The sequence below is a fragment of the Haematobia irritans genome, chromosome 1 (genome assembly GCF_050003625.1).
Source record: "Haematobia irritans isolate KBUSLIRL chromosome 1, ASM5000362v1, whole genome shotgun sequence".
Classification (NCBI taxonomy): domain Eukaryota; kingdom Metazoa; phylum Arthropoda; class Insecta; order Diptera; family Muscidae; genus Haematobia; species Haematobia irritans.
This window is the reverse complement of record NC_134397.1, coordinates 138,526,824-138,598,912: the sequence shown is the minus strand read 5'-3', so window position 1 is coordinate 138,598,912 and position 72,089 is coordinate 138,526,824. Positions and strand designations below refer to the sequence as shown.

The 72,089-nt window shown below is 33.0% G+C and overlaps 1 protein-coding gene across 1 annotated transcript; it reads left to right on the top strand.

Moving 5' to 3' along the window:
* The first annotated feature begins 14,244 nt into the window (after positions 1-14,244).
* On the top strand, positions 14,245-63,099 carry sosie (oogenesis-related protein sosie). Its single transcript, XM_075291748.1, has 4 exons — positions 14,245-14,848; positions 40,776-40,922; positions 56,091-56,267; positions 62,662-63,099. Exons 1-4 carry the CDS (start codon positions 14,704-14,706, stop codon positions 62,751-62,753), a joined length of 561 nt encoding a protein of 186 aa, XP_075147863.1. The 5' UTR covers positions 14,245-14,703; the 3' UTR covers positions 62,754-63,099.
* The last annotated feature ends 8,990 nt before the right edge of the window (positions 63,100-72,089 follow it).

The window sequence follows — 72,089 nt, the reverse complement described above, 5'->3', positions numbered from 1 at the left end:
CTTCGGAAATCAATCCGTCGAATTGGGGTTTCTCCGATGAGAAGGCATTTCAAATTGAGCAGTTTGTGAACAAATAAAAAAGTAAAGAAGAAGAAGAACCGATAAAATTTAGAACACTCGACTACACTACTAATTGTACTACTAGTGCAAAATTTCAATCTAATTAAGGTAAAACTCTGGCTTCTGGGGCCATATAAGTGCATATTGGGCGAAAGATATATATGAACTGATTATATATTAAATTTGCTACACTTGACTACATTACTAATTGTTCTCCTTGTGCAAAATTTTTAGCAAATCAGGGTAAAACTCTGGCTTCTGGGGCCTTATAAGTGCGTATCGGGCGAAAGATATATATGGGAGCTATATCTAAATCGGAACCGTTTTCTTCCAAAATCAATAGGGTTATATTCTGACCCAAAACGGAAACTTGTGTCCAATTTGAAGTCAATTGAACCAAAACAGCGACCTGGACTTTGATCACAAAAATATGTTCACAGACAGACGGACATAGCTATATCGACTCACGGACCCGCCCTGAATAATACTGCCAATGACACCATATGTTTATCTCGTCTCCTTCTGGGTATTGCAAACATATGCACTAACTTATAATGCCCTGTTCCACAGTGTGGCGCAGGGGTTTACTTGCCAAAGAAATCAGCTAAAAATTTATTTCTTCGATTGGCCACAAGAACCCCGTCAATGGTAATGGTGTGGGCCGCCTTAACGGCTGATGGTCACTCGCTGCTCGGCAACAGTGGGTTAAAAATTAATGCCGAATGTCATCGGCAAAAAGTCCTAAGTCAAATATTTCGGCCCCTCGCAATCAGCTGGCGTCAACCAAGAATGGCTTAAAATGGTGGTTTCGCTTTTTTTCTACTGCACAATTACCACCAAAATCTCCGGATCTCAATCCGTTGAACTTTTGTGTCTGAGGTATTTGGGAAAATAAGGTTGCCATTAAAAATATCAAAATCAATTATCTCAAGTCGGTGTCAAGGCAAGAACGGCCAAAGGGCGTGCGAGGCTTTGTCGGTCATTTGAAGGCCTAAATTTGTGCCAAATCTAAACAGATTCTAAAGTTGCATTGATATTTATTTGTTGCACTTGTTCTCTTGCAATTTTTGGAACTCTGATCTCTCTGTGAAATATGTTAGAGTCTCAATTTCTCCGCTAACAGTTCGCGGGAAATTGATGCCCGTTAATATCTAACTGATTAAGTTCGTGTTTAGGCGCTAAAATCAAATTTAAGTCCAAGAAAACTGTATAAAATTATTTCTGTTTTGTTTCAAATTTTCTTATATCGTGATGGGGAATAGACGTACACAGAACGGAAAAATATTTTTATTTGATAAAAAAAAAAATACGAAGATTCAAATGAAATATTATTCAAGATTCAAAGTCCATAGTTGTAAGTGTTTTATCGAAAATATTTTCTAATTTGAACTGATAATAAACTTCACTATTCAACAAAAATATCATAGGCATTTTATCACTTACAAAACCGATAAAGAAATCCACTATTCAACAATTCGGTCGTAGTAGGTTTGTATGTTTAATATCGATAAAAAATAAATGCACAATCTGACCAAAATATTGTAAGCAATTTATCAACATTAAAAAATCCTAATTTCGATGAAAATGTTGTAAGCATTTGATCAATTATAATTAATGAATTTATCCACAATTTGATAAAAAATATCGTCATCAATTTATCAATATTGATCAAAAAATAAAAGACATTTTTACATAAAAAGAAAAGTTTTATTATTTCTATTTAGAAATAATTTGTTCAACCAAAATAATAAATATAAGTTTTCAAAGAAATATTAAATAAATAAACACTCGAGTTGTTGTCTTCATTGCATATATAATTTTTGACTCAAAACTCATTCCATGTCGAATTCAAATCGATGGTAGCTGAATATTTTAACGCAAAATGGACTCCAATCTGTAAATAAGATTAGCAGTTGTAAGATATTAATAATAATGACAGTAACAATTCCTGCAACACAATAAATACTAAATCACAAAATGAACACTTAATACTTACTTTATCCATTTTGCGAAATTAAGAACGCGTGTTCACTGTTTAAATGTTACGATATGAATGATAGAAAAATTACATCCACCTTTGATGGGGATGATAGATTTTCTCTCTGGATGCTACAAATTAATGTACAGATGTATCTATCTATATATATAAAATTCAAATTATGTTTGTTTATTTGTTTGTTTGTTTGTTTATTTGTATGTTCCGGGTTGGCGCGAAAACGGCTGAACCGATTTACTTGAAACTTTCAGAGATCGTGGGGGGCACTCATGTGCTGAAAATAGGGTACCTCATTTTTTGACATATGGTCGCGGAGAGGAACCTCCCCTTTGTCCGACTTTTTGAAAATTAGACCAAAGTTGACCGATTTGCTTGAAATTTTCATTGAAGATTGGGGTTGGCATCTAGACAAAGATCCGCTACTTTTTATTTCGATATTTGGCGGCGGAGGGGGGCCTCCCCTTTGTTCGACTTTTTTAAAGTACTGTGAAAAAACTAAAATTCTCTAAATTATCTGAGATTTACAGAAAACATGTGGTGAGGTTATGGAATTAATATGGGGTACCTGATGATTTCATATGTGGATGGGGAGGGGGACCTCCCCCTTGCCATACTTTTTGAAACTTGGAACAAAATTATGCGATTTGCTTGAAATTTTCATTGAATGTTGGGGTTGGCATCTAGACAAAAATCCGCTACATTATTTTTCGGTATTTGGTCGGGGAGGGGGACCTACCCTTTGCCGATTTTTTTTTTTGAAAGTACAAACAAAACTAAACTCCCCCGACTGAAATTTTAGGGAAAAAACGGGTTATGAAATTTATACCAGGTTCCTGATTTTTTAATAAAAATAAAAGGGCATAGGGAGACATCCGCTTCTCTTAAGTACATACAGAGAAACAATTAAACTTTATCGAGTTACTTGAGGAATGGGGAGAGGTTACGATATTAATAGTTGATACCTGATTTTGTGATATTTGGACGGAAGAGAGGCCGCCCCTTTAGGCTTATAATTTGTTTGACATTTTCTGGGACGTTTACAAAAGATACGCTACATCACTTTTCGATATTTGGTCGGGGAGGTTTCTTGAAATTTACAAAAGCAGTGGGGGAACGTTATGAACGAAGAGGCAACCTTCCTTGCCCCACACTTGAAGGAAAGTTTTAAGAATTTTCTGGGAAGGTTAGGGGTGCTATTCACTACGGTGTTTGTCGATATTGTATCGGGGAAAGTGACGTCCCTTTAAAACAATAGAGCAAAATTTAAACATCGCCGATCTACTTGAAATTTACAGGGAACGTGGGAGGAGGTGATTAAATTTATACATGATTTTTAAATTAATATATGATTTTTCGATATGTGGTTGGGGAAGGGAAAATTGAAATAAACTTTGTCGATTTACTTCTATAGAATTTATAGGGACCATTGAGTAGTTGCGAAATTAATATAGGGTACGTGATAGTCCGATATCAGGTCGGAGTGGTGCGAAGGTGGGGAGAGGGTGCCCTTTTGTCCGTTTTTTTTTTTCTTAAATTGAAAGTACAGGGTTATCCATAAATGGGAACTCGGTACATAATTTTATGATTTTTGCACAGGCTTCTGCCAGTCTTCTTTTTAGTAAAGAACTTAAATTTACATGAAATTGGTAGCCAACGTAGATGGTACATCATTTTCCAACATTTTAGCAAATATTAATGTGGTAAAATTTTTTACTACGTTTGCTTTTTCCGATTTATTGGATAATATAGTGCTTAATTTTCAGATTTGTTGAGGAAAAGGATACCTTTCCTTGACAAACCACACTTAAAATTCACAAGAAATATAGAAGATTGTCCAACTACTTGAATACAGAACATTATTAAAAAAATTTGGAGGAAAGGGTACACCCTCTCCCGCCGTATTTGTACCTATAAACGAAAAATCAAGTAGTCCGATTTGTTTATAAGAATTCAAATCTTTTCGAATTTGTTTTCAGCACGAAGGATATAGTTGACTAAGTTAACGCAAAATGTTCCTCAAAATACGCTTCGAAAGGCGCAGCGAAGCGGGCCGGGTTACGCTAGTATGACATAAAACACATACGATATTTTTATCAATTGGGGGATTTTTTATCGACCAACTAATTGGCAAAATCATAGCAATATCTTTATGAAAAGAAGGATAATTTTTATCAGAAATATTTAATAGTTAAAAAAAAAACTCTTTCAATTGGCCGTTGATATCTCAACTTGTTTTTATCAGAAAATATTTTCAAAATTATTGATAAAAATACTCATACACAGAGAATACAGATTGGTTGTGACAATCGAATTTATTGCCAACCTCCTTTTGGCAGTTATAGCAACTACCAGTTGACAGCTGTGTCACCCGACTGATTCGGTCGACACAACTAATATCTCATATGGTGTAGGTTAGGTCTGCCGACGACATCGGTTGTTGCTACCTTCATTATTCGGTTGTGCTGCCCGACCTTAATAGTGCTCATGACCAAATTAAAGACCAATTTCTTCTCAATTAAATATTTTATTTTATTTTATTTAAATATATATAGTATAAATCGAAAAACAATGTATTTGATCAAATGTCTTGTAATTACGCTACAGCCTTCAATAATGAAGTTATCGTGTTGAAATTCTTTTGTCTGCAGGTAGGTCAAGTTTGAAAATGGGCTATATCGGCCCATATTTTGCGTTCTTTATCATCGAGACATTGCAATTTCTATCCGATTTGCTTGAAAATTGAAATCTTAAGTTATTATAGGTTCGCAAATGTGTGTGTGGTATAAGAAGTGTATCGGTTTCGTCTAACCTCAATAAAGGCCGATCTTCCGATTTGAATTCTTGAATCTAGAAAACCGATATTTTATCCGATTTGATTAAAATTTGAAATCTACATGTACTTTATTTTCCTGAAATTGTAAATCTGGAACCATTAATTGATATATCAAATTTGCTTTATACCGGTATGGGTTTGATATATTCCTCATTTACACCGCTCTCCCGTATTAACTTCAGTGAAAAAAGCGTACTAATCACCCAAATTGGATGTGACTAGAAGTAAAATTTCCGAGTTTAGTTTTGGTACTCATTCGATTAATACGGGTAAAGATATGTAGAATTTAGATTTGACATCATATTAAGTCCAGAATCTTATGGAGACAACATATGTATAAACTTTATACTTATCTTCGGGAAGCATACCATTTGAACCAATATCTTTGGGAGAGTACCGGAACCAGCAGGATTCAAGTTAAACCACTCCTCCATGTTTGTTTGCCATACTTGCTAGAAATTCGGTACATGGAGTTATTTTGAGTTATCTAAAAAAAATATTTTCAATACAAACCAATGTTTTGTTTTTTGTCCACAGGAAACATCCCTTTCATTATGTGTTACGATCCCATCCATGGTGAAGATTCCACATTCCTCGATTTAAAATTTCGATATTAAATATGAAAATTTTTCTTCTTCACTTAATTTTAATATCATCAAATGACATTTAAAAAGTATTTGAAATATCATTCGGCTGTAACTACTATATGAAAATGGTGGCTACTAACTGATACTTAAGAAATGTTTTTACGGTTGGTCGTATCAACCAATTTGAATCAAAATTATTAAAAGGAGGTAGATTTGGTTGCCACAACCATTTATCTTGTGACACGACAGAAAATTTGTTGAAAATCTCACCAAATGGTTATAAGTACGAACAAATACATGTAAATACTGAAAATTGATATGAACAACTTATATATATTTCTAAATATAGAATGTTCCTAGCTACAACCGAATTCCAACCAATCTCTTCTCTGTGTGTACATTTCGGCTTTGATATCCCAACATTTTTTATCAATTACAAAATCTATAAAGAAATTCAAATTATCAATGCAAAACATTATCAAACTTTCAATACGTATTTTTTTCTGTGGATAATGCTGGTGACATTTCTGATCATTTTAAAGCTTCTCTAAATTGTTTCACCGTAAAGTGAAACGCCGTTACACCTCGACCAAAACAAAGAGGTCCCTTGTCATTGAGCTAAACATAGAATCGGGTAGCTCTTATTGATAAGAGAGAAGTTCACACCTGTGGTACCACAATGGACTGAAATACTTCTTTGGACCTAAGCCAACTCGCTTAATTTAGTAATCTGTAGTGTATATCAATGTATTACCTTTGCAAAGCTATGGCTTTCTAAATCGATTAGACATAAATTTGGTTTTCATAGGCTACGATGTTTGAGGTAAAGCGTTAAGTTTTAAGTTTTTTTTGTACTCTTTATCCTTTACGTTTCAATAGCTATATCAACTAACAATTTAATTTAATTGTTGTGGTTTTTCATTCACTTAATTGAAGTTCTAATAAAGCTATTAAAAACCTAGTCCCAATTTTCAATGTCCTTGACCATTTCATCCAGCTACGTTATTATTAAAGTTGACAAACAATTCTTAATTAGGGAATATAAATTTTCAAATAGTGTACATGAAATATAATTCTCTTCCGCAAAGTAGCTTATACCAGAATTAGTTGAGAAGATCCTATTAATATTAAACGTCACAAATTTTCCAGCAATTACCTAATTTTGATCGAATCTGAACACAAGAAATTGTGAAAATGGTTGTTTGTTGTGGTCATATATGCATATGAGAAGTTTGGAGAACAACGAAGATTGTTACACTCAAGAAAAACATTTGACTTAAAATTAATTGCGTCGCAAATGAAACACTCTCGATCAGACTTCCAACACAACAGACTTTATTATTCTCATTTGTCTCATATATGGTCTAAGTAAAGTGAATGGCAGTTCTTAATAGAGAGTGATAGCCATAGAGAGTCTTGAAGAGTATAACATGTGCTTATGCAATCTCATATACAAACACCAATGAGATTTGCAATACCACCTAAGGAGGTTGGTTTTAAATGTGGGAATCATACGTGCATTGAAATACATAACCAAAGATAATTGAGTATAACAAGATTAAGCATTGTGCTCTTATAAAGAGAAAACAAATGTCAAGGTGTAGAGGGCTATGAGAAAAAAATTGTTTTATTTGTCAATTTTTTCCAAAGCAGCTCTGCCCAGGAATAAATTTAAACGGCAATATTCACATAAAACCATAATGAATATTCGCTTTAAAATACAAGTTTTATTTTAATTTTCTACAATCGTCTTGGTATTGCTTTTGCTTTTTTGTTTTTATTCAGAAATTTATGAAAAACACAAATGTTATGATATTTTCCGACGCAAACGGCAGTACATTTGAGAGACACGTCGACGCCAACTTTATGATATTTTGTTGGCAGAGTCCTCTGGTGCTTCAGTTTTGCTATGACAAGACTGCATCTTCTTCTCAATTATCTTTGACATAACTACGTCCAGCGTTGCCACAATAAATTTTTATTTTGGACCAACATTTTTCTAAAATTGGACCAAAATTCATACTAGCGGACCATTTTTCCAAATTACATTAATATAATTTAAAAGTTAAATTTGTTTTCTTCGACAGAAAATTTTGTCAAATTTTTATTTCGTTTCAAACTTTGTATTTCTATTTATTTCTATAGAAAATTTTGTCAAAATTTTATTTCTATAGAAAATTCTGTCAAAATTTTATTTCTATAGAAAATTTTGTCAAAATTTTATTTCTATAGAAAATTTTGTCAAAATTTCATTTTCTTAGGAAATTTTGTCAAAATTCCATTTCTATAGAAAATTTAGCGAAAATTTTATTTCTATAGAGAATTTAGCCAAAATTTTATTTCTATAGAAAGTTATCGCAAAATTTTATTTCTTCATAAAATTTTGACAAATTTTCATTTCTTTAGGAAAGTTTGTCAAAATTCCATTCCATTTTTATAGAAAATTTAGTCAAAATTTATCTATAGAAAATTTTGTTAAAATTTTATTTCTATAGAAATTTTTGTAGTTCTATAGAAAATTTTGTCAAATTTTGAAAAATTACCGATTTAACGAAAATGGACCAAAATCAACCAAATTCCATTTGGTCCGACCATCGGACCAAATCTAAAATTTAATAATTTTTTGGACCAATTTTGGTCCGATTGGACCACAATGGCAACCCTGACTACGTCACAAGATCAATACCACAATCCCGCTCATTTTTGAGGAGTATCTCTTATCTTATTTTGTGTTTGTTTGTCTAGAGTGGCTAAAATATCCTTCCTCGTATACAATACGGTTTATTGCGATGCCACGGTGACTTCTCTATTATCAATAATGGTATCTCTTGTTTAAAGACGATTCCGACGAGGCAGGGTGGTAGATATGGAACGTAACATAGCAGTGCGCTATATTTGTTTATTTTTATAGCGTCTACACTCACAAAAAAAGTCTACTTGGATCCAAAGATGTGGTTTCTTTAAAATAAAGAATTTTTTTAGCGACCTATCTGGCTTTAAATCTAGGACCAATAACCATTAGCGTAGGTAGACAATTTTCCTAGGGGGGCTATAGCACCCCTAGCTAAAAATTAATAGACTGAACTTATAGGCTCAATTAATCTTTTATTTTATAAAAATGAATAAAAAATCATACATCAACATAACTATACAATTAATTTTTATTAAAGCAACTAATAGTAGTTCCTCACTTTTTCCCAGCAAAAAATTGGGAGTTGCTCGAAAGGCACAACTTTAAAAGCACTTCCAAAAATGTCCTCTCAAATAAGTTAATTATTTTAACTACACAGGAAATTTAAGTAATTGATTTTTTTTATAGCTCGTTTTGTCATATTTTAATGGGTATTTTTTTTCAAATATTTAAACAAAATAGTAAATGGGCTTTAGATATTAAACTAAACATTAAATTCGATCCGGTTTAAATTCGTTACGTGATATTGGTTATGCCTTCTAACAACCATGCAAAAATTTGTCCATATAGGTCCATAATTATATACACCCCTCATATAAACCGATCCCCAGATTTGAGGTCCGGAACATCTTGGAAGAATAAATTTCATACGATTCGACTGAAATTCTGTTTGTGATGTTGGTCCATATCAATCCATAATTATATATAGCCCCAATATGAATTGATCTCCAGATTTGATCTCCATTGTGTCTGGGAGGAGTAAATTTCATCCGATCCGATCCAAACCAAACCAAATGCTTCATGAAAGTGGATCTGTGGTATTTTGTCCCATTCCTCGCGAATTGTCGTCTTGAGATGATAGACACTTTTAAATTGGTGTGCCGAATATGGTAAGCATCGGTTTACATTTTGGTATAGTCCCCATATAGGCCGATCTCACGATTTAATTTCTTCTGGTTCTAGACACTGCAATTTTTATTCGATTTGTCTGAAAATGGAAATCTAGAAGTATGTTAGGTCCACAGATGAGTGTGCCGAATATGGTGTGTATCGGCTTGGATAAATCTGGAGGTATTTAGGCCAACAAAGATTTATACTCGTATCAGTCCATGTTTTTGTATAGTCACCATATAGACTAATCTCCAGATTTGAATTCTTGATGTTCTAGAGAGAAAAATTTCCATTTCCAGCTTTTATTTAATTAAAACAATATCATATTATTTTCAGTTCATATATAATTTACAACTAGTAGTAGCTGATCATTGTTTATTTCATAAAAAAAGCATCGATATATTCTCTGCGCAGCATAAACAATCTCTAATAATCAATTGTTATAGCATGTATGGTCTCGCCTGAAACTTGGTAAATTTGGAACTAAAGAAAATAAAAGTTATTTTTGATAAACTCTGGTTGGATTACCTTGAGTGTAAATTGGTAGGGCTTTGACATAGAAGAAACATGCATATAAATAAGTGAACCCTACTAAATAGAAAACGAAAATTGTACAAATATTACTGAGGGCATTCGAGTACAACATCTATAATTACCAAAAAATAACAGTCTTCGCTTTCGCTATGGCTAAAATGGTAATAGCAAAGAACGAAGAAAACAACAACAAAACTCGGTAGTAGCAACAACAGCACCACTACCAGTCATCATTTAACTTTTACTGAGAGCAAAGGTACAACGAAGAATGGATTGCTACTTAAGTACAAACGATGTTTGTGTTTGTTGTTGTACTTCTTCCAATAGGTATTTGCTCAGTTTCTTTTCATATTCGTGTTGCATGAGTTAGTTCTAGGCTAGTGTGAGTAGGTATGGTGTTTTGTGTTCCCGTTGTTGTAGTCTATTATTGTTATTGTTGTTGCCATGTTAGCATAGTCCTGTAAAAAAAGAGAAAAAACTAAGAGTTGTACAAAATTAGGCTATATTTCGTTTGACTCGAAATTTGTTTGTTTTTCCAAACTTTGAGATTTGTTCTAACAATTTGTTGTTGTTCTTGTTGTTTCATTTTGCATGTAAGGAAAAAAAAACTAACAACCATTGCAAATTCCATCTTAAAGAAAGTGAGAGTAAAAGCAATATGAGTGGGAGTGAAAGGAATAGGAATGAGAATATATATGAGCTTCAATATCATTAGAGTAAGAGAGCAAAGAAAAAATAAACTGGAAAGCATTCATAGCTTAATGCTTTCGTCATTGTTTTCGTTTAGTCTTAAAAAAACAAACACAACGAGTACTGACATTTGCACTTGTATGAATATCAAATACACAAACAGCTTCACACGACTGTTTGTGCATAAAAACCTAAAACGTTATACCTGTGTCCATAAGACTTAGCGAGGACGAAGTTGAGGTCGTAGGCCAGTAAGTTAACGCTAGTGGAGTTTGCATGAATAAAATGAGGAGAAATGTCGTAGCGGTCATCACTATGACCATATAAACAAGCCTACTGAATGAAAGTAGGAACATGAGTTTTGAAGGGCAATATGAAAAGTTTCGGAAAGTATTCAAAGCTAATATGTCTTCTGTTCTACTTTTTTGCATTGAAGAATATATATGTACATATAAGAATGATTGGGGAGTAGGAAAAGATAGGAAACTAGACGATCTATGATAGGATACTAGAGAAGATCCTGAGTGGCGAGTTGTTAGTGAAATGGACCATTAATGACGTTATGGGGTAGAATTGATATTCGTGAGTCATTACGTACCAAATTTCAACTGGACCGGATAAAGTTAGCTTTTCCTTCGGGCTTCTTAGGCATCAAATCTACACGGAGGACAAAGACTGTTTTTCATATGTTTAGGTGTAAAAGTTATATGTTTGAAACTCAATTTTTTTGCACATTTTTTATAAGTGAAAGCGTAAAATTTTCATGAACTAGTATAACATGTATAAATATAATATATCTGGTTGCAATCTTATATAAATTTTAAAATTTCGTATAAATATATATGTATGTTTAGAAACGTCAGAGAAGCCATAATTATTTTCCATTTCTTCGTAGATATTTGAATTCTTAAACAAGTAAGAAAATTCTATAGTCGGACCGACTATACGAGGACAGTTCGGAAACTTCTTAGCCTAGCACAAAAAGCGCGGTATAAACAGAAAAAAGTTAAGTGTTTTGGAAACTTCCATCTCTGTTATGAACCCATGTTAAATTTTGTTTCGATTTGGCAACTCCTTCATATAGAAACAGGAGTTCAAAAAAGACGCATCCGCAATTTTTTACACAGAAAAAAAAGTAAACTACATTATGGGAAAAATGAAATATCTAGTGCGAAAATTGAACTAAATTGAACACATTTGAACACATTTTTACTAAAAAACGCCGTTTTTAACCTTTTTACGCCACCAACATCCAAACTTTTGAGAATGAGTTGTAGACGGCTCAATTTTTCTTTAATTTGAGTAGTAGTAGGATCAAATAGGTCAAAGAAGACGAAAGATATCCTCAAAATTGTAAGTGTACCTCCAAAAATTAAAAAAAAAATTCAAAAATTTGTATCTCGAAAACCAATCGACAGACAATTTTTTAAAACTCATTTTCGTGTTTAGTAGGTCAAAATCAATGGGAAAAAGTATGCTAGAAACAAATAACAGAGAAAATTTTGTTATTTGTGACCTAGTGCTATCTGCAAAAGGGTAAAACAATAAATTCAGAGTACTATTGCAACCTTTTGGATCAATTAAATGTACAAATTCGAGAAAAACGTCCTGGCTTACAACACAAAAAAATAATTTTTCATCAAGACAATGCACCTGCGCACAAGAGTGTTTTAACAATGGCTAAAATCAACGATCCCCAATCACACAAAAATTGGTGATTGGGGATTGGTGATTGGGATATATACATATATATATATATATATATATATATATATATATATATATATATATATATATATATATATATATATATATATATATATATATATATATATATATATATATATATATATATATATATATATATATTATAGAGAGCCACAAATGAAATATGAACCGATATGAATTTTTGTGTGATTGGGGATCGGTTTATCTGAGGGCTATATATAACTATAGATCGATATGGACATTGTTTGGCATGGTGGTTAGCGGCCATATACTAGCACAATGTATGTTACCAAATTTCAACTAAATCGGGCGAAATTTCCTCCTCCACGAGGCTCCTAAACCAAATCTGGGGATCGGTTTATATGGGGGCTATATATAATTATGGACCGATATGAACCACTTTTTACATGGTTGTTAGAGACCATATACTAACACCACGTACCAAGTTTCAACCGTATCGAATGAAATTTGCTTCTCTAACAGGCTCCGCAAGCCAAACCTGGGTGTCGGTTTATATGGGGGCTATACGTATATGGCCCATTTGCAATACCATCCGACCTACATCAATAACAACTACTTATGCCAAGTTTCAAGTAGAGGTTTGCACGTGAGTAATAGTTTACTCACGCTCACTCACGACTGAAAAATCATACTCACGCACACTCACGCACGATATTTTTTGGTAGGACTCACGCTCACGCACACTCACGAAAAGAAAAATTTTACTCACGCACACTCACGCAGGAAAACGTCGTGACTCACGAAAAATACCGTGACTCACGAAAAATATCGTGACTCACGAATAATTTTATGATTAATTTACCTTACCGAAGTGTCTGAAAACATGAGCATTATTAAAATTGAGAGTGTTATTAAACTCTTAACATCCCAGGTGTCACTAAAATTGTAATTGAATATAACTCTTAAACGTTTTATGTTGGTGAGCAGGAATATTTTCGTGAGTGTAATTCTTTACTCACGCACACTCACGAAGATATTATTTTCGTGACTCACGCTTACGCACGACACACTGTTGTCATGAGCGTGACTCACGCACGTATCACTAAAATTGTCGTAAGTCACGACAATTTCGTGTCACGTGCACACCTCTAGTTTCAAGTCGATAGCTTGTTTCGTTCGGAAGTTAACGTGATTTCAACAGAAGTACGGACGGACATGCTTAGATCGACTTAGAAATTTACCACTACTTGTCACCATTTCACATGTGTTTCAAAGGACCGCGATCGTATGTTTTAAGCATTTATTTTGCACTATTAAATCATTTTGGATGACTTTCACGAAATTCGATGCACTGATATTGAGTTAATTCAAGACGAAAGTAAAAAAAAATACATCGCACAAAAATGCTCACGATTTAATTTCATTTTCTTGGGCGAGATGAATTTTTTAAGTTGCTCTAAACAACATAAATAGCGTTGGTATATAAAAACGTTCTGAGTATGTATAACCTCAAAAATGTCAAGCTGTCAACTCTTGTATTAACAACTAAATTTAACCTAAATTAATAAACCAACCGCTGGACACTTTTAATATTTTGCCTATCTCAAGGTGTTTTTCTTCAAGTGCTTGGACGCGATAACATTTTTAGCAATTGTTCTCTCATCATTCTGGTTTAACTTCTTCACTCTCTCTTTTTATTTCTCACTACAATACTCACCCCACCTAAGTTTTTATAGAACAAAATTCTTGCTTGCAGTGTGTACTAAGTATTAGTGTTAGCAGCTAGTTAGTCATATGTGTTATTCGAGTGTTTATTATTTGCCTACTTTTAGGCATCAATTTGTTGCTTTCAGTTGCTGCTTACGTCGTCGTCGTTGTTGTTGTTGTTCTTGCTTTCTTTTAAGCCAGCTAGAGGAGGCCTCTTGCAAGAGGACGACGCATCATTAAAATAATTCGAGTACAAGAAGAACAGTTAAATCGCGCAGCGACAATAAAATCGGAACAAATGAAGAACTCACTCACTCACTGGCTAGTTCGTTTATTCCGCTCACCACTCACAATCACAAGCTGAACTTAAGCTTTGAAACTCTTGGAATAATATTCACTTACTATTAAAGCGTTCAAGCGAGAGGGTCGTTGTTGCTTTTGCTGCGCTCTAGCCCTCTTAATCTCAGCCAACAACAAAAAGAATAATTGGAGTAAAAAAAAAAACAAAATATTCTTGGGAAAAAAGAACAACAATTTTACAAAAACATATAAAGAAGGTGAAAGTAAATCGAAAAGTGATTTTGGTTTAGCCTAGGCAAGGACTTAATGGACGGGACTGTAAAACGAAAGAAAACCCGAAGGATTACTATAAAAAAGAACAAATAATCAAGTGGAAAAGAAAGAGTTAAGTGAGTTTAATAAAATAAAAAAAATATTATAGAAAAATTACAAGACCCCAAAATAGAAAATATAAAAGTTTACAATTGGGAAAAGTAAGAACAGTGAATAAACTTAAGTGAACAAAATGCAGCCCCTAAAGCGTTTTACACAATGTGGCAGTTTGACAATGCTTTTTGGAGTTTTCATCATCTTATTTGGTGTTAGTTCAACAGCTTTAACCACATTTGGCAAGTCCAATCTTCCTCCACCACCTACACCAGGACCCATAAGTAAGTATACCTTTGGATTACTTTTCCCCGTTTAGAAACATTTCTTCTAGGAATTAGGCGTTGTTTAGCCATGACTTGCATTTGAAGATTTATTTGCAAATTAATATTAGTTACTCCCACCCACAATGAAAACCCACAATCCACAAAATATAATTCAAATGTTATGGGGTTAAGTTGAGAGAACATTTTCCTTTGTTTTATAGAACAGTGTATTTTCAATGTTATAATTATTCAAATTCGCGATACAAATGATCTTGAAAAATAAATCATGTACACCCTCAATGAAGAAAAATCGCCTCTGTAATATAGCCTCCTAAATATATTCTGTTATATATTTTCAAAATTTGTTTAAAATTGTTTGTACTGTGCAAATATAAAATAGAAAAAAATATTTTCTTAATCCAATAAAAAATAAATGTCAATTAAAATTTTTTTTAATTTTGATTAATTGATTATTTTTATATTTTTAATTAAAACATTAATTATCCTAATTAATATTTTAATTAAATAAAAAATATTTCTTAGTCAAAAAATAAAAAAAAAATCGTTAACGCATCATCATGGTATCTCCAGTCATGTCCATCTGTTCCATTAACCAAATTACCTCAGAAACCGCAATTTTCAAAAATTAGAAAATAATAAAATAAGGGTAAAACAAATTCTTTGTTTTATTTAATATTCCGCCTGTCGTCTGCCCCGGTCGATTCAAATGGGAATGAGAGACATTTCCAAGAATCTTCAATGATCCGGAAACAAAACTCCGACGGAGAACATACATGATTTATCGGCAGATACATATAAGTTGGGCTAGTGGAAAATTTAAGTCGTTTTAACAAGTTTTTCGACTAAGCAGTGACGATTTTATAAGGAAATGGGATATACAGTGAACAAAAAACAATATATAAGACTGTAAATTCGGCCACGCCGAATCTTATGTACCCTCCACCATGTATTGCTTAGTATGTTCTACTAAATACTTGGGTAGTTCGATGGAAAGGTATCTGAAATCTTCTTAACATTATCTTCTAAATTGTAATTTATTCCACATGAAGACTTTATTATATAGAAAAGGCAGATTAAATTCCTATATAAGCTAATTTAGTTCTTGATCGGTTTATATAGAGGAATATAAAAATAATTATGAACCGATATGAACCATTTTTTGCACGGCAATTAGGGAGCCGAATTTAAAAGGGATCAGATGAAACCAAATCTGGGGATCGCTTTATATGTAGGATATATATAATTATATTAGGGACCGTTGTTACCATATGTAGATATCACGTACTAATTTCCACCGGATCGGATGAAATTTGCTTGTCCAGGAGGCTCAAGAAGTAAAGTCTGGGGATCGGTTTATATGGGGGCTTTATATACCCAGCAAAAAAATTGGAAGTGGTTCCACAAACATTTCTTTTAAAGCACATCTCGGAATTCCCCATGAATTTTTTTCCACTTCCGATGCAGTCCTTTGGACAAATCCACAAACATTTCTTTTAAAGCACATCACGGGATCCCCCATCGATTTTTCCACTTCCGATGCAGGCAAAAGAATAGAAAATCAATAAAAAGTAAAAAAAAAATCTTCCAAGCTGGGATTTGAACATGTGCCCTTTGACTTTTTCACTTCCATGGAAGTTCTTTTGAGAAGGTTTTGAAAATTACGATAATTTTTAATTTTTTGTTGATTTTTAATGGAAAAAATATATGTCAAAAATAACAAAATAAAAACGATGTAAACATAAAAAATAACTTGTTAGAAAAATATTTAATAAAAAAAATTGCCGCTGGTGAGATTTGAACCAGCGTTCTTTATATTTTCATTCATAACAATACATAACATCTCTATTTTCGTTAACTTAGTCAACCATATCCTTCGACCTGAAAACAAATTCGAAAAGATTTGAACTCTTTTAAAAAGTAGGGTCAGGGGAAGTCTGGCACAAAAACTGAAGTACTGATTAATCACTCTATGGTTTCCACACACGTGTCCCGTACATTTCAAAAAAATCGGACTACTTGCTTTTTCGACAATCTTCTACTTTCTATTTGCAAAAAATCGGTCAAAAGGAACCCACCCTCTTTCGCTCCACCACGACCAGATATCGTAAATTCACGTACAATATATCCATTTCACAAACTACCCAACTTCACTATTCTCCTTCCCCAAGCAGACATCGAAAAATCATATACCCTGTATAAATTTAATCATCTTCTCCCAATTTCAAGTAAATCGGAGGAGGTTAGATTTTGCCTTATTTTTTTTAAGGGGCGTCGCTTTCGCTGCAAATTGCAAGAAAATCTGTAAACTTTCCTTCAAGTTTCATAGTGTGGGGCAAGGGGAAGGTTCCCGTCCAGATACCCAAAAATCAAGTACACCATATTGATTTCATAACCTTCCCCTACGGTATTTGTAAATTTCAAGTAAATTTGAGAATTGTAGTTTTTTCAGTTTTAGAGGAGGTCTTCCTCCCCTTTCAAATATCAAAAAATCATATAGCGTATATAGTGTAGATGTCCCAGAAAATCTCATGCAAATTAAAAGCCCAATTTTTAAATAGCAGATATCCATTATAACAATATAACCTACCCATTCAGGGAATGTTCTTAGTTCTCCGTAAAATTTCAGTAAGTCGACAAATTTTACTGTACTTAAAAAAAAAAACAAGTATATACGGCCGTAAGTTCGGCCAGGCTGAAGCTTCTACTGAAGCCGATGGCAAGGTATCTTAAAACTTCCTAACACCGTTATATATACCACATAGTCCATACGTGGTATATATTAAACTAAAAAAGGCTGATTAAATACGTATGTAATTAAGTTTAAAGTTGCTATAGAAATAAAATTTTGACAACATTTTCTACAGAAGTAAAATTTTGACAAAATTTTCTATAGAAATAAAGTTTGGAAAAAATTTTCTATAGAAATAAAATTTTGACAAAATTTTCTATAGAAATAAAATTTTGTCAAAATTTTCTATAGAAATAAAATTTTGACAAAATTTTCTATAGAAATAAAATTTTAACAAAATTTTCTATAGAAATACATTTTGACAATGTTTTCTATAAAAATAAACTTTTGGTAGATTATTTTTGGCTCGAGTGGCATCCATGAATATGAACCGATATGGACCAATTTTTATGTGATTGGGGATCGGCTATATATAACTATAGACCGATATGGACCAATTTTGGCATGGTTATTAGCGGCCTTAAACTAACACCACGTAGCAAATTTCAACCGAATCGGATGAATTTTGCTTCTCCAAGAGGCTCCGGAGAACAAATCTGGGGATCGATTTATATGGGGGCTATATATAACTATGGACCGATGTGGACCAATTTTTGTATGGTTGTTAGAGACCATATACTAACACCAAATTTCAGCCGGATCGGATGAAATTTGCTTCTTTTAGAGCAATCGCAAGCCAAATTTGGGGGTCCTTTTATATGGGGGCTGCACGTAAAAGTTTACCGATGTGGACCAATTTTTGTATGGTTGTTAGAGACCATATACTAACACCAAATTTCAGCCGGATCGGATGAAATTTGCATCTCTTAGAGCATTCGCAAGCCAAATTTGGGGGTCCGTTTATATGGGGGCTATACGTAATAGTGGACCAATATGGCCCATTTGCAACACCATCCGACCTACATCAATAACAACTACTTGAGCCAAGTTTCAAGTCGATAGCTTGTTTCGGTCGGAAGTTAGCGTGATTTCAACAGACGGACGGACGGACGGACATGCTCAGATCGACTCAGAATTTCACCACGACCCAGAATATATATACTTTATGGGGTCTTAGAGCAATATTTCCATGTGTTACAAACGGAATGACAAAGTTAATATACCCCCATCCTATGGTGGAGGGTATAAAAAAATCGAACAAAGGGGAGGTCCCCCTCATCGACCAATTATCGAAAAATAAAGTAGCTGTTCTTTGCCTAGACGCCCCCTTCAACCTGTCCGGAAAATTTCAAGCAAATCAGATAATTTTGTTCCCATTTTCAAAAAGTCGGGCACCTCAGATATCAAAAAATGAGCAACTGCGATGAATTCAAAATATAAAATTTTTTAATGTGCGTTGTATGTAAAAAAAGATTTTCCCTCTTTTCCGTTGAAACTTTTCTTGAATTTTCATTGCTATAAACTTCACAGAGTCCGAGACCTTTCCAACGAATGCAAAATCGTGGAAAACGGTTCTTGCGTTCTGGAGTTGCATCAGAGATGGCGCTGTATATAAAACTGATTAATTTCCCGCTTTTCCGTTGAAATAAACCTTACGTAGCCCGAGACCTTTCCAACGAATGCAAAACCGTGGAAATAGATTCGTGCGTTCTGAAGTTATTGCGTCAGGAAGGAAAACCCGACTTATTTTTATATATTAGATTATAACTTAAATTAAAGCTCGGAATTCAAGTTTTAATTTAAGGTATAATATTTATATACTTACTCCATACCGTTTCAGCGTTGGCAGATGAAGGATTTTACAACAAAGCGGAATTACGTTTAACTAAAAAAATGTATACAAAATCGTCAAGTAGTCTAGTCAAAGATTATTTTATGCTACTTACGCCCATTTTCATGAAGCTCCGTTAGTGCTCCGTTAACTAACGAACTTTTAAACCGTTTTATGGGCATAGCTGCCATCTTGCGTTTATATTCCATATGTCAGTTAGGAACTTAACTGCCGGAAATTTTTCAGCTAAAGTTAACCGGAGAGAAGATATTTGGAATTTACTTTCAGTTAAAGCTGAACACTAAAAAGTGTTGTAAGTATTCAGTTGGTTTTCATCTTTTGTATCTCTCCACAAATAATTCGACTTCCGGAAGAAACATATTACGAAGTAGATGGAAATTTCATTGAAATACAAAAAATTAATTGATGGTCAAACCCCGGTTTTCGCGTTTAATCGAAAATACAAATTTTTTCACTATACGATTTCGATTTGCATAATTGAATCCGGTTAACCGGTATTGGGTTCGGACTCCCTACTGCCCCCTCTATGTGAATGTTGACCGGTCGAAATTTTATTTGTGAAACTTCTTACACGTATTATACACTGCAAATATTTTTAATATATTGTCTATTTAGTCTATTAAAGACTCTAAAAATTTGCAAGAACAAATCATTTATTTATACCCCATCAAAAAATACTTCAGCAGTAATGGATTAGATGCGCCTTTTGGGATACAATAAAATATGCAGTGCATCTACTCTGCATGTATCGGTGGCAATAACATAAACGAGTAATCAAATTCCCAGCAAAAAAATTTGGAAGTTCTTCTCTAGGCACAACTTTAAAAGAACTTCCAAAAATGCTCTCCCACAGATGTTCTTTATTTTAACTGCACATGTTCATTTGAGTCAATTTCTTTATAACTTGTTTTTTTCATATTTTTAATGGGAAATTAATTTTTTTGTGTGTTTCAAATAGGTTAAAACAGATGAAGAATTAACAAAATAGTGCAAATTATTTAAATTTAGCCGAAATAAATGCTAAATCCTTTGTAGAAAAATTTCGAATTTTTGAAAATATTTGCTCACAGAAGTTCCAGCCAGACAAGCGTTATAATGCATTAAAAATCATAAAAAATTTTAAAAATTATTTATTTGTCAAAATATCACAAAATTTCTTAAATCACATCCATAACACTAAATTCGACTCACACCTTAAGAATTGATGGAAATTCAGTGCAGCGGCTGTTGAAATGGTGGACATCCGTCCTATGACAAGCCCATGTTAAATTCATCGCTTCTGCGTCAATTTGGCACCACTTCCGGATCCAAAAAGAACATTTTCACTACTTTTTTGGCGACGCTTTTTGCTGGGTTAGTTTACGATCATTCGTTGACGTTATTGCATCCAACGCATGCATTATACCATAGATGCAGGAAAAGCAGTACAGTCCAGATTTTACATCACTTCTGAGCGATATTGCTATTGAAATGATCAATTATATCCCCGCTGTGTAGAAGCTGCCTTAAGTCGGGGCAATGCCCACAAAAATCTGCGCTGATTCGTCTGTTTTGTAAGCATTTGGTACTGCCTCTCTCCCTTACAATCCTGCTGAAATAGTGCTCCATTTTTTGCTGGCTACATTCGATGGTGTAGTTACAATTGTTCTACTACATCGTATTCCTACAATGCAAATATTGATAATTTTAATGAAGACAGCTATTAGAAACATATCGTTAGAATACCATCAAACACCATTTCATCGATAACAAATAAGGCAGCCTATTACAATGGTATATATGGCTATAAAAAATCACAGACACAATAAATTGACAGTTGATGTGATAATTTCCATGCTAAGGTGGGATTGGTATGCACACCCTCAGTTTAAGACAAATTATTCGCAGTAAACAAATTGACAGCAAGTAATAATCTAATAGAACTAAATCACAGAACTTCGATTTGTACACGCATGAAACATTTTATATGCCAACGAACCAAGTTATGGCGGGTGGCAAACTTCATAAATAGCAAATAAATATTTGCAATAGGAAATAGACAGTTTTTAGAAGGGGAATTTTTTTATAAGCATAGACTTCATTCGTTTTTCTATTCAAAATAAATTATCACAAAAACTTTGACACATTGAAACATTTTTCATATGAATGTTTAGTAAAAGTTAGATTTTTTCCTATTTGTTCTACTATTATTTGTGTAATCATTAGGCTCGAAAATTTCACAACATTTGATTCACATTGTCTACAGACTTTTCATAGAAAACAAGTATATACAGTAGTAAGTTCGGCCGGGCCGAATCTTAAATACCCACCACCATGAATGAAATATAATAGCTTCCTTTGAAAATTTCAGGGGGGTTTGATGACAGATATTTTCCCAAGCAGATCAGTTCAACCAGTACGCTTCCCACAGATAAATGTAAAGATTTTACCTAAGAAGACTAGATCAGATTCTGAATTTATAAGACCCATTTTTTGTTTGAGTTTTAGAGGAATCATAAACATCTCTTGTAAGTGCGAGAAAATGATGAAATATGTTAACGCCTTGATTTGAAATATAAAATCTGTGAATTTTCATCCCAAATATTTAAATGACTACGAGAAGTAAAATCTGGAAATTTTGCATTCAGTTTCAAGCAATTTTCATGATCAGTGCGCCTTCTATACCCTTAATAAGTGAAATCGGTCTATATGGAAGCCTTACCTAATGGACCGATAAAATTAAATCAAATACACTTTGTTATGGGTGTAAAATGCCAGTATATTTTCAATTTGTGGCAAATCGGATAAAAAGTACAATTTTTAGAAACCCTAGGAGTTAAATCGGGAGTTCGGTGTAATGGGGGATATACCAAAACATGGAAGGATACACACAGTATTCAGCACATTTCAATGTAGTTATATAATCTAGACCCCAAATCGGTGGGCCGGTTTATAAGGGGGCTATATCAAAAACTGTACCGATACTCAATATATTCGGCACACCCCTTTATGGTCCTAGAATACCTCTAGATTTCCAATTTCAGGCAAATTGCATAAAAACTACGGATTCTAGAAGCCCAAGAAGTAAATTCAGGAGAAGGGTCTATATGGGGGATATATCAAAACATGGACCGGTACTCACCATTTTCGGCACACCTCTTTAAGGTCCTAGAATACCTCCAGATTTCCGATTTGAGGAAAATTGGGTAAAAATTACGGATTCTAGAAGACCAAGAAGTAAAATCGGGAGATCGGTCTATATGGTGGCTATATCAAAACATGGAGCGGTACTCACCATTTTCGGTACACTTTTTGATGGTCCTAAAATACCTCAGATTTCCAATTTCAGGCAAATCGGATAAAAACTACAGTTTTTATAAGCCCAAGACCCCAAATCGGGAGGTCGGTTTATATGGGGATTATATCAAAACTTGGACCTATATAGCCCATCTTCGAACTTGACCTACCTGCAAACAAAAGACGAATCTGTGCCAATTTCAGGACGATAGCTCCTTTATTGAAGACTGTAGCGTGATTACAACAAACAGACGATCAGACGGACATGCTTATATCGTCTTAGAATTTCTCCCTGAACAAGAATACAGTTCGGAAACTTCTTAGCCTAGCACAAAAAGCGCGGTATAAACAGAAAAAAGTTAAGTGTTTGTGTTCTCTGTTATGAACACATGTTACATTTTGTTTTGATCTGGCAACTCCTTCATATAGAAACAGATGTTCAAAAAAGACGCATCCGCAATTTTTTTACAATGGAAAAATTAGAAATGCGTGCTGTCATTAAATATTAAAAAAGGTTTATCGGGACAAGAAATTCATAATGATATGGTGAATGTGTTAGGTGAAAGTGTTCCTTCATATGCAACAGTAAAAAATTGGTTTGCTTAATTTAAACGTGGTCATACAAGCATTGAAGATGAACCACGTAGTGGACGTCCAAAAACAGCAACAACAAAAGAAATTGTAGCCAAAGTGCATGATATGGTATTAAATGATCGAAGAATAAAAGTGCCTGAAATTGCTAATATCATGGGCATCTCAAATGATCGAGTCCATTTAATTTTGCATGAAGAACTACAGATGAAAAAGCTTTCTGCAAGATGGCTGCCGCATTTGTTAAAAGTCGATCAAAAACGCATAAGAATGAACATTTCTCAAGCTTGTTTGGATCGTTTAAAGCGAAATAAAATGGATTTTAAACGTCGTTTCATAACTGTTGATGAGACATGGATCCACCATTATACTCCAGAGACAAAAAAACAATCCAAACAATGGACTGAAGCTGGAGGAAGTGCCCCAAAGAAGGCAAAAACAATTCAATCGGCTGGTAAGGTTATGGCAACGGGTTTTTGCGACTTTAAAGGTATTTTATTGATTGACTATCTGCAAAAGGGTATAACAATAAATTCAGAGTACTATTGCAACCTTTTATTTTCTAATAGGAGATTGAGATTTTCTAATAGGATACTAAAAACTATTACGGAAAAAGATTTAATTCTGCGATTAGTTCTAATAGTTGATGAAATGAGATAAAGAAATTTGGTCCCAACAATTCTGATTTGAATACTCCATGAACTGGAGATCTCAATCGATTTAATCACAACCCAACAAAAAAGCGCAGCGTCCGGAAGTAGTGCAAAATTGGAACAGAAGCGATGAATTTAACATGGGCTTGTCATAGGTTGGATATCCACCATTTTGGACAGCCGCTGCACTGAATTTGCAATCACTTCTTAAGGTGTGATTCGAATTCAGTGTTTTGGATGTGAATTAAAAATTCTAATATTTTTCCAAATAAATAATTTTTAAAGTTTTTTAAATTTTTTTAGATTGGATTTTGCATTTTTTCAACAAAATTTAAAACCACTTTGTAGATCTAAATTTTCGATACCATATCACATCCGTCAAATGTGTTGGGGGCTATATATAAAGGTTTGTCACAAATACATACATTTAAAAATCACTCGATCTGGACAGAATTTGATAGACCTCTACAAAATCTATAGACTCAAAATTTAAGTCGGCTAACGCACTAGAGTGGAACACAATGTTAGTAAAAAATATGGGAAACATTTAAATCTGATGCAATTTTAAGGAAACTTCGCAACTTATTTATGATTTATCGCTCGATATATATGTATTAGACATTTAGGAAAATTAGAGTAATTTTTACAACTTTTTGACTAAGCAGTGGCGATTTTATAAGGAAAATGTTGGTATTTTGACCATTTTTGTCGAAATCAGAAAAACATATATATGGGAGCTATATCTAAATCTGAACCGATTTCAACCAAATTTGGCACGCATAGCTGCAATGCTAATTCTACTCCCTGTGCAAAATTTCAACAAAATCGGAGTTAAAAATTGGCCTCTGTGGTCATATGGGTGTAAATCGGGCGAAAGCTATATATGGGAGATATATCTAAATCTGAACCGATTTCAACCAAATTTGGCACGCATAGCTACAATGATAATTCTACTTCCTGTGCAAAACTTCAATGAAATCGGAGTAAAAGATTGGCCACTGTGGTCATATGAGTGTAAATCGGGCGAACGATATATATGGGAGCTATATCTAAATCTGAACCGATTTCAATAAAATTTGGCACACTTGACTACACTACTAATTGTACTCCTAGTGCAAAATTTTAACCAAATTGGGGTAAAACTCTGGCTTCTGGGACCGCATTAGTCCAAATCGGGGGAAAGATATATATGGGAGCTATATCTAAATCTGAACCGATTTCAATCAAATTTATGAAACATTGGTAGAATATCAATTCTACTCTTTATGCAAAATTTCACGATAATCGGTAGTAAACTTTGGCCTCTGTGGTCATATGATTCTAAATCGGACGAAAAATATATATGGGAGCTATATCTAAATCTGAACCGATTTAGCTGATATTTTGCAAGTTTTTCGAGACTCATAAAATATTTGGATGTATTGAATTTGAATAACATCGGTTGATAAACACGCCAATTATGACCAGATCGGGGATAAATATATATGGCAGCTATATCTAAATCTGAACCGATGTTTTCCAAAATCAATAGCGATTGTCTTTGTCCCAAAAAACGTCACTGTGCCAAATTTGAGGACGATCGGACTTAAACTGCGACCTGTACTTTGCGCACAAAAATACATGAACAGACAGACAGACAGACGGACATCGTTAAATCGACTCAGAATTTAATTCTAAGACGATCGGTATACTAAACGATGGGTCTCAGACTTTTCCTTCTTGGCGTTACATACAAATGCACAAACTTATTATACCTTGTACCACAGTAGTGGTGAAGGGTATAAATATGGGAAACATTTAAATCTGAAGCAATTTTAAGGAAACTTTGCAAAAGTTTATTTATGATTTATCGCTCCATATATATGTATTAGAAGTTTAGGAAAATTAGAGTCATTTTTACAACTTTGCGACTAAGCAGTGGCGATTTTACAAGGAAATTGTTGGTATTTTGACCATTTTTGTCGAAATCAGAAAAACATATATATGGGAGCTATATCTAAATCTGAACCGATTTCAACCAAATTTGGCACGCATAGCAACAATGCTAATTCTACTCTCTGTGCAAAATTTCAACTAAATCGGAGTTAAAAATTGGCCTCTGTGGCCATATGAGTGTAAATCGGGCGAAAGCTATATATGGGAGCTATATCTAAATCTGAACCGATTTGGCTGATATTTTGCAAGTTTTTCGACACTCATAAAATATTCGGATGTACGGAATTTGAGGAAGATCGGTTGATATACACGCCAATTATGACCAGATCGGTGAAAAATATATATGGCAGCTATATCTAAATCTGAACCGATTTTTTTCCAAAATCAATAGGGATCGTCTTTGAGCCGAAACAGGACCCTATACCAAATTTTAGGACAATCGGACTAAAACTGCGACCTGTACTTTGCGCACAAAAATACATGAACAGACAGACAGACGGACGGACAGACAGACAGACAGACGGACATCGTTAAATCGACTCAGAATTTAATTCTAAGACGATCGGTATACTAAACGATGGGTCTCAGACTTTTCCTTCTTGGCGTTACATACAAAAGCACAAACTTATTATACCCTGTACCACAGTAGTGGTGAAGGGTATAAAAAGCGAGTTAAACAAATTTAAATTAAAAGAAATTCCTGTGTAATTGAAAAAGAACATCTTATGAAGTACATTTTTGGAAGTGCTTTTAAAGTTGTGCCTTTTAATTAATTGACATTAATTTTCCATTTTGCAGTGTCGTGTCCGATATTTCAGGCTTACTTAGCTATTCAGTCTATTGTGATACCACAGTAGTGAAATGGTCTAGCTAGTCATTTTCCCTAGAGGTCGTTAGCAAGTTCGCATTATCGTGTGATAGTAGTTTTTCTTTATTTACTTATTAATTAATTTAACACAGGGCTAGTCCCTGGTATATATGGATTAGTCCCAGTTCTGGTCAAAATGTATGGAAGGGATCGGTCCCTTTAGCATGGGTTTGTCATTGACAGGGTATATTTATACTTAAGGGCACTACACTGGGGCAGTGTAGTATGGCCACCTTATAGACAGGTGCTCATGAACCAGTATAGGAAACCCCCTTAATAACTTGTTTCATTTTGTTAGTGAGTATCACACCCAGAAAGAGGCAAGATAGACACATGGTGTCTTTGGCAATAATGCTCAAGGCCGCCCCTGGGTCGATCTAGCCATGACCGTCTGTACTTCCATCCATATATCTGGCTGTGGAAAATATTAACTTATGCTTGTGATTTTTTTTTCTAAAATTAACCTTCTTGTTGAGTTCATTGTTTTTTGAGTGTTCAAAAACACCCCAGCAAAAAGATTTGAAACTTGCTCTAAAGGCACAACTTTAAAAGCATTTCCAAAAATGTTCTCCAAAGATGTTCTTTATTTTAAGTTCACATACACAAAAAAAATCTGATTCTATCACGAAATTAATTGATGCAATTAATTTTTTTAATTGAAATGTCTTCAATCACAGAAATGAAAGTATCAATTAAAAATTGCTTGAAAGTCAATTAAAAAATTAATTGATCCAATTAAAAAATTAATTGATACCATTAATTTTTATACCCTCCACCATAGGATGGGGGGTATATTAACTTTGTCATTCTGTTTGTAACACATCGAAATATTGCTCTAAGACCCCATAAAGTATATATATTCTGGGTCGTGGTGAAATTCTGAGTCGATCTGAGCATGTCCGTCCGTCCGTCCGTCCGTCCAAGTTTTTCGTTGTTATTGATGTAGGTCGGATGGTATTGCAAATGGGCCATATCGGTCCACTTTTACGTATAGCTCCCATATAAACGGACCCCCAAATTTGGCTTGCGAGGCCTCTAAGAGAAGCAAATTTCATCCGATCCGGCTGAAATTTGGTACATGGTGTCAGTATATGGTCTCTAACAACCATGCAAAAATTGGTCGACATCGGTCCATAATTATATATAGCCCCCATATAAACCGATCCCCCGATTTGGCTTGCGGAGCCTCTAAGAGAAGCAAATTGCATCCGATCCGGCTGAAATTTGGTACATGGTGTTAGTATATGGTCTCTAACAACCATGCAAAAATTGGTTCACATCGGTCAATAATTATATATAGCCCCCATATAAACCGATCCCCCGATTTAGCTTGCGGAGCCTCTAAGAGAAGCAAATTTCATCCGACCCGGCTGAAATTTGGTACATGGTGTTAGTATATGGTCTCTAACAACCATGCAAAAATTGGTCCATATCGGTCAATAATTATATATAGCCCCCATATAAACCGATCACCAGATTTGACCTCCGGAGCCTCTTGGAATACCAAAATTCATCTGATTCAGTTGAAATTTGGTACGTGATGTTAATATATGGCGTCAAACACCCATGCAAAAATTGGTCGATATCGGTCCGTAATTATATATATGCCTCATATAAACCGATCTCCAGATTTGACCTCCGGAGCACCTTGGAAGAGCAAAATTCTTCCCATTCGGTTGAAATTTGGTACGTGATGTAAGTATAGGGTATCCAACAACCATGTAGGAATTGATTCCTATCAGTCCATAATAATATATAGCTCCCATATAACCGATCCACAGATTTGACCTCCGGTGCCTTTTGGAGAAGCAAAATTCATCCGATCTGGTTGAAATTTGTTACGTGGTGGTAGTATATTATATTTAACAACCATGTGAGTTGAAATTTGTGGATGACAGTCTTTCGTAGAAGTTTGTACGCAATCCATGGTGGAGGGTACATAAGACTCGGCCTGGCCGAACTTACGGCCGTATATACTTGTTATGATTGACTTTTTTCAATTAAAAAATTTGAATCAATTAAATTTTTAATTGAATATATTTTAAAACTCAATTAAGACTTTAATTGGAAAAATTGTCGTGAAATAATTTTCTGTGCTGGAGGTTCTTTCAATGCAATTTTTTATAACTCGCTTTTTTCATATTTTTAATGGGTCATTTTAACTTTCTTTGCTTTAAGTAGGTTAAAAACAGAGTATAATATGGTACAAATTATTTAAGGTTGGTCGAATTGTTGAAAATATTTGAGCTCAAATCAAAAATCATAAAAACTTATCAAAATTATTTGTTTGACATAATATCACAAAATTTTTTCCAAAAAAACTGAATTCGGACCACTCCTTAAGAAGTGAAGGAAATTCAGTGCAACATCCATCCAAAAAGATGAAAAAAGAATATTTTCACTACTTTTGACGTGGCTCTTTTTTGCTGGGATCTATACAAGGAATTCCCAAAGCTTTTTAGAAATTTTCCGATGTAAAATTTAATCAAATACAAAAACCCCAATACATTTACTAGTTTGTTTTCCACTCCATTATCAGCAATAAATTCGCTTGAATATATAATACCATGAAATTGCAATATAAAACAGATGCCAAAACAGAAAATGTATATATATACATTTCTGCATACATTGTTTGTATACAAATTAGAATAAACAAAAGATTCTGTGCATTAAATTAAGCATTAATTGCTGATAATGGATTGTGAAATAAAAAAAGTATAAAGTACCCATAAACAAGTATGTTATATACGGCCGTAAGTTCGGCTAGGCCAAAATCTTATGTACCCTCCACTGGATTGCGTAGAAACTTCTACTAAAGACTGTCGTCCACAATCGAATTACTTGGGTTGCGGCACTTGCCGATAGCAAGGTATCTTAAAACTTCTTACCACCGTCTTCTAAGTTGTAAGTTAGTATACACGAGGTACATAGTCTCACACAAGTTTACATACGGTTTAAGATATTGTATTTTCTTTAATTAATAAAATATAATAAAATATGCATATATATGCTTTAGATTTTGTAAATTAATTTGAAAAACAAAGTATTTGTCAATTTTCAAGAAGATTTTTGTAGTCTGGATTATAAACAACAACAAGAAACATGTTTAGTTATGAGGCAAAACCTCAAGGGTATGTAAACTTATGTGAGACTGTGTATATATTAAACAAAAAAATGCCGATTAATTACGTATATAATTCAGTTTGACAACATTTTCTATAGAAATAAAATTTTTACAAAATTTTTTATTCAAATAAAATCTTGGTATATTATTTTTGGCTCGAGTGGCAACCACGATTTTGAACCGATATGGACCAATTTTTGTGTGATTGGGGAGCGGATAAATATAATTATAGACCGACATGGACCAATTTTAGCATGGTTGTTAGCGGCCATATACTGGCGCAATGCACCAAATTTCAACCGGATCGGATAAATTTTGCTCCTCCAAGAGGTTCCGGAGGCCAAATCTGGGGACCGATTTATATGGAGGCTATATATAATTATGGACCGATATGAACCAATTTTTGAATGGTTGTTAGAGACCGTATACTAACATCACGTAACAAATTTCAACCGGATCGGATGAATTTTGCTCCTCCACAATGCTCCGGAGGTCAAATGTGGGGATCGGTTTATATGGAGGCTATACGTAAAAGTGGTCCAATATGGCCCAATTGCAATACCATCCGACTTACATCAATAGCAATTACTTATGCCAAGTTTCAAGTCGATAGCTTGTTTCGTTCGGAAGTTAACGTGATTTCAACTGACGGACGGATAGACGGACGGACGGACATGCTTAGATCTTATATCTTATAGATCTTACTGTTTAATTTTTCACTGTTTCCCAATGTTTTCATTTTACTGTCACAACTCTAAAAAGAGTACACTGAAAAAATATTGTCGTGAGGCCAAAGATTTCATGTCCTTAAAATAAGAATACAAATTTTGCTTAGCTTAGAAGACGCATTTCTCTAATATAAAGTTTTTTCCATGTTCAAAAGTCGATAAACTTTTCCATAAAGTCGTGTTGTCCTTATAATTAAGTGATTTGACTTGAAAATGGGTATCATAACATGAAAAAAAATTTTGAACTAAGGTCAACTTGACTTTAATAATTAAAAACAAAATCTTTAAAACTAATGAAATTGTCTTTAAATTTGTTGCATTTTTGCATTTTGCAAAAATCGTTAAAAATAGGACATGTTTTTCAACACTTTATTTTAAAGACGTTTTTACTTGAAACTTAGCACAATTTCTACTGTCTTGTTTTTAACGGACTTTTTATAGCAAATGAAAAGGTTGAAAAAGCGAAAAAATAAAATGTGCTTCATAGAGTCAAATACACAAAACCCACATTTAAAAGAGAATTGTGTCTTAAAAGTATCCTTACTTGAATTCTCGGCTTCATTGGCTCGGAATAAATACCAAAATTTAATTTAAAATAGAGACACAATCTTTGGAACCGGGCATGCTATTTTTCAGTGTATACACCCTCAAAAAAAAAAATCGCTTCTTTAACATATGTTCCAAACATATTTTGCAGGAAGCACATATATTATTGGATACTGCCGAAATATTAATATGTTTGTTTTATGTGGACATATTATATGTTTGGAAGCATTTTGAGCCCAAAAATATTATATGCTTGGAAGAATTTTCCCCAAAGAAGATTGTGATCATTCCCTCACATAATTTTCACTTCCACCAAATTTTTAGTTCTTGGCAACTTTTTCTGTAATACATTTTTTTTTAATTTTACCTTTCGCCTGGGCGGAGAATCGAACCGAGGCCCATACAGTTTGTAAGCCAACACACTATCCACTGGGCTATGTAGTATTTATAGTCACCAGTAGACAATTATCGTTACAAGTTACATTTATATAGCATACTTTGCAGCGCCCACGAGCCCATGCAAACATAACATTATTTAAAAGAAACATACATTTGTTGGCCACGTGGAGCAGTGGTTAGCATGCCTGCCTTGCATGCAAAGGGTCGTGGGTTCAATTCCTGCTCCGACCGAACCAATTTTTTTTTGCAATTTAGACATTTATACTATATTAAATTTTTATAATGAAACTTCGAAATGTGGGTTATTAAAAATTTACAGTCCCCACATACATAAAATTCTCCTCTCAAGGCGAAAACACATGCTGTTTTTTTTTCAAATCTCTATGCTCTTGGTTCCGAATGTCTATTCTCTTTACTCCGAATACTCATTCTAATATTCAAATTAAATAATATTTAGACTTAAGCATATACAATTTTTGGCCTTATCATAAAGCAGTTTTCCGAAACAACATACAACCATTTCACAGAAATTGTAAACATATATATGTTTGCTCGAAATTTATAAATTTATATATGTTTACATTCACACATATTATTTTTATGAAACATTCATACCCCAAACATAATATATTTTAACATATTAACATATGTGTCCCAAACATTTAGTGTTAGTTTAGGAACATTACATGTTGGCACTTAAATATATTGTGTTTAAAAATTGTGCCCGAAACACATTTTGTTTATATCGGAACATATGAAAAACATATTTTTCTAACAGTGTAGTGTCCTTTCGTTAGTTTTTATGAAGATCCATTTAATTACCTTTGTTTGAATATTTTGACTTACTCGTCCTACACTCAAAAAAAAAGTGAACTCTCTATTTCACTAAAGTCAATTTAACTTTATTTAAGTTCATAGAAATATTATGTTTGGAGAAAGTTTTCTTTACTCTAATACTTTTTTGTGTACGTTAGTTAAATTAACTAAACCCGAGGGAAAAAATATACTCAACTGAAGCATAAAGATTAACTAAATTCGTGTCTTCCACAAAATAGTTCAGAATTTCTTTTAAATTTGTAATTTTACCAAAAATGCGTCCATCGTGAACTTTCGTATGTCACTAAAGACATTCTTACAATTTTGAACTCCAAGTTTTTTCTTCAAACTACAAAATTTTCTTTAACAAGTGAAAAAACTTAGTTATGTCTAATAAATTTTCTTGTATTTGTCGAAAAATATTTACTTATTTTTATGACATCGGCGTGATGCCAACGTTTGTAATACTGTTTAGTTAAAATTTTCTACAAATATTCAAAATTTTCTAAAATTAACCGAAAGTTTTCTTCCTGGTGGGTTCACTGTTTTTCAGTGTACGTTCCGATTTGTTTTGACGAAACAAAAAAAGTGACTGTAATGCGAAAATGATATACAAAACTCATGTTTTTTTTTAAATGTCTTTTCTCTTGGTTCCGAATGAATTTTCTCTCCGAATACTCATTTTAATCTTTTTACTTAAGCATATACAATTTTTGGCGAAGTCTTATATCACAACATATATATGTATACTCCAAATTTGTAAATGTATACTTGTTTATATTCACACATAGTATTTTTCCAATCTTTAATGAAATTTCCTTTGTGTAAATATATTTTTTAAGGCGCCAATTGGTTACTTTCATTATTTTACTTCCAGCATACACTTTATGTCTTTCTTTCTAAACACATATATGTTTATAGTCTATTTCTAAATTAATATATGTTTACATCCAAGCATATTATATTTACAAACATTTTATGTCCCAAACATGTTATGCTAGTTTATGAACATTATATGATTGCACTCAAAAATATTGTGTTTAAAATTTTGGGTTCCAAACATATAATTTTTACACCCAAACATATGAAAAACAGTCTTTTTCGTCCGTGTATAGTGGAGGGTATCAAAAATGTAAATTACCCTTTAAAATATGAAATTAGCGAGTTGTAGAAAATTGAATTAAAAGATGTTAATGAGTAGTTAAAATAAAGAACATCGTTGGGAGGACATTTTTGGAAGTGCCTTAGAAGTACTTCCAATTTTTTTGGAATTTGAAAATTGTTTGGTAATAAAAGTTTGAAATTTTCAAAGAAAAACCTCTAACAAAAGAACAACGTTTTCGATATACGTTTTCCAAACATTTTTTTGTTCTTTGCATATACGAATTACAACGCCTATATTTATATCAGTTTGTTATACCCTCCATCATAGGATGGGGGTATATTAACTTTGTCATTCCGTTTGTAACACATCGAAATATTGCTCTAAGACCCCATAAAGTATATATATTCTGGGTCGTGGTGAAATTCTGAGTCGATCTAAGCATGTCCGTCCGTCCGTCCGTCTGTTGAAATCACGCTAACTTCCGAACGAAACAAGCTATCGACTTGAAACTTGGCACAAGTTGTTGTTATCGATGTAGGTCGGATGGTATTGAAAATGGGCCATATCGGTCCACTTTTACGTATAGCCCCCATATAAAGGGACCCTCAGATTTGGCTTGTGGAGCCTCTAACAGAAGCATATTTCATCCGATCGGGCTGAAATTTGGTACATGGTGTTGGTATATGGTCTCTAACAACCATGCAAAAATTGGTCCACATCGGTCCATAATTATATATAGACCCCATATAAACTGATCTCCAGATTTGGCTTGCGGAGCCTCAAAGAGAAGAAAATTTCATCCGATCCGGCTGAAATTTGGTACATGACGTTGGTATATGGTCTCTAACAACCATGCAAAAATTGGTCCATATCGGTCCTTAATTATATATAGCCCCCATATAAACCGATCCTCAGATTTGGCTTGTGGAGCCTCTAACAGAAGCATATTTCATCCGATCCGGCTGAAATTTGGTACATGATGTTGGTATATGGTCTCTAACAACCATGCAAAAATTGGTCCACATCGGTCCATAATTATATATAGTCCCCGTATAAACTGATCTCCAGATTTGGCTTGCGAAGCCTCAAAGAGGAGCAAATTGCATCCGATCCGGCTGAAATTTGGTACATGGTATTGGCATATGGTCTCTAACAATCGTGCAAAAATTGGTCCACATAGGTTCATAATTATATATGGCGCCCATATACACCGATCCCCAGATTTGGGTTGCGGAGCCTTAAAGAGAAGCAAATTTCATCCGGATCTGCCTGAAATTTGGTACATGATATTGGTATATGGTCTCTAACAACCATGCAAAAATTGGTCCACATCGGTTCATAATTATATATAGCCCCCATATAAACCGATCCCCAGATTTGGCTTGCGAAGTCTCCAAGAGAAGCAAATTTCATCCAATCCGGTTGTAATTTGGAACATGGTGTTAGTATATGATCTTTAACAACCGTGCCAGAATTGGTCCATATCGGTCCATAATTATATATAGCCCCCATATAAAACATTCTCCAGATTTGACCTCCGGTGCCTCTTGGAGGAGCAAAATTCATACGATCCGGTTCAATTAGGCACGTGGTGTTAGTATATGGTCGCTAACAACCATACCAAAATTGGTCCAATCACACAAAATTGGTCCATAGAAAATTTTGTGAAAATTTTATTTCTATAGAAAATTTTATTTCTGTAGAAAATTTTGTCAAAATTTTATGTCTACTTTGTCAAACCGAATTATATACGTATTGGATCGATCTTTTTTGATTTAATATATACCACGTATGGACTTACATACAATTTAGAAGATGGTGTTAGGAGGTTTTAAGATACCTTGCCATCGGCAAGCGTTACCGCAACTTAAGTAATTCGATTGTGGATGGCAGTGTTTAGATGAAGTTTCTACGCAATCCATAATGGAGGGTACATAAGCGTCGGTCTGGCCGAACTTACGGCCGTATATACTTGTTTTCTACTCCATTATCAGCAATAAATTCAAGTGAATAAATAATACCATGGAATTGTAAAATATATAACAGATGCCCATACAGAGAGTGTATATACATCTCTTCATGAAGATAAAAATAAACAAACGAAGATTTAGCGAATTAAATTGGAATTAAACAGGGACTGGAAACGAATTAGGGAACTCATTAGAGACACAGAGTTCTTGCTATAAAAAAAGGATATGATGGAAAATAAATTGGAGTGGAAGTAAATTTTTACTCCGATATCAAAGTTTCACAACGATTTACATGAAATTTTGCTCAGGTAGCAGAACTAACATTCAGATTTAGATATAGCCCCCATATATATTTTACGCTCGATATGCACTTATATGGCAACAGAAGCCAGGAGATTTCTCTGGTTTGCTTAAATTTTGCACAAAGAGTATATTTGATAGTATTGTCAAGTGTGCCGAATTTGGTTGAAATCGGTTTAGAGTAAAAGTATAGCCTCCATATATCATAAACGTACACTTACAGAAATTCACTTTTTCATCAGAGTTAGTGCAAATCTTTGGCGAATTTTACTAAGCAAAATGTATTTTAGAGGACTTTTCTCTTATGATTACTAAAATTTATGGTTTTTGGGGAAAGGAACATTTATTCATATATTTTTTTTTTTGGGAATTAAAGATATGAGTTCAAACCTTTATAACTTTTGAACTGATTCAAATATCATTATGGTTTTTATTACTTTTTGCAGGAAAAATAGTTTTAAGAAATATTGCTGAATACACCAAATTCATATAAAAAATACCCAAAATCCCAGATTTGGCTTCATATATTAAAAAACGTGACCTTTGGTCATTTGCATATTTCTCAGCAGTTTACTAGTAGGGTGTTGAAACGTTTTACAGTTAATTAGTGGACACATGACTTTTTTTGAAAAAGCGATCGGCTTAGCAATCGCTTGCCGAATGACAATTTTTCAAAATATTCTTTTTTTCTTTTTTAAAATTTCGGGCTTTAATTAGAGATGAGGAATTGAAATATGGGGGTCAATTTATATGGGGGCTATATACAATTATGAACCCGTATTGAACAATTTTTGTGTGATTGGGGATCGATTTATGTTGGGACTATATATAATTACACTGAAAAAAAGCATACTCGGTTCCAAAGATTTTGTCTTTACTTTAAAAAATTTGGTATTGATTCCGAGCCAAAGAAGCGGAGAATACAAGTAAGGATACTTTTAAGACACAATTCTCTTTTAAATTTAGGTTTTGTGTACTTGCTTCTAGGAAGCAAAATTTAATTTTTCGCTTTCTCATCTTTTTTTCTTCATATGCTATCAAAGTCCTTTAAGAACGAGTTAACGGCAACTTTATTTTCCAAATTAGGACTCGACTTCCAGTAGAAATTATGCTATGTTTGAAGTAAAAAACTTCTTTAAAATAAAGTGTTGAAAAACATGTCCTATATTTGAACGATTTTTTGCTTTGTAGTCAAGATGCCAAAAGACAACAAATTTAAAGACAATTTCATTAAATTTAAAGAATTTTTCTGAATTATTAAAGTCAAGTTGACCTTAGCCTATAAATTTTTTCTTTCATGTTAAGATACCCATTTTTAAGTCAAATCACTTAATTATAAGGACAATACGACTTCATTGAAAAGTTTATCGACTTTTGGACAAGGAAAAAAACTTTATTTTAGAGAAATGCGTCTTCTATGCTAAGCAAAATTTGTATTCGTATTTTAAAGACATGAAATCTTTGACCTCACGACAATATTTTTTTCAGTGTATAGACCGATATGGACCAAGTTATATACTAGCACAATGTACCAATTTTCAACCGAATCGGATGAATTTTGATCCTCCAAGAGGCTCCGCAGGTCAAATCTCGATCGATTTATATGGAGGCTATATATAATTATGGAATGATATGGACCAATTTTCAATTTTTGCATGATTGTAAGAGACCATATACTTACACTACGTACCAAATTTCAAGCTACAAGAGTAGCTTAACCAAAAGACGAAAATTATATTTGGAAAATTTATTTTGGCAAATCCCTTAATTTTTTAAATTTTTTTTCTATACAACATTTTCTTTTCAAAAAATACCTCTTAGTTGGAGATGAATAGTTTGAAAACCTACCAAAACATCAAGTTTTCTACCAATCTACCCAACTGAAAAATCTACCATTTTTGGTAGAATTCTACCAACTGTGGCAACCGTGTCGTTGTTGCAGCTGACTGTTTGGCTAATATGTCTGAAGGCATTAGATGCAGCATGACATTAAGAGAATTTGTTCCTGTCTTACTGATTGCGCTTGAGATACACAAGCACGCCATTCGCTTAACTTTAACATATTTAAATTTATCGACTGCTGAGGTATCGGTCACCAGACCACAACACCATATATACAAGGGCAGTTCGGAAACATCTTAGCCTAGAACCAAAAGCGCGGTATAAACAGAAGAAAGTTAAGTTGTTTGGAAACTTCCATCTCTGTTATGAACACATGTTACATTTTGTTTCGATCTGGCAACTCCTTCATATAGAAACAGGTGTTCAAAACAGACGCATCCTCAATTTTTTTTTACAATGGAAAAATTAGAAATGCGTGCTGTCATTAAATATTTACATAAAAATGGTTTATCGATACAAGAAATTCATAATGATATGGTGAATGTGTTAGGTAAAAGTGCTTCTTCATATGCAACAGTAAAAAATTGGGTTGCTGAATTTAAACGTGGTCGTACAAGCATTGAAGATGAACCACGTAGTGGACGTCCAAAAACAGCAACAACAAGAGAAATTATAGCCAAAGTGCATGATATGGTATTAAATGATCGACGAATAAAAGTGCGTGAAATTGCTAATATCATGGGTATCTCAAATGATCGCTTTCTGCAAGATGGGTGCCGCATTTGTTAATAGTCGATCAAAAACGCATAAGAATGAACATTTCTCAAGCTTGTTTGGATCGTTTTAAGCGAAATAAAATGGATTTTAAGCGTCGTTTCATAACTGTTGATGAGACATGGATCCACTATTATACTCCAGAGACAAAAGAACAATCCAAACAGTGGACTGAAGCTGGAGGAAGTGCCCCAAAGAAGGCAAAAACAATTCAATCGGCTGGTAAGGTTATGGCAACGGTTTTTTTTGGGACTTCAAAGGTATTTTATTGATTGACTATCTGCAAAAGGGTAAAACAATAAATTCAGAGTACTATTGCAAACTTTTGGATCAATTAAATGTACAAATTCGAGAAAAACGTCCTGGGTTACAACACAAAAAAAAATTGTTCATCAAGACAACGCACCAGCGCCCAAGAGTGTTTTAACAATGGCTAAAATCAACGAATTAAAGTACGAGTTGCTTAACCACCAACCTTATTTCCTGATTTAGCTCCCAGTGATTTTTACTTGTTCCCAAATCTAAAAAAATTCCTTGCTGGCAAGCGTTTTATCTCAAATGAAGATGCAATTACAGTTGTAAACCATTATTTTGAAGACCTTGAGGAAAACTATTTTAATCAAGGGATAGATTGCTAGAAAAGCATTGGACTAAGTGTATTGAAGTTTCAGGAGATTATATTGAAAAATAAAAATATTTGTTGAAAAATTAACTATTCTCTTTCATTGATAGGCTAAGAAGTTTCCGAACCGCCCTCGTAGCCAATGCACATTACTATGTACGATACAATTAAAAATTTAATTGATGTTGATTGCAAAACTCAATTAATTTTTTATCGATTCAATTAAAAATTTAATTGATGTGAATGGCAAAACTCAATAAACATTAACTAATTATTTTCTTTTATTTTTTAAGTTTAATTAAATATTAATTGTTTCAGTGAAATTTTTAATTAAAAATTAAAAAAGAAAAAATAAATCATTTTTTAAATTACTTAGTCTTCCGCCCAACAAAAAAAGGGGTCGCCAAAAAGCAGTGATAATGTTGTTTTTGGATCCGGAAGTGGTGCAAAGTTGGCGTAGAAGCGATGAAGTTAGCATGGGCTTGTCATGCACGGATGTCCCTGTTCAGTGTTTTGGATGTGAATTAAAAAATCTCGTGATATTTTGCTGATTAAATAATTTATATAATTTTTTATGATTTTTAATGAATTCTAACCCCAGCAAATAAACCTGGAAGTTGTTCCACAAACATTTCTTTTAAAGCGCATCCGGAAATCTACCATCAATTTTTTTTTTCACTTTCGATGCAGTCTTTTTGGGCAAGTCCACAAACATTTTTTTGAAGCGTATCCCGTGATCCCCTATCAATTTTTTCCACTTCCGATGCAGTCCTTTTGGACGAGTCTTAGAAAGTACGGAATTAAGCCGTTTTTAGTGAAAATTTGAGTTTCGGAAAATTAAGTTTCACAAAAAAGAAAAGAAAACCAATAAAAAAGTAAAGTAATAATAAAAAATAAAACACTTTATTTCCTCTGGGATTTGAACCTATGCCGTTTGACTTTTTCACTTCCGTGGAAGTTCTTTTGAAAAGATTTTGCGAATTACGATAATTTTTTTATTTTTTGTTGATTTTTTTTATAGAAACAATATATTTACAATATATTATAATTGTGACGTTTTGATGCATCGTGTTCAATGTCGTTTGTGTCATAGTGTGCTAAGGCGTTCTGTAACGTTGCCAACAGACCCAGGTTCAAGCCCCGGTGAAAGCGAAGAAGTTTTTCAATTTATAAAAATTTTATAATAAGAATATAAAAGTATAACAAAAATTACTGAAAAAATAAAAAGTGAAATTGGAAAAAAATTTAATATTTTAGTTTTTTAAATTTATTCATCCAAATGAACTTCCAAGGCACAACTTCTAAAGCAATGCAAATGATCCCAAAATGGAGTACTTCTGTCCTATGACAAACCCACGTAAAATTCATTGGAGATAATCCAAGTTTGCCCTACCTCCGGATCAAAAATTGGGGATAAAACTACTTTTTTGAAAGCTCTTTTTTTTGCTGGGAACACTTGTCTGAACCGTTTGACATCAAAATTTGTTTTAAAAATTCACATGTTTTTCGGTTGGTCATTATATAATCTGCGAGTTAAACAAAATTTAATTAAAAGAACTTACTCTGTAGATAAAATAAAGAAAATTTTTGGGAGGTCATTTTTGGAAGTGCTTTTTAAGTTGTGCCTTTAGAAGAACTTCTAAATTTTTTTGCTAAGCTGGTTTGATTAAAACGTTAATTTTATCAATTAAAAACATAGAATCACTGACATAAAGTAAATGTTTCTATATTGATTACAAAGTTAATTGTTTCAATTAATTTGGTAATTGAAAAACTTTTCGGTTTCAATCAACTTTTTAATTGGAAATAATTTGGTGAAGATTTCTTGCTGTGTACAAATAAACAAACTGGATCAAAATGTAATTTCAAATTCTTTGTATTTTCGTTTTAGTCAAAGGACGAGAATGCCTAGCACATGAAGACTGTGCAGCGATAGAAAAATCCAGTTGTGTTCGAGATCCAGATGACTACAAAATGCGCTGTTTATGCGGAAATGATTCGCCACCAAACAATGGACTCTGTCCTGACACACTCAAAGGTAAGAGAATGTATGAATATTACATATTTTATTTTTAGCATTCATAAACCTATACTTCCCAATCAAAATATGCTAAGTCCACTGAAAAGTTTTTAAGAAAATTGCTTTTTTTTAATGGATGATTGTGACTCAATTTTTAATATGAGAACGAAACGAGTTTGACTTTGTTTGTACCAATTATTAAGCAATTCCATCTATATAGCATATGTGGCAGTTAATTCAAATGGACTTAGCATACTATGTCAGGCAGCGATCGATGTCATGATTACACTTTGCATGCACTCACATTTTGAGGCGTTTGTAGACGTGCAATTAAATTCACATTGAAAATTCAAGCAAATTTCTTTTGTTTTCCTGAAGCTGAACTATTTGCCTAACCCTTCAAGTTGAAATGTCGTGTGCGTTCATCATAAAGCCAGGCAAGAGAGTTTGTAGAAGGAATTGTTAACATTTAGGACAGTTGACATTTTTATTGTAAGAAATGAAAAATTTTGGGACCAACTGCATAGTCATATTTTCGTGATACAATTGCCATCATTTAAATAGAATGATGACCTACATAACAGTGTGGAAATTATATAGTGCAAGTACTTTTTAATGAATTGTAAAGAAAAAAGAAATTGAAATTTTAACACCCTTCTGCTGTAGTTCTGTACCCGCCGGCGGCTCATTGTAGTAATAAATATTTGAACAAAGTTTTAATCTGACACTTCTCTTTGTTTGCGTGTTTTCAATAAACAGATAAAAATTTATTGGGAATGTACAGCAGAAAAAACAAGTGTATACGGCCGTAAGTTCGGCCAGGCCGAATCTTATGTACCCTCCACCATGGATTGCGTAGAAACTTCTACAAAAGACTGTCATCCACAATCGAATTACTTGGGTTGTGGTATCTTAAAACGTCTTAATATCGTTTTCTAAATTGTGAGTTAGTCCATACGTGGTATATATTAGACAAAAAAATCTTATGTATAGGTAAGTCTACAAATAATTACGAATCGACATGGACTTTTGCACCGTACGTAGAGAGCCAGAATATAAATATGGGGGCCGCTTATATGGGGGCTATATAGAATGATGAACTTGATATGGACCACTTTTTGTGTGATTGGAAATCGATTTATCTGAGGGATATATATAACTATAGACCGATATGGACCTAGTTACGCATGGTTTTTAACGACCATATACTAGCACAATGTACCAAATTTCAACTCACTCGGATGAAATTTGCTCCTCCAAGTGGCTCCAAAACCAAATCTCGGGATCGGTTTATACTGGGGCTATATATGATTATGGACTGATATGGACCACTTTTGGCATGGTTGTTAAATATCATATACGATCACCACGTACCAAAATTTCAAGCAGATCGGATGAATTTTGCTTCTCCAAAAGGCACCGGAGGTCAAATCTGGGGATCGGTTTATATGGGAGCTATATATAATTATGGGCTGATAGGAACCAATTCTTGCATGGTTGTTGGATACCATATACTAACATCACGTACCAAATTTCAACCGAATGGGAAGAATTTTGCTCTTCCAAGGGGTTCTGGAGGTCAAATCTGGGAATAGGTTTATATGGGGCCTATATATAATTATGGACCGATACCGACCAATTTTTACATGGGAGTTTGAGGCAATATTTTAACACCACGTACCAAATTTCAACTGAATCAGATGAATTTTGGTCTTCCAAGAGGCTCCGGAGGTCAAATCTGGTGATCGGTTTATATGGGGGCTATATATAATTATGGACCGATGTGGACCAATTTTTGCATGATTGTTAGAGACCATATACATACACCATGTACTAAATTTCAGACGGATCGGATGAAATTTGCTTCTCTTAGAGACCTCGCAAGCCAAATCGGGGGATCGGTTTATATGGGGGCTATATATAATTAAGGACCGATGTGGACCAATTTTTGCATGGTTGTTAGAGACCATATACTAACACCATGTACCAAATTTTAGCCGGATCGGATGAAATTTGCTTCTCTTAGAGGCCTCGCAAACTAAATATGGGGGCTATACGTAAAAGTGGACCGATATGGCCCATTTTCAATACCATCCGACCTACATCAATAACAACTACTTGTGCCAAGTTTCAAGTCGATAGCTTGTTTCGTTCGGAAGTTAGCGTGATTTCAACAGACGGACGGACGGACGGACGGACATGCTCAGATCGACTCAGAATTTCACCACGACCCAGAATATATATACTTTATAGGGTTTTAGAGCAATATTTCGATGTGTTACAAACGGAATGACAAAGTTAATATACCCCCCATCCTATGGTGGAAGGTATAAAAACAAGTAAAGTAAGGAAAGTCTAAAGTCGGGCGAGGGCCGACTATATTATATGCTGATCTACTCCATGCACTTCCGGTGTTCATATGAGTTTAAATCGGGCGAAAGATATATGTGGGAGCTATATCTAAATTTGAACCGATTTCAATTAAATTTGGCACATTTTATGACACTATCGGTTATATTGCTTGTGCAAAATTTAAAGTAAATCAGGTCATATAAGGACATATCGGCATACCTTGATAGGGTTCTATTCTGACCACCGTTGCCACAGTTGGTAGAATTCTACCAAAAATTGTAGATTTTTTACTGTTTCCTAAATTTTAGGATGTGCTCTTTACAAAATATTAACCCTTTCAATACCGAATTAAATCTAATGTTAAAAACTTTCATTTTTCCCCCGTTTCTACTTGTACTACGAGTAACAGGATTTAGAAAAAATATTGCAATTTGGAAGGCCTACCTCAATTATTTATAAAGCTATATGTGTTTTTTCTGAAAATTTAATTTCTTGAATTGTGACCAAATGGTCATACGAAACTAAATGCTATTTGGTCTATAATATCTATTGAAGTGTTGGAAAAAAATCAAAAAATAATCTGAAATAATATAGGCTATAGTTTTTATATGAATATCCATTTACTAGAGACGTACAGTACACTGAAAAAAATATTGACCTAATATGGAAGATTATGTATCTTAAATTTTAGCACTCGAAATTTACGCAATGCTAAGGACAAAATTCTTTCAAATAATGACATTTTAATTAAAAGAAAGTTTATAATCCTTGCTTCAAAAAATTTTTTAATTAAATCTAGGACACAAATCTTGAAATTTTGCGTCCCTCTGTTGAAGTTGTCGATCTTTGAAGTAAGGCAAATGTTCTTTAAAATAAAGAAAAACATTTTTAATTTAAAGAAATCGTCTTTAACTCCACTGACATATTGAATTTTTAAATTTAAGATAAAAATGCTTGAAATATAGGCTAAGACTTATTTTAAGGATTTGAATCTTTGGTTTAAAGTTTTTATACCCACCACCATAGGATGGGGGGTATATTAACTTTGTCATTCCGTTTGTAACACATCGAAATATTGCTCTAAGACCCCATAAAGTATATATATTCTGGGTCGTGGTGAAATTCTGAGTCGATCTGAGCATGTCCGTCCGTCCGTCCGTCTGTTGAAATCACGCTAACTTCCGAACGAAACAAGCTATCGACTTGAAACTTGGCACAAGTAGTTGTTATTGATGTAGGTCGGATGGTAATGCAAATGGGCCATATCGGTCCACTGTTACGTATAGCCCCCATATAAACGGACCCCAAAATTTGGCTTGCGAGGCCTCTAAGAGAAGCAAATTTCATCCGATCCGGCTGAAATTTGGTACATGGTGTTAGTATATGGTCTTTAACAACCATGCAAAAATTGGTCCACATCGGTCCATAATTATATATAGCCCCCATATAAACCGATCCCCCGATTTGGCTTGCGAGGCCCCTAAGAGAAGCAAATTTCATCCGATCCGTCTGAAATTTGGTACATGGTGTTCGAATATGGTCTCTAACAACCATGCAAAACTTGGTCCACATTGGTCCATAATTATATATAGCCCCCATATAAACCGATCCCCCGATTTGGCTTGCGAGGCCCCTAAGAGAAGCAAATTTCATCCGATCCGGCTGAAATTTGGTACATGGTGTCAGTATATGGTCTCTAACAACCATGCAAAAATTGGTCCACATCGGTCCATAATTATATATAGCCCCCATATAAACCGATCCCCCGATTTGGCTTGCGAGGCCTCTAAGAGAAGCAAATTTCATCCGATCCGGCTGAAATTTGGTACGTGGTGTCAGTATATGGTCTCTAATAACCATGCAAAAATTGGTCCATATCGGTCCATAATTATATATAGCCCCCACATAAACCGATCACCAGATTTGACCTCCGGAACTTCTTGGAAGACCAAAATTCATCTGATTCAGTTGAAATTTGGTACGTGGTGTTAATATATGGCCTCAAACTCCCATGCAAAAATTGGTCGATATCGGTCCATAATTATATATAGGCCCCATATAAACCGATCCCCAGATTTGACCTCCAGAGCCCCTTGAAAGAGCAAAATTCTTCCCATTCGGTTGAAATTTGGTACGTGATGTTAGTATATGGTATCCAACAACCATGCAGGAATAAGAAGATTTAAGATACTACAACCCAAGTAATTCGATTGTGGATGACAGTCTTTCGTAGAAGTTTCTACGCAATCCATGGTGGTGGGTACATAAGATTCGGCCTGGCCGAACTTTCGGCCGTATACACTTTTTTTTTTTAAAGAAGCCGCATCTTTGGCTCGAAATCAATACCAAAATCCTTAAAGGAAGGTCAAAATCTTTGGATCCAAGTAAACTTTTTTTTGAGTGTAGAACAATTGTCTCAAAATTGTGTATTTTTCGTTTATTGTCAAGAAATGTTATGAAAATACATTTTATGTTAGTGCCAAGCAATATAGATGATATTTATAGCTTATTTAGATGAGAGCCTCTACTTTAAAATATCATCGAGAAATAAATCGACACTAAGTGGGGAGTTATAGTTTGGAGTCGTTTTCGAATGTCCTTTGTAGTGGACATCGGTAGTGAAAGGCTTAAGGACAAATTTCTTTAAAATAATGAAATTTTAATTAAATAAAGTTTAGAATCATTGCTTCAAAAAAATTTTTTTCATTAAATTTAGTATACAAATTTTGAATATTTGCGTCCCTCCGTTAAAGTCTCATGTCTTCTAACTAAGGTATCTTTTCCTTAAAGTATAGAAACACATTTTTAATTTAAAGAAATCGTCCTTTTATTAACTGAAATATTGAATCTTTATATTGAAAAAGCTTCAAATAAAGCCTAAAACTTATTTAGAGATTTCAGAATTTTTGATTTAAAGTTTAAGAAAGTTTTTTTATTTTTATTTTGAAGTACCGGTTATAATTTGAATTTTTAAACTGGCAATTGTTTGTACGAGAGTAGTTTTATTAATATACAGCGAAAAGAGGATGAAAATTCGATTGATGAGATCAGTATAATTTAACTTTTATTGATCCTATATTTAAAGGAAGGTCAAAATATTTGGATTCAAGTAAACTTTTTTTTGGGTGTAGAATTCCTGAAGTTTTGGTAGATTTTGCAAAATATTCCTTTTTAACTTAGAGGTACTTCACAAATATTCTATAAAAATAAAATTTTAAAAAAATTTTCTAAAAAATAAGCTTTTAAAAAAATTTTCTATAAAAATAACATTTTGCTAAATTTTCGATAAAAATAAAATTTTGACAACATTTTCTATAAAAATAAAAATAAAAAAATGTTGACAAAATTTTCTATAGAAATATAATTTTGACAAAATTTTCTATAGAAATATAATTTTGACAAAATTTTCTATAGAAATAAAATTTTGACAAAATTTTCTATAGAAGTAAAATTTTGACAAAATTTTCTATAGACGTAAAATTTTGACAAAATTTTTTATAGACGTAAAATTTTGACAAAATTTTCTATAAAAATAAAATTTTCTATTGAAATAAAACTTCGACAAATTTTTTTATAGAAATAAAATTTTGGCAAAATTTTCTATAAAAATAAAATTTTGACAAAATTTTCTATAAATAATAATAAAATTTTGACAAAATGTCTATAGTAATAAAATTTTGACAAAGTTTTCTATAGAAATAAAATGTTGACAAAATTTTCTATGGAAATAAAATGTTGACAAAATTTTGTATAAAAATAAAATTTTGACAACATTTTCTATAAAAATAAAATTTTGACAAAATTTTCTATAGAAATAAAATTTTGACAAAATTTTCTATACGTAAAATTTTGACAAAATTTTATATATTTTTACTAAATTTTATATAGAAATACAGTTTTAGCAACATTTTCTATAGAAATAAAATTTTGACAAATTTTTCTATAGAAATAAAATTTTGACGAAATTTTCTATAGAAATAAAATTTTGACAACATTTCCTACAGAAATAAAATTCTGACAAAATTTTCTATAGAAATAAAATTTTGACAAAATTTTAAATAGAAAATTTTGTTTACTAAATTTAATATAGAAATACAGTTTTAACAACATTTTCTATAGATATAAAATTTTGACAAAATTTTCTATAGAAATAAAATTATGATAAAATTTTCTATAGAAATAAAATTATGATAAAATTTTCTATAGAAATAAAATTTTGACAAAATTTTCATAGAAATAACATTCTGACAAAATTTTCTATAGAAATACTGTTTTAACAAAATTTTCTATAGAAATAAAATTTTGACAAAGTTTTCAAAAAAAAAAATAAAATTAATTTTCTATAGAAATAAAATTTTGCAAATAAAAAAGTTTTGACAAAATAGTCTATAGAAATAAAATGTTGACAGACTTTGCTATGGAAATAAAATTTTGATTCTGATTTTGTCCCAAAACACATGTTTGTGCTAAATTTTAAGTCGATTGGATTAAAACTGCGACCTAGGTTTTGATTACATGGCTGAATCGACTCAAGGGTCTACCCGGAGCATTTTTGCCAAAGACACCATGTGTCTCTCGTCTAACTTATACCCTGTTCCACAGTGTGGCGCAGTGTAAAAAAGGCCATCGATAAACTGATGCAAAATCCAAGATATTTTTATAGTAGAAAACTTTATCGTTTTTAATTTAATTTTATAATTATACCTTGATCCACTCTGTGCAACAGGGTATTATAAGTTTAGCACCAAATTTGGTGCTTTTTGGCGTTTTCATTTAGTTCTTTTGTTGCTTTTTAAACCCTCCACCATAGGATGGGGGGGGTATATTAACTTCGTCATTCCGTTTGTAACACATCGAAATATTGCTCTAAGACCCCATAAAGTATATATATTCTGGGTCGTGGTGAAATTCTGAGTCGATCTAAGCATGTCCGTCCGTCAAGTGAAATCACGCTAACTTCCGAACGAAACAAGCTATCGACTTGAAATTAGGCACAAGTAGATGTTATTCATGTAAGTCGGATGGTATTACAAATGGGCCATATAGGACCACTTTTACGTATAGCCCCCATATAAACCCCCAGATTTCATCCGATCCGGTTGAAATTTGCAAAAAACCATGCAAAAATTTGTCCATATCGGTCTATAATTATATATAGCCCCGATCCCCAGATTTGACCTCCAGAGCCTCTTGGATAAGAAAAATTCATCCAATCTGGCTAAACGTTGGTACGTGGTGTTAGTACTCGTATATGGTCTCTAACATGCATACAAAAATTTGTCCATATCGGTCCATAAATATACATAGCCTGATGGAGGAGCAAAATTCATCCATCTGGCTAAAAGTTGGTATGTGGTGTTAGTATATGCTCTCTAACATTCATGCAATAATTAGTCCATATCGGTCCATAATCATATATAACCCCCATATATACCAATGACCAGGTTTGTTTTTGGAGACTCTTGGAGGAGCAAATTTCATCCGATTCAGTTGAAAGTTTGCATGCAAGATTTTATCTATATCGGTCCATAATTACATATATCCCCCAGATATACCGATTCTTAGATTTGACCTCCGGAGCCTCTGGGAGGAGCAAAATTAGTCAGATTCGGTTGAAATTTTGTACATTGTGCTAGTATATGGCCGCTAACAACCATTCTAAACTTGGTCCATATCGATTTATAGTTATATATAGCCCGCAGATAAACCGATCCCGAGCAACTTTTGTTGCATGTGGCTCGTCTTGAAAAACCCATACAGTCGGGCTCATACTGTCAAATGTTTATCCAATATTGAATGTAACATATGTATGCTGGTCCCTTAGGCATTAGCCTAAGGTTGTTTCAATCTCCCGATAGGTGACATGGTGATCATGCAATATTACTTGGTGCACAGCGTCAATGGTTTCCGGAACAACAACTGATTTTGGACAACCTTCACGAAATTCATCTTGGAGTGAACTACGACCTCGATTGAATTCAGCATTCACTCGTACTTACGTACTTTTCACGTACCTACTATTTCGTAAAAAAATATTCAAATATTAATCCAAAACCGTATATTTATTTAACATCATTAGATGAACGGTCTAATGTCGTAATATTTATAGAATATGTCGATATAGATATCTCTGCAAGTATTATTTAGATTAAGTTCAATTTTTCACTAGATTGCGTCTCTGTGTTTTTTGCAGCACGTTAGAAAATACTATTTTGCAAACTGGACAAAAAAAGATTTAGTTTTCTCTTTTTGTTTTAACACTACTCTAGCCTTGTAATTGTGTAATACAGTCCAGCCCGATGTCCTTGCAAATAAAAGTCAAATACAGTGAATGCGTGATAAACGTATTTTCATCATTCCTTACATCATAAGCACAATAGGGAGTCGTCTCAAAACCTTAACCTTAAAAAATGAAACTCTTTCGTTTCTGATATAAGAGAAATACTTAGACGAAATAATAAAATCGAGAAATTACCATGTCGAAGGTTCTGCCGATGAAGAGTTCAAAATCATTAACAAGGATAATAACAATGTTCTGCAGTGCACGAGATGCTGACATCGACATTAATGTGTAATGAATTTTGTTAACAATGGCATTGACATTTATGAGAAACCTGGACGAAAAATTATTAATTGTTTTTGTTAACCTCTAGCGGATTGTTGACAAAATTTTGTAAAGAAATAACATTTTTTAAATTTTCTATAAAACTAAATTCTTGGCAAAAATTTGTGCATAGAAATAACATTTTGACAAAACTTTCTATTAAAATATTTTTTTTTTTGAGTTGTGTTTTTATATTTAAAATTTTCCAATATTTCGAGACATCTCCGATGCTCGTCTTCAGGGAAATTACTTTAAACAAAAAGAAAAAACATTTAACACATTAACAAAAAATATATCATTACATGAAAAACACAGATATTTATATTTAAATTTAAAGAACAGTGAACTTCTTTACAAGGGAGTATATTTACAACTAAAAGCTAATCTGTGTTTCTATGTTTTTGTACAATATTTCTATAAATATATGCACAATGGTCCGTATCAGTCTTAAAATTCATTCGTCTTTCTGCAGGTACATTTATAATATGTAGCATCTCCAGAGTAAATCTCCTTTTATAATTGGTTTCTTGCGTCAAAATATCTACGTCCTTAAAGTTTGGTTTGTGTCCTGTTAAAGTGCAATGTGCTGCAAGTGCCGTCTTTTGCTCCAAGGGCTGATCAGTGGCTTTCTGATCAGATTTATGCCCTGAGAGTCTAGTTTTTAATTTGGTTTTCGTTGTACCAATATATACTTTTTGGCAAGTATCAGAGTCATTTCCATTGCATTTGATCTTATATACTACGTTTGACTTGTCTTCTTTCTTAATTTTGGATTTTGTCTTGCTGAAGAATTGATTTACTGTATTATGAGTCCTTTGTGCAATTTGAAATTTGTCCTTATTTAGCATGTTTGATGATTTGAATCTTTCCGAGAATTGGGGGACATATGTCAAGGGTTTATAAATTTTGGGTTCAATTTCGTCATGTTTGATATGTTGTCGTTCTTTTACATGTTGTATTAGGTCGTCAATCGTCTTATTCGGGAAATCATTTAATCGCAATATGGTCCTTATCTTATCTTCGTTGTCCTTATGAAATATTTTGTCGCTGACATCGTGTACTCTTCTTATAAAATTTGTAGCCGTATTCATTATAACTCGTCTAGGATGTTTGGAGTTGAAATTTATCAATCGTCCTGTGGCTGTTGGCTTTTGATACCAGTTAATTTTTATTCCATTTCTGCGCCTTAGAATTATAGTATCTAAGTACGGTAACTTGTTGTCCTCTTCTGTTTCCATCGTAAATTGAATTTGTCTATCAAAGGCGTTTAAAGCTGATAAAGTGGCCTGAACGTCATTTTTATTCAAAATACGGAACAGATCATCTACATATTTTGTCATTATTTTTGGTTTAATAGTCAATTTTTCCAATACTGAGTCCAAGAGTACTTCCATTACAATATCGGCGATAATAGGTGAAGCTGGTGATCCCATTGCCATTCCTTTCCATACAAAATATCTTGAGTCCTTTATACAAAAAGTTAACATTTCTATGGATGGATGGATATTTTTATAGAAATGTTAACTTTTTGTATACATGTTTTTCATGTAATGATATATTTTTTGTTAATGTGTTAAATGTTTTTTCTTTTTGTTTAAAGTAATTTCCCTGAAGACGAGCATCGGAGATGTCTCGAAATATTGGAAAATTTTAAATATAAAAATACAACTCAAAAAACAACAACATCTGTTTTTATTCACATGACCTCAAGCCGAACTAAGCAAATATAATTAAAAGTTTAAAGGTCAACTAATTAAAACAAAATAAATTTTTTGGAAAATTTTCTTTACAATAAAATTTTTTGACACAATTTTATACAGTAATTAAATTTTGACAAAATCTACTATATAAACATAACAGGTTGGCTGACATGTCCCCGGCCTAACATAGAAAAGCACATTTTTTTTGTCAAAATTCGTTTTTATTATTCAACATAGCTCCCTTCAAGAGCGATACAACGATTATAACGACCTTCCAATTTTTTGATACCATTTTGGTAGTACTCCTTCGGTTTTGCCTCAAAATAGGCCTCAGTTTCGGCGATCACCTCTTCATTGCAGCCAAATTTTTTCCCTGCGAGCATCCTTTTGAGGTCTGAGAACAAGAAAAAGTCGCTGGGGGCCAGAAGCCCAATTCATGAATTTTTGCCATCGTTCTCAATGACTTGTTGCACGGTGCGTTGTCTTGGTGGAACAACACGTTTTTCTTCTTCATGTGGGGCCGTTTTACCGCGATTTCGACCTCCAAACGCTCCAATAACGCCATATAATAGTCGCTATTGATGGTTTTTCCCTTCTCAAGATAATCGATAAAAATTATTCCATGCGCATCCCAAAAAACAGAGGCCATTACTTTGCCAGCGGACTTTTGAGTCTATCCACGCTTCGGAGACGGTTCATCGGTCGCTGTCCACTCAGCCGACTGTCGATTGGACTCAGGAGTGTAGTGATGGAACCATGTTTCATCCATTGTCACATATCGACGAAAAACTCGGGTGTATTACGAGTTAACAGCTGTAAACACCGCTCAGAATCATCAACACGTTGGTGTTTTTGGTCAAATGTGAGATCGCGCGGCACCCATTTTGCACAGAGCTTCCGCATATCCAAATATTGATGAATGATATGATCAACACGTTCCACCGTGGTGCAATGGTTAGCATGCCCGCCTTGCATTCACAAGGTCGTGGGTTCGATTCCTGCTTCGACCGAACACCAAAAAGTTTTTCAGCGGTGGATTATACCACCTCAGTAATGCTGGTGACATTTCTGAGGGTTTCAAAGCTTCTCTAAGTGGTTTCACTGCAATGTGGAACGCCGTTCGGACTCGGCTATAAAAAGGAGGTCCCTTGTCATTGAGCTTAACATGCATTCGGGCAGCACTCAGTGATAAGAGGGAAGTTCACCAATGTGGTATCACAATGGACTGAATAGTCTAAGTGAGCTTGATACATCGGGCTGCCACCTAACCTAACCTAACACGTTCCTTTGGTATCTTCGAGGCCTCTGCTACCTCGATCAACTTCATTTTACGGTCATTCAAAATCATTTTGTGGATTTTTTTGATGTTTTCGTCGGTAACCATCTCTTTCGGTCGTCCACTGCGTTCATCTCCTGCGTGATCATTTCACCAGGCTTGAATTTTGAAGACCCATCAATTATTGTTGATTTCCTTGGGGCAGAGTCCGGAAACTCATTATCAAGCCAAGTTTTTGCTTCCACCGTATTTTTTCCTTTCAGAAAACAGTATTTGATCACAACACGAAAGTCCTTTTTTCCATTTTTTTCACAATAACAAAAGTTGCTTCAAACTAATTGACTTACAGACGACAAATTTTGACACGAATCATTTGAAGGTTGGTACTATATAAAAATAATATGCATTTAATCTAGCGACGCCATCTATGTGACAGACCGGGGACTTATCAGCCAACCTGTTAAGTCGGGTTTTCCTTCCTGACGCAATAAATCCAGAACGTACGAACCGATCGGTTTTGCATTCGTTGAAAAGGTCTCGAGCTCCGTGAGGTTTATAGCAAAGAAAATTCAAGAATAGTTTCAACGGAAAAGCGGGATTTTTTTAAATACAGCACACATTAAAAAAAATATAATTTGAATTCATCGCAGATGCTTTTGTTATAAAATAATTTTATTTTGTTCACATGAAAAATGTTATAATAAAAATAATCATGTGGTGAAAATAGGGTACCTCATTTTTTGATATCTGGGTTATTCCCTATCAAGTTATAAAAAAATTTGCAACAAATATGTATAATTTTATGGCTTTTTTTACTGATTTAGTTTTCACTTTAGCGATTTCAGCGGCTAACCTTAAACTTAATACCCACCTTAAGAGCTTAAATTTACATGAAGTTGACAGGCAACGTAGAGGATGCTTCATTTTCCGGTATATGTTTGGGAAAGGCATGTTTTCCGTGTCCAAAACTTTAACAAATGTTAATATGGTCAATATTTAAGTACTTTTACTTTTTCCGATTTATTGGACGGTATTTTGAGAAGTATACCTTCCCTTGACAAACCACGCTTGAAATTCACAGGAAATGTAGAAAAATGTCCAACGATTAGAATACAGAACAATTAAAAAACAAAAAAATTGGTTGTAAGGGAACACCTCCAACTCGACGTTTGTTAAGCCGGTCCGTTTTAAATCTTCATAGCCGACCTATTTCTGTATATAAACGAAAAAACAAGGCCGATTTTTTTTTGAAATGTACGGGATACGTGTGTGGAAACTCTTGAGTGATTAATCAGTACTTCAGTTTTTGTGCCAGACTTACCCTGACCCTACTCTTTAAAAGAGTTCAAATCTTTTCGAATTTGTTTTCAAATCGAAGGATATGTTTGACTAAGTTAACGAAAATATGCTTTGGTTGAAGCAGCGAAGCGGGCCGGTTTACGCTAGTTTTCTATAGAAATACAATTTTGACAAATTTTTCTTTAGATATAAAATGTTGACAAAATTTTCTAGAGAAATAAAATTTGTACTAAATTTTCAACAGAAATATAATTTTGACAAAATTTTCTATAGAAATAAAATTCTGACCACATTTTCTGTAGAAATAAAATGTTGACAAAATTTTATATAGAAATAAAATTTTTACTAAATATTATATAGAAATACAGTTTTAACAACATTTTCTATAGAAATAAAATTTTTACAAAATTTTCTATAGAAATACAATTTTGACAACATTTTCTATAGAAATAAAATTTTGACAAAATTTTCTATAGAAATAAAATTTGGACAAAATTTTCTATAAAAATAAAATTTTGACGAAATTTTCTATAGACGTAAAATTTTGACAAAATTTTCAATGGAAATAAAATTTTGACAAAATTTCCTATAGAAATAAAATTTTGACTAAATTTTCTATAGACGTAAAATTTTGTATAAAAAGAAAATGTTGACAACATTTTATATAGAAGGTTAAAGTGGCAGCCCGATTAAGATTCAGGCTCACTTAGACTATTCAGTCCAAAAACTTCAGTTTTTGTGCCAGACTTACCCTGACCCTACTCTTTAAAAGAGTTCAAATCTTTTCGAATTTGTTTTCAAATCGAAGGATATGTTTGACTAAGTTAACGAAAATATGCTTTGGGTGAAGCAGCGAAGCGGACCGGGTTACGCTAGTTTTCTATAGAAATAAAATTTTGACAAATTTTTCTTTAGATATAAAATGTTGACAAAATTTTCTAGAGAAATAAAATTTGTACTAAATTTTCAACAGAAATATAATTTTGACAAAATTTTCTATAGAAATAAAATTCTGACAACATTTTCTGTAGAAATAAAATGTTGACAAAATTTTATATAGAAATAAAATTTTTACTAAATATTATATAGAAATACAGTTTTAACAACATTTTCTATAGAAATAAAATTTTGACAAAATTTTCAATAAAAATAAAATTTTGAAAAAATTTCCTATACAAATAAAATTTGGACAAAATTTTCTATAGAAATAAAATTTTGACAACATTTTCTATAGAGATAAAATTTTGACAAAATTTTCAATAGAAATAAAATTTTGACAAAATTTTCTATAGAAATAAAATTTTGACTAAATTTTCTATAGACGTAAAATTTTGTATAAAAAGACAATGTTTTGACAAAATTTTCTATAGAAATAAAATTTTGACAACATTTTCTATAGAAATAAAATTTTGACAAAATTTTCAATAGAAATAAAATTTTGACTAAATTTTCTATAGAAATAAAATTTTGACAAAATTTTCTATAGAAATAAAATTTTGACTAAATTTTCTATAGACGTAAAATTTTGTATAAAAAGAAAATGTTGACAACATTTTGTATAGAAGGTTAAAGTGGCAGCCCGGTTAAGATTCAGGCTCACTTAGACTATTCAGTCCATTGTGATATTTTGTATAGAAAAAAAAACTGTTAAAAAAAATTTTTTTTCCTTAGAAGTAATATTTTTTTTTTGTAATTTTATTTAGAAATAATATTTTGTGAAATTTTTCTATAGAAATAAAATTTTGACAAAGTTTTCTTTAAATTTAATATCTTTAAAAATGTTAATTTTCACGTTCGGTCATACCATTGTGAGTAAGTTCTGATGGTTATCCGTGATGGATAACCGCGTAATCATGGACGTTTTTGTTCAACCACTGTTTTATTACTTACATATTTTATTCTTAAAATGCTACAGATTTTCAAGGATTTCTTTTTTTTGTTTTTGTTCCTGACAGGACTTCGTCACAAATGCAACAGCAGTAATGAATGCGAGGATGGATTAATATGCACTTATGAGAACACAAATCGAACTATTGGCGTCGCCAAGTTCATGTCGTCCAAAGCTAAAATGTGTCTGTGCGACAATGAGAATGGATATTGGGAGGATGTACACCATGACATCTGTAGTGGAGGTAAGTAGAACTGGTATAACTATGTAAAATGGAAATTTTGCACTGTACGAAATGGGTCCTAAACAAATAAAATTAGGAATTTAATTAAATATTCGCAAGATAACACATTCTGTTTGGTGCAAATTACCACTATTGGGCCAGTCAAAGTCAATAGATTTCCATATAATTTATTGATTTCTATGCTCCTTTAAAATCCTATTGGATTAACACATTTTCTGCAATACAATTATCAGAATAATCTATTGGTCAACATATTCTAAAAGTTTTCTAGTGACATTCGGATGGTAAAACTAAAACAGGTCCTTTGGAATGAGTACGAGTCATATCCTAAAGTGTAAATTTGCCCCGTCAATAAGAAACCCATGTTAAAGTGATCGGTCCCTTCCATACGTTTTGAACAGAACTGGGACTAGGCCCTACACACCAGGGACTTGTCCTATATTTGTCCTGGGATTGACCTGGTCGTTTCCGTAGGGGAGTCAAATTATTGTCTTTTGTCTATAAGACGGCATTATATTATGGATTTTTTATACCCTAAACCACATAGTGGTCAGGGTATAATAAGTTTGATCGGCCAAAAAATGTGCCTACCAGAAATATTGATTTTAGACCCCAAAAAATATATACCGATCGACTCAGAATCACCTCCTGAGTCGATCTAGCGCTTGGTGTCCGTCCGTCCGTCTGTCCATGTATTTGTTGTTTACAGGATTCCGGTCGCAATTATTAACCGATTTTGATGAAGTTTGGTACAGGGAGTTTTTTTGGGCACAAGGACGTACGTTATTGAATTTGGAAGAAATCGGATCAAATTTAGATATAGCTCCCATATATATGTATCGCCCGATTTCGACAAATGGAGTAACGTTGCGCTTTTTTACAAACCGATCGTCATCAAATGTTGCACATAGTAAACTTTTTCATCACCCTTTAAGTCTGCAAAATTTCATCGAAATCGGTTCAGATTTAGATATAGCTCCCATATGTATATGTATCGCCCGGTTTTCCCAAATTTGGCCATAAAAACCTTATTTATTAAGTGATCTTACTCAAACTTGGCTTACTCTAATCTTTTATGGTACTGACAATATGTGCCAAAAATAATAGAAATCGGTTCAGATTTAGATATAGCTCCCATATATATGTATCGCCCGATTTTGCCAAATTTGACCGTAAAACCCTTATTTACCAACAGATAGTGCTTAAAGTTGGCTAAATATAATCTTTCATACCTTTAACTGTATGTGCGCATTTTCATCGAAATCGGTTCAGATTTGCCCTATTTGAAGAAATTTGGATTTATTGCCCACAACTAATGGACCGATTTCCTCTTTTTTAATAATGGAGTCAATATTAGTGGCATACTAACTCTTTTGGTGCAAAATAAACTATAGCTCCTATTATTAGACATTTCTGTTCAGATTGTGACAAGACACCCATAAACATGTACCCCCCTTTATGTTCTCCAAAACCTATACCAATGATACCCCACAAATGCTTATGTTTACTAATTCAGTGGGGGTGGTTTAGGGTATGATATAGTCGGCCCCGCCCGACTTTCTACTTTACTCACTTGTTTAATTGTATTAATGAGAATAAAGAGTGAAATTGTCAATAGAAATAAAATTTTGACAAAATTTTTTATTGAATAAATAAAATATAATCGTGCAAAATTTTCTATAGAAAAAAAATTTTTTTTTTTTTTGTTTTGTTATTGTTGGTTTTGTTCTTTAAGCATTGTTGTCGTTTTTTTATTTCAGCTTAAAACCATACATTGACTAAACTACAAGAGTAGCTTAACCAACAGAGGAAAAGAATGTTTGTCAAATTTATTTGGGCAAAGCCCTATAGACTGCAAGATGGTTGGATGGACGCACGTTTCGGAATTACCACATTCCTCATCAGCATCCTCTACTTGCAGCAAAACTATCAACCAATTATCAGAATAAATTCAGGCAGTTTATTAAACCCAACAAAAACCACACTTGAACCCTCCGAAAAAAGATTTTACATTGATAGCCGGCTTATGCCAAATAAATTCGAAACAAACATATCTCTTTTCCTATGCCACTGTCAAATCATCGATTTGAATTCACATGGCTGGGTTTATTTTGAGCGTACCTCCTCTTCTTTTTCCATTTGTTTTGTTTTGTTATTGTTGGTTTTGTTCTTTAAGCATTGTTGTCGTTTTTTTATTTCAGCTTAAAACCATACATTGACTAAACTACAAGAGTAGCTTAACCAACAGAGGAAAAGAATGTTTGTCAAATTTATTTGGGCAAAGCCCTATAGACTGCAAGATGGTTGGATGGACGCACGTTTCGGAATTACCACATTCCTCATCAGCATCCTCTACTTGCAGCAAAACTATCAACCAATTATCAGAATAAATTCAGGCAGTTTATTAAACCCAACAAAAACCACACTTGAACCCTCCGAAAAAAGATTTTACATTGATAGCCGGCTTATGCCAAATAAATTCGAAACAAACATATCTCTTTTCCTATGCCACTGTCAAATCATCGATTTGAATTCACATGGCTGGGTTTATTTTGAGCGTGCCTCCTCTTCTTTTCCATTTGTTTTGTTTTGTTATTGTTGGTTTTGTTCTTTAAGCATTGTTGTCGTTTTTTATTTCAGCTTAAAACCATACATTGACTAAACTACAAGAGTAGCTTAACCAACAGAGGAAAAGAATGTTTGTCAAATTTATTTGGGCAAAGCCCTATAGACTGCAAGATGGTTGGATGGACGCACGTTTCGGAATTACCACATTCCTCATCAGCATCCTCTACTTGCAGCAAAACTATCAACCAATTATCAGAATAAATTCAGGCAGTTTATTAAACCCAACAAAAACCACACTTGAACCCTCCGAAAAAAGATTTACATTGATAGCCGGCTTATGCCAAATAAATTCGAAACAAACATATCTCTTTTCCTATGCCACTGTCAAATCATCGATTTGAATTCAATGCTTAAAGAACAAAACCAACAAAAACAAAACAAAACAAATGGAAAAAGAAGAGGAGGCACGCTCAAAATAAACCCAGCCATGTGAATTCAAATCGATGATTTGACAGTGGCATAGGAAAAGAGATATGTTTGTTTCGAATTTATTTGGCATAAGCCGGCTATCAATGTAAAATCTTTTTTCGGAGGGTTCAAGTGTGGTTTTTGTTGGGTTTAATAAACTGCCTGAATTTATTCTGATAATTGGTTGATAGTTTTGCTGCAAGTAGAGGATGCTGATGAGGAATGTGGTAATTCCGAAACGTGCGTCCATCCAACCATCTTGCAGTCTATAGGGCTTTGCCCAAATAAATTTGACAAACATTCTTTTCCTCTGTTGGTTAAGCTACTCTTGTAGTTTAGTCAATGTATGGTTTTAAGCTGAAATAAAAAAACGACAACAATGCTTAAAGAACAAAACCAACAATAACAAAACAAAACAAATGGAAAAAGAAAGAGGAGGCACGCTCAAAATAAACCCAGCCATGTGAATTCAAATCGATGATTTGACAGTGGCATAGGAAAAGAGATATGTTTGTTTCGAATTTATTTGGCATAAGCCGGCTATCAATGTAAAATCTTTTTTCGGAGGGTTCAAGTGTGGTTTTTGTTGGGTTTAATAAACTGCCTGAATTTATTCTGATAATTGGTTGATAGTTTTGCTGCAAGTAGAGGATGCTGATGAGGAATGTGGTAATTCCGAAACGTGCGTCCATCCAACCATCTTGCAGTCTATAGGGCTTTGCCCAAATAAATTTGACAAACATTCTTTTCCTCTGTTGGTTAAGCTACTCTTGTAGTTTAGTCAATGTATGGTTTTAAGCTGAAATAAAAAAACGACAACAATGCTTAAAGAACAAAACCAACAATAACAAAACAAAACAAATGGAAAAAGAAGAGGAGGCACGCTCAAAATAAACCCAGCCATGTGAATTCAAATCGATGATTTGACAGTGGCATAGGAAAAGAGATATGTTTGTTTCGAATTTATTTGGCATTAGCCGGCTATCAATGTAAAATCTTTTTTCGGAGGGTTCAAGTGTGGTTTTTGTTGGGTTTAATAAACTGCCTGAATTTATTCTGATAATTGGTTGATAGTTTTGCTGCAAGTAGAGGATGCTGATGAGGAATGTGGTAATTCCGAAACGTGCGTCCATCCAACCATCTTGCAGTCTATAGGGCTTTGCCCAAATAAATTTGACAAACATTCTTTTCCTCTGTTGGTTAAGCTACTCTTGTAGTTTAGTCAATGTATGGTTTTAAGCTGAAATAAAAAAACGACAACAATGCTTAAAGAACAAAACCAACAATAACAAAACAAAACAAATGGAAAAAGAAGAGGAGGCACGCTCAAAATAAACCCAGCCATGTGAATTCAAATCGATGATTTGACAGTGGCATAGGAAAAGAGATATGTTTGTTTCGAATTTATTTGGCATAAGCCGGCTATCAATGTAAAATCTTTTTTCGGAGGGTTCAAGTGTGGTTTTTGTTGGGTTTAATAAACTGCCTGAATTTATTCTGATAATTGGTTGATAGTTTTGCTGCAAGTAGAGGATGCTGATGAGGAATGTGGTAATTCCGAAACGTGCGTCCATCCAACCATCTTGCAGTCTATAGGGCTTTGCCCAAATAAATTTGACAAACATTCTTTTCCTCTGTTGGTTAAGCTACTCTTGTAGTTTAGTCAATGTATGGTTTTAAGCTGAAATAAAAAAACGACAACAATGCTTAAAGAACAAAACCAACAATAACAAAACAAAACAAATGGAAAAAGAAGAGGAGGCACGCTCAAAATAAACCCAGCCATGTGAATTCAAATCGATGATTTGACAGTGGCATAGGAAAAGAGATATGTTTGTTTCGAATTTATTTGGCATAAGCCGGCTATCAATGTAAAATCTTTTTTCGGAGGGTTCAAGTGTGGTTTTTGTTGGGTTTAATAAACTGCCTGAATTTATTCTGATAATTGGTTGATAGTTTTGCTGCAAGTAGAGGATGCTGATGAGGAATGTGGTAATTCCGAAACGTGCGTCCATCCAACCATCTTGCAGTCTATAGGGCTTTGCCCAAATAAATTTGACAAACATTCTTTTCCTCTGTTGGTTAAGCTACTCTTGTAGTTTAGTCAATGTATGGTTTTAAGCTGAAATAAAAAAACGACAACAATGCTTAAAGAACAAAACCAACAATAACAAAACAAAACAAATGGAAAAAGAAGAGGAGGCACGCTCAAAATAAACCCAGCCATGTGAATTCAAATCGATGATTTGACAGTGGCATAGGAAAAGAGATATGTTTGTTTCGAATTTATTTGGCATAAGCCGGCTATCAATGTAAAATCTTTTTTCGGAGGGTTCAAGTGTGGTTTTTGTTGGGTTTAATAAACTGCCTGAATTTATTCTGATAATTGGTTGATAGTTTTGCTGCAAGTAGAGGATGCTGATGAGGAATGTGGTAATTCCGAAACGTGCGTCCATCCAACCATCTTGCAGTCTATAGGGCTTTGCCCAAATAAATTTGACAAACATTCTTTTCCTCTGTTGGTTAAGCTACTCTTGTAGTTTAGTCAATGTATGGTTTTAAGCTGAAATAAAAAAACGACAACAATGCTTAAAGAACAAAACCAACAATAACAAAACAAAACAAATGGAAAAAGAAGAGGAGGCACGCTCAAAATAAACCCAGCCATGTGAATTCAAATCGATGATTTGACAGTGGCATAGGAAAAGAGATATGTTTGTTTCGAATTTATTTGGCATAAGCCGGCTATCAATGTAAAATCTTTTTTCGGAGGGTTCAAGTGTGGTTTTTGTTGGGTTTAATAAACTGCCTGAATTTATTCTGATAATTGGTTGATAGTTTTGCTGCAAGTAGAGGATGCTGATGAGGAATGTGGTAATTCCGAAACGTGCGTCCATCCAACCATCTTGCAGTCTATAGGGCTTTGCCCAAATAAATTTGACAAACATTCTTTTCCTCTGTTGGTTAAGCTACTTTTGTAGTTTAGTCAATGTATGGTTTTAAGCTGAAATAAAAAAACGACAACAATGAAAAAAAATTTTGACAAAATTTTCTGTAGAAATAAAATTTTGATAAAATTTCTAGAGCAATAAAATTTTGATAAAATTTCTAGAGCAATAAAATTTTGATAAAAAGAAGATTTTTTTTTAAATTTGGTAGATTATTGGGACGAGTGGTACATAAATATAATTGATACGAAAATAATATCGTTCAAACAAATAAAAATTCTAACATTCTAATTTTTCCAAAATTTTCATGGTTGAAACATGTTATAAACTTAAATTATATATTTAAAAATTATGATATTTAATATTACTCAATAATAATTGACTAACATTTTTTTTTGATATATTTTCAGCTACCGTTCAAGCATTAAGTGATATGTTGATATCAATACTAACTTCAGTGATTCCGCTTCTTGTGTATTCCTGCTTAAAGAATCACTTCTAAAAGTAAAACGTATTATAACTGCAGCAGCATTTTTCGAAACAAAAAAATTGAAATTTTTTTATTGTAGAGTATTTTTGTTTTTCGCACAAAAAAATATTGATTTCATTTCCAATTTAAAAACAAATATACAAATGTACCAATGTAGTTTAGAAACTTTGTCAATTAATCATAAAATATTTATACAAGTATTGCAAATCACTTAGATCGAAATTGTTATGTTTTTTTCTTTCTCTTCATTGAATAGAAAATTGACAAAATATGTAATGAGTTAATCTATCACAGTAAGCTTAGACCAAGGACTTAATGCAAAATAAAATAAAATTTCAAATAATAATTGCACTCTTAATACCACCATATTTACATCTGTGATTGTCATATGTATGAGTATCATTTAATTAAAAAGAAAAAAAAAACAACAAAGTAATAAATATAATATCCCTATGATTATAAATTTAATATTAACAAAACCTTATATATACTATCATTTAATATAATATCTATATTTGTGCAATATTAAAAATAATTTAGGATATTTTTAAGAATATAAAATTGCATTCCGTTTTGGAATTAATGCTGAAATAATTTAATAGGCTTCTCCCACTTACACTGAGTCAACTTCATTGTTGCAGAAGTTTTTGAGCCAGAAAGAAAGGTTATATCCGAACTCTTTATGAAGACATCCTCTAAATTTTATTTTTTGATCATCTTAATTTGCATGCACTCAATGAACTTTGTTTGTCTTCAAAGAATAATTCTACCAATAAATGAAAACTTCTTTGGTCAAAATGTTCGTTTCCCAGAAACATAAATAGAAATTTGACAGTTCTCGATGGATAATATTTAAGGCATGACTATTAAAAAAAATGTAAAAAAAAATATTTTGGAGTGGCGGGCTAACATTCTTCAAAAAAAAAAATAACTTGGCTGTCGCTATAACAGGGATGGAAAGTACAATTTTTAAGAAAGTATAAAGAAATATTTTTTTGAGCGAAAAAGTACTTTTCACTAAATTTCAACAAAAATTCCATCGGAAGATTATGGTCCAGAGCTCCTTTAGACTGAATTTTAAAGAAAACTTAATTTTGTTTGTCTACTCCTCAATTTAAAAATTCTTGTTTTAGTTTTCTACCCGCTTACAAAGACTACCGTAGTATTGTAATCACGGTTGCCGTATTTGGTAGAATTCTACTGTTTGGTAGAATTCATGGTACTTCATAAATTTTCTGATTAATAAAAATAATTTTTTGACAAAATTTTCTATAGAAATAAAATTTTGACAAAATTTTCTATCGTAGTAAAATTTTGACAAAATTTTCTATAGAAGTAAAATTTTGACAAAATTTTCTATATAAATAAAATTTTGACAAAATTTTCTACAGAAGTAAAATTTTGACAAAATTTTCTATAGAAATAAAATTTTGACGAAATTTTCTATTGAAATAATAATTTTTTTTTCAAAATATTCTATTGAAATAAAATTTTGACAAAATTTTCTAAAAAAAATAACATTTTGACAAAATATTCTAAAAAAACCAAAATTTTGGCAAAATATTCTATAGTAACAAAATTTTTGGCAAAATTTTCTATAGAAATAAAATTTTGACAAAATTTTCTATAGAAATGAAATTTTGACAAAATTTTCTATAGAAATAAAATTTTGGCAAAATTTTCTATAGAAAAAAAATTTTGACAAAATATTCTATAGAAATGAAATTTTGACAAAATTTTCTATAGAAATGAAATTTTGACAAAATTTTCTATAGAAATAAAATTTTGACAAAATATTCTATAGAAATGAAATTTTGACAAAATTTTCTATAGAAATAAAATTTTGACAAAATTTTCTATAGAAATAAAATGTTGACACAATTTTCTATAGAAATAAAATTTTGACAAAATTTTCTATAGAAATAAAATTTTGACAAAATTTTCCATAGAAATAAAATCTTTGGCAAAATTTTCTATAGAAATGAAATTTTGACAAAATTTTCTATAGAAGTAAAATTTTGACAAAATTTTCTATAGAAATAAAATTTTGACAAAATTTTCTTTAGAAATAAAATGTTGACAAAGTTTTCTATAGAAATAAAATTTTGACAAAATTTTCTATAGAAATAAAATTTTGATAAAATTTTCTTTAGAAATAAAATTTTGAAAAAATTTTTTGTAGAAATAAAATTTTGACAAAATTTTCTATAGAAATGAAATTTTGACAAAATTTTCTCAAAAAAAAAAAATTTGACAAAATTTTCGAAAAAAATAAAATTTTGACAAAATTTTCTATAGAAATAAAATTTTGACAAAATTTTCTATAGAAGTGAAATTTTGAAAAAAAATTTCTATAGAAATGAAATTTTGACAAAATTTTCTAAAGAAATGAAATTTTTAAAAAATTTTCTATAGAAATAAAATTTTGACAAAATTTTCTATAGAAATAAATTTTTGACAAAATTTTCATTAAAAAGAAAATTGGCAAAATATTCTATAGAAATAAAATTTTGACAAAATTTTCTATAGAAATAAAATTTTTGCAAAATAATTTTGCTGTCGCCATAACAGGGATGGAAAATACAATTTTTAAGAAAGTATAAAGATATATGTTTTTTGAGCAAAGAATTACTTTTCACTAAATTTTTACAAAAATTCCATCGGAAGATTATGGTCAAGAGCTCCTTTAGACTGAATTTTAAAGAAAACTAAATTTTGTTTGTCTACTCCTCAATTTAAAAATTCGTTTTTTACTTTAAACCCGCTTACAAAGACTGCGGTAGTATTGTAATCACGGTTGCCGTATTTGGTAGAATTCATGGTAATTCATAGATTTTCTGTAGATTAATAACAAAATTTTTTTGAAAAATTTTCTATAGAAGTAAAGTTTTGACAAAAGTTTCTATAGAAATACAATTTTGACAAAATTTTCTATAGAAATAAAATTTTGACAAAATTTTCTGTAGAAATAAAATTTTGACAAAATATTCTTAAAAAATAAAATTTTGACAAAATATTCTTAAAAAATAAAATTTTGACAAAATATTCTTAAAAAATAAAATTTTGACAAAATTTTCAATAGAAATGAAATTTTGTAAAGAAATAAAATGTCAAAATTTTGACAAACTTTTGTAAAGAAATAAAATGTTGACAACATTTTCTATAGAACTAAAATTGTGACAAAATTTTCTATAGAAATAAAATTTTGACAAAAGTTTCTATAGAAATGAAATTTTGACAAAATTTTCTGTAGAAATAAATTTTTGCAAAATAATATTTGTTGGTAGTTTTTGGTAAGATTTTCTCCAAACATTGGTAGATTATAACTTCTTATCTAGAAAGTGTTCGTTTGGAAGCGTAATATAGAATCGCATGTTTTGTTTTGACGAAAACATTCATGAAATTCAATAAAATCGTATTTTTTTTTTGACTATGGCTTTTACAAAATCGAGATTTTCTTCCCGCATGAATTGCTTGTTTTGCCAAATTTGTAAAAGACTATTAGTTTGATAAAGATTTTCTCAAAATATTAAAATATTTTGTCAAAACTATTGTACCGTAAATCTGATATTGGCTTAAACGTGTTTACACAAAAGGTACTAAATCATACGCGGGGGTTCTATGATACTACTACGATACTGAAAAAGTATTGAAAAAAGTACTATAGTACTGAATTTTCCATCCTTGCGCTATAATGAACAAAATACAGGTTTTTGATTAATTCATAACTGAAAGAATTACAATCTAATACGTACACTTTCGCAAAATTTGAAATACATTTTAATCTATTACTAGGTAACACTTTCAGCTCATAAATTCAAGTTCATTACAATTATTTTAATTTGTAATTGATTTTAATACAAACTCATATAAAGTGGAATTCAGAACTAGATTCATTTATCGTCTCTGAAAAAGACGCATACCCTGTTATTCGCAAACTTTTTAATTTTTTGTTTACTTCTGGCGATTTGTTTATTTCTATCTTTTTAATAGGTTAATATATTATTTTTATACAAACTAAAGACAATTTTTGAAAAAATTTATAAGAATGAATCAAGAGTTTCTGGAAGAACTTAAAATTTAATAGTTTTCGTGACATTCAATTTCTTAACTATCTCTCCAATTAATATTGACAGACCTTTTGCTAAATTAGCATATTTGCTTTGTAAATTTAATTGCATTTGTCGTCACAAATTTCTTCACTATTAGTAAATGAAACGTAGCTTCTACCAAAAAATATTTCATGTTTGTAATAAACCACACAATTATAGTTTCTTATGTGATTTGATATCTGATACTGATATATAAAATTAAAGGTTCTTGCATGAATAAAACCAGCTAGATATGAATGAATATACATATATTATTATTCTACTATAAAATGCATTCCAACAAAAAGAAATTATAATAATAAACAAATTAAATTCAAATCGTTTATCCTTTATGACATACACCAAAACCTATTATAATAGTCTAGAGTATTTATTAAAACATAACAACATATGTAGACCATGTAAGTTTTATCGATAATAAAAAGGTATATTAAATAATATTATTTTGCTTTTGGAACCATTCTGATTAAGACAATGGGTGAAATTTAATTAACATGTATCATGAATAAAAAAAGAAAACAAATGTTTATTTGCCATAACAAAAGCTAAACTTAATTATTAAATAGAATAAGGTATAAAAAAAGTATATTAATATACATATTCACAAATGGGTTAGAAGCAGGAGAAGTGTAACATAGTGTGTCAAGGATTATATATATTATGTCTATACATAAAATTGTGCCAAAAATGAAAAAGAAAAATCCGGCGGTCATTTTTTGTTGCAATTATAAAATTGAAAATTTCGAAAAAAATGCTTCAAATACTATTGAATTGACCGAAATGCAAAGCGTCAATTTTTAAAAAATTTATTTTCTAACATTTTTTTTTTAAATTAAATGTCTCTATTTCAATGCCAATTTTTTTAAAATTTTAGAATGAGTTTTAGTCAATTACAGTGAAGTCTCTACAACTTGGATACTCTGAAAAGAGGACACCTAAAAGAGGAAAATTGCTGTTAAAGGTCTTCTGGCTTGGACACCTCCAAAATGTGGAAACAAATTGGGCGTCTGTGGGTGTTCGCTTTTGAGAGGTTTCACTTTTGTTTTTCATTTTATTGGATTATCTTTTGCCATCGTTCTTGCAAATAATAAAGGAAATATGGCGAAAAAGCTCTTTTAACATAATATTTAAATTTACGCCAAACCAACAAATATAACCAAAATTATGAGCAATGTTTTCTAAAGCAGGCTAAATGTGACATCTAATGTGACATCTAACGTCTGATCATTAATCACACATAGAGAGACGAAGTTAAATGCCACCTGTAGCTTGCACTACTTAAGGATCGAACAAGGAATGAAGGTGGATTTCTGGATTACCAATTGCATGCTTCTGTCTCGCTTGTACCGGACACTAGAGACTCCCCAACATGGAATGTATGGGTGTGGCAGTCAATTCTAGGGCTATATATCGCCGTTTGGTAGCTGTAGTTTATGTCTGGGCATAACCGATTGGTGCTAGGAGATTCCCTAGGTAAAGCAGATCGATGACTCTACATATTGAATGGTGTGCGAAAATTTCCTTATGAATATTATGGGTGATTGCAGCAGATCGTCTGGCATTTTCTTAGCGTTGAGACATGTCATTTTACTGCGATAAGACCACCTCACCGTAATTCTCACCATTGACCGTCACTGCGATTTCATAATATCTCAACGCCGATTTCATAACCTCAACCAAAAGAAACTCAACTGGGACGGATTTAGAGAATACATCGATCGTCGCTTCACGCAGAGAAGGAATATGATCACCTCAAACATGTGTCAAGAGCAAAATGTTATTTTTGTATGGTGACCATGTAACATGTTTGTCACTAAAATGTTATTTTCTCGTCAAATATAACCTGCTATCCGAAATCAGATACATGATTTCCGAGAAAATAACATGGTTGCGAAAACCATGTTACATGGTCACCACCCAAACATAACATTTTGCTCTTAAAACATGTTTGAGGTGATCATATTCCTTCTCTGAGTGTTCATACCCGCTGGTCGAATATTCATGTTAATCCGCACGCTTCATACCCGCTGGTCGAATATTCATGATGATCACCACGCTTTATTCCCGCTGGTCGAATTGGAGAGATCCAACTCCCGAGAAGAAGCGGACCGACTCGCAGACGAGCGGAGTCAGTTTATTGCAGAATCAGGGAACTGAATCTAGAGATTAGTAAGATAGTCGACGAGTACAAGTAGAACACATAGATAAAGCACCTGAAGCAGTGTAACCAAGGCACATGTACAGGCATATTCATGTTGATTCGATTGCTTTATACCGGCTGGTCGTGTTGATTCGCACGCTTAATACCCGCTGCTGGTCGAATTGCCCAAGGGAGACCCAACTTCCTAGAAGAAGCTGAGCGACTCGCAGACGGGCGTAATGAGCGGAGTCAGTTTACCCTAGAATCAGGGAACTGAATCTAGAGATTAGTAAGATAGTCGACGAGTACGAGTACAACACAAAGTTAAAGTACCTGAAACAGTGTAACCTAGGTACAGGTACAGCCATATTCATGTCGATCCGATCGCTTCATACCGGCTGGTCAAATTGCCCAGATGAGACCGAATCGCAGACGAGTGTGATGAGCGGCATCAGCTTATCCTAGAATCAGGGAACTGAAACTAGGAATTAGTAGGATAGTTGACAAGTACAAGTAGAACACATAGATAGGTCACACGACGCAATGTAACCTGGACCCAGGTAAGTTTTGGTCAACCGTAGAGCTCCTCGCTACTAGGGATGATGGGATCTCAATCACCCTTAAGGTGAGTATTAAGTTCGAGTTTAGCCGCTAAAATCACCATTTTTTCACGATTACTTTTCTTTAATAATACTTTTTAAGGAATACAAACTTTGTGAAAACTTGCTTTGGGCTATTCCCCATCAAGTTATAATAAAATCTGCAACAAATATGTATAATTTTATGCCATTTTTACTGATTTAGTTTTCACTTTAGTGAAAAAATGCGGCTAAACTCGAACTTAATACCCACCTTTAGCGATCGATTCAAAGAAATGTGCAAGGTTTTCCTACCGACATTTGTCGAGCCACTGCGGAATTTCTATGTTAAGGCTGTTTTCTTTTAGCACACTGGAAGCAACATGGACTAGAACATCGTTAGGTTAGGTTAGGTGGCAGCCCGATATTTCAGGCTCACTTAGATAATCTATTGTGATACCACATTGGTGAACTTCTCTCTTATCACTGAGTTCTGCCCGATTCCATGTTAAGCTCAATAACAAGGGACCTCCTTCTTATAGCCGTGTCCGAACGGACTCATTGCACTGGTTTTCTATCCACAACATCTAATCAGTACAAGTCGCGCCGATGTTGCCAGATTGTATTTTGATAAAATGACGCTTCTTCGATTCACAATAGCAATTTATTGTAACTAATTTATCGAAAAACATGAAATTCAAAGTGGTGCCATGTCATAAATAATCGCAGCAGTAAATATTGATTACTAATTCGAGCGTTTCATACATTAAAAATTCAAGATTTCACTTTTTTCTGTGATTGTTTTTAAACAGCTCTGTTTTCTTTTAGTCCTTCACGGCTTAGGGTATCCAGTGCTAACAGAAACCAGCCCTGGTAATAATGAAGCATTTGGGGAACTGTGTACTTAACAAGATTCCTCAATTTTTGCTTGGAATCCCTAATTTCACACGATGTCTGGAAATTGTGTGTAGGGCGATTCCACTCAGAACCCAGGCAAAGACTCGAGCAAGTGTGAATCGTACTCCCCGATTTCCCTTCTCTCACCAAAAGCCAAGAGACTTGAGACTCTGCTCCTCCCTCCTCCTCCATGGGTTCCATAAAGTACATAGCGACATGACGATGATTGATCCGATGAGATATACAAGGTGTTTCAAGCAACATTTTATCGAGTATCCACTATGCTAATGCTGAAGCATCTGGAGAACTGTGAACTTAGCTCGACTCCTCAATTTCATCTTAGATTCCTCCATTACAACCGATGTCTGGACAATGGCTAGGGGGTTTCCACTACTGGAGCCAAGCAAAGACTCAAGCAAGTGTGAATCGTACAGACCGATTTCCCATCTCTCACCAGTAGCCAAGAGACTTGAGACTCTACTGCTCCCTCTTCCTTCATAGAGGAGCACAACCACCGTTTTGGATGTCATTGCAGCATACATAAATAGAAGACTTAACCAGTCCAAGCTATGTTACAGGAAGGCCATCGTGAAGCTAGACCTATCGAAGACATTCGATGCGGTCGCCATGTTAGACTGTTCAACCACATCGAACCTCGTCCGTGCCGGCGGGAACGAAACGTTGGATTCTTAATTATCTGTGCGAACTTCGTACCTGGAATTGCGACAGGAAGTCAAGACTTCGTAAAGTGAAACTGGGAGTTGAACTTGAGCAACCAAGGTGGCGTGATATCTCCAGTTCAACTGTTCAACCTCGTCATATCTTCTATTCTAGTGAGCTGTTCTCGAAGTTGGACCATCGTCCCTAGTACCGGAAGAAAGAAACCTTCCACAGAAAGAGAACAGAACAGTTTCTAAGTTACATCCAATTTAATGTTTACATCTGTTTTTCTTCTTGAATTTTTTTGTAGTTGACATATTTATGCTTTTGTATACAGTAATCCCTCGATTTACGTCGTAATTGGTTCCGGCATTTGACGACGTTAATCGAAACGACGTAAACCGAATTAAAAATTGATCATACTTACTTCTAAGTCCATTTATGTATGTATGTGCGTGTACATAATAAAAAACTTCAAAAATAAAGGTAGTTCATAATTTCGGTAAGAAATTCAGAAAAAAAAAAATATTTCGATGTCATCATCGTTGATACTTATTTTACTTATGGAAGTCGTTTCTGATAAAGTGGGCAAAAAATCGACGACGTAAATCGAAGTTTGATGGAACAAAAAATTTGACGACATAAATCGAAACAACGTAAACCGAGACGACGTAAATCGAGGGATTACTGTATTACAAAAAACAAAAAAATTGTGAAGAAAGGGTTGTGGGTTGTCAAACAAAATTTTGGAGAATATGATAATTTTTTTTTTAATTTACAAATGACCTCAAATAAACTAATTTTATAGCAAATAAGTTGATTTTAGCATCAGTTCAACAACGGATTTTTTTTAAATAAAGAATTTGCATATGTATTGGTTTTTGAGATATTAAATTTTAAATAATTACTCCCACGGGAGTTTTACTTTAATTTTTGGCACAATTTTATATTGAAACATAAG

Coding starts and splice junctions, on each gene's coding strand:
- sosie (XM_075291748.1), top strand. CDS start 14,704: ATGCAGCCCCTAAAGCGTTTTACACAATGTGGCAGTTTGACAATGCTT. Junction 14,849..40,775: donor ACCTACACCAGGACCCATAA/GTAAGTATACCT, acceptor TTTTCGTTTTAG/TCAAAGGACGAGAATGCCTA. Junction 40,923..56,090: donor CTGTCCTGACACACTCAAAG/GTAAGAGAATGT, acceptor TGTTCCTGACAG/GACTTCGTCACAAATGCAAC.